The sequence below is a fragment of the Taudactylus pleione genome, unplaced genomic scaffold, assembly GCF_031769625.1.
Source record: "Taudactylus pleione unplaced genomic scaffold, aTauple2 ptg000189l, whole genome shotgun sequence".
Lineage (NCBI taxonomy): Eukaryota > Metazoa > Chordata > Amphibia > Anura > Myobatrachidae > Taudactylus > Taudactylus pleione.
The window spans coordinates 16,223,168-16,295,256 of NW_028284591.1; positions in this window are offsets into that span (position 1 = coordinate 16,223,168).

Here is a 72,089-nt window from a genome sequence, read left to right on the forward strand (position 1 = left end):
CTCCTACACTATGGGGTATATACAATTACCCGCGGGACTTCTCCCGCGAGTAATTGGGGCTCGAAAGTCCCGCGGCGCGGGGTTAAGCTATTCAATAAAATAGCTTTTTCCCCGCGCCGGTAAATGTGCCCTCGCTCGTGGGAACACACTGATTCCGCGAGAAGTGCGGAAACAGTGTGTTTTTCTAACATGCGCGAGGCCGACAACGGCGGCTTCGTGCAGCTGTTACCTCGCACCTACATGAGGTGCGAGGTAAAGCACGACAGCGGGGGACTCGCGCACGGGGTCTCGTGGACACCCGCGCTTGGAGTCCCCATTAATTGACTCACCACCAGCGCAACAATTAGTTGCGCGGTAAACAACGTGGCTAAATGTATATACCCCTATATATTTTCTGGGGTGGAAAGCAAATGCACACTCTAAGCACTAAGTGTCTGATTCAGATCCGCAAGCGGCTCGATGTTTGGCCTCTGCGCATGTGCCACGTCCGGCATGCGCATGCATGAGCCCCGCCGCGTGATTTAGCTTTAGTCGCTATGGGGCTCGCTACAAAATGGGGAGACTGCCGATGGTGAGTGACAGCTCTCGCCGTTTTGTAGACGGGTAGGGGGGGGGGGTGGCTGCACAAACGCAGGCGTTCCCTTAGGAATTAAATGGAGAAAAAGAAGAAAACTCTCTTTTTGGGGGCACTCTAGTTTGAATTATATATTCCAAAAATTCATAATATTAATAAACAACTTTTATTAGGTATGCAATAAAATGTGTTAGCAAGTCCAGATCCGCTACCACACACTCCTGCTGAAATGATAGACAACAAACATACAAAACAGAAAAAGGACACAAACATATAATAAAATGTATCATCATGGTTATTGCGCAGCCAAGTGAATTAATACAGAAAAATTACAGAATAATATCAAAAATCAGTGGCGGTTAAATAATCCACCCATCATGGTTCAATGACCAAAAGTACAGCAAGCACCAAAAAACACAAACCATAAATAGGTTCTAGATGGTAAATAAATGGATATCAGGGTTATAAATAGCCATGGAGAAAGATATCCCAGTATTAACACACAGTTTACAATATACGTTTAGTGAAGATAATGCAAGGAAATCAATCTAAATACATAACACCACTTAGAATGTATGTATATATATATATATATGCGCAAATCACTGAGGGTATATATAGGGCAGATCATCTGTGTGCCGCCTATAAAATTAACCCAGGTACAAGTATGGTTTATGTTTTTTGGCGCTTGCTGTACTTTTGGTCATTGAACCATGATGATACATTTTATTATATGTTTGTGTCCTTTTTCTGTTTTGTTTGTTTGTTTTCTCTATCATTTCAGCAGGAGTGTGTGGTAGCAGATCTGGCCTTGCTAACATATTTTATTGCATACCTAATAAAAGTTATTTATTAATATTATGAATTTTTGGAATATATAATTCAAACTAGAGTGCCCCCCAAAAGAGAGTTTTCTTCCTTTTCTCCATTTAAACGCCCATATATTTATACTCTCAAGGGGTGCACCTCCACATGTGATACTCTTGGACCCCTGTTTTAGGGTGTAATTGTTATAATAGTGGATTTATTCATTTCATTTCAATAAATACCTGCGTATTATTATTCAACATAATACGAGATCCTGTGCTCAAAGTAAACTCCCCCACTTCACCCTCCCCTTGTGTTCCATTAGGAACGCCTGGCGTTTGTGGGAGGACAGTAGTGGTCTTCCTGCTCTATTAGAGCAGGGAGTCCATTTGGGCTTGCGGTAGCTGAGACCCTACCCCAGGGTCTCGTCGCAAGCCCGATGGTCGCAATAATCACGACAGTCTCCAGCCCGCTCGCACAAGCTGTGGGAGGTCTCCCACAGCTTTGCGAGCGGCCTGGACACACAAAGTTAAAAAAAAAAAAAACGCCCACAGACCCTGCGAGCTGCCTGCAGCAGCGAGCGGGTCTGAATCAGGGCCTAAGAACACTGAATATCACAATATATATACAGTGCATCCGGAAAGTATTCACAACAACTTTTTCCACATTTTGTTTTGTTACAGCCTTATTTCAAAATGCAATAAATTAATTCTTGTCCTCAAAATTCTACACACAATACCCCATAATGACAACATATAGAAAGTTTTTTTTGAGATTTTTGCAAATTTAATTAAAAAAATTAAAAGCACTAAAAAATCACATGTACATAAGTATTCACAGCCTTTGCCATGAAGCTCAAAATTTAGCTCAGGTGCATCCTCTTTCCACTGACAATCCTTGAGATGTTCCTACAGCTTAATTGGAGTCCACCTGTGGTAAATTCAGTTGATTGGACATGATTTTGAAAGGCATACACCTGTCTATATAAGGTTCCGCACTTGACTGTGCATGTCAGAGCACAAACCAAGCATGAAGTCCAAGGAATTGTCTGTAGACCTCCGAGACAGGATTTTCTCGAGGCACAAATCTGGGGAAGGGTACTGAATAATATCTGCTGCTTAGAAGGTCCCAATGAGCACAGTGACCTCCATCATCCGTAAATGGAAGAAGTTCGGAACCACCAGGACTCATCCTAGAGTTGGCCGTCCGCCTAAAATGAGCGATTGGAGGAGAAGGGCCCTAGTCAGGGAGGTGACTAAGAACACGATGTTCACTCTGTCAGAGCTACAGCATTCCTCTGTGGAGAGATGAGAACCTTCCAGAAGGACAACCATCTCTGCAGCAATCCACCAATCAGATCTGTATGGTAGAGTGGCCAGACGGAAGCCACTCCTTAGTAAAAAGCACATGGAAGCCCACTTGGAGTTTGCCAAAATGTACCTGAAGGACTCTCAGACCATGAGAGACAAAGATTGAACTCTTTGGCATGAATTCTGAGTTCTGTTTGGAGCAAACCAGGCACCGCTCATCACCAGGCCAATACCATCTCTACAGTGAAGCATGGTGGTGGCAGCATCATGCTGTGGGGATGTTTTTCAGCGGCTGGAACTGGGAGACTAGTCAGGATAGAGGGAAAGATGAATGCAGCAATGTACAGAGACATCCTGGATGAAAACCTGCTCCAGAGTGCTCTTGACCTCAGACTGGGGCGACGGTTAATCTTTCAGCAGGACAACGACCCTAAGCACACAGCCAAGATATCAAAGGAGTGGCTTCAAGATAACTCTGTGAATGTCCTTGAGTGGCCCAGCCAGAGCCCAGACTTGAATCCGATTGAACATCTTTGGACGTAGGGGTGAGCGGGTTCAGTTTTACTCGGATTTACTCGGATCTTTAAACGGCATTTTATTGGCTATCACCAATCATGTGTTTTGGATAGCCAATATAATAAATCCGAATTTGCGGTAAAGTGGCGATAAGAACCGAGTAAATCCGAGTAAAACCGAGCCTGCACATCCCTACTCTGGAGAGATCTGAAACTGGCTGTGCACAGACCCTTCCCATCCAACCTGATGGAGCTTGAGAGGTGCTGCAAAGAGGAATGGATGAAACTGCCCAAAGATAGGTGTGCAAAGCTTGTGGCATCATATTCAAAAAGACTTGTGGCTGTAATTGCTGCCAAAGGTGCATCAACAAAGTATTGAGCAAAGGCTGTGAATACTTAGGTACATGTGATTTCTTAGGTTTTTTTTTTATTAAATTTGCAAAACTAGAAAAAAAAACTTTTTACACGTTGCCATTATGGGGTATTGTGTGTAGAATTTTGAGGAAAAAAATGAATTTATTCCATTTTGGAATAAGGCTGTAACATAACAAAATGTGGAAAAAGGGACGCGCTGTGAATACTTTCCGGATGCACTGTAATAAACTATCAATAAACATGGTTTTAAATTGAAATTCTTAGAACATATTTGGCCAAATACTGTATGTACTAAGAACGTCAATTTAAAACCATGTTTATTGATGGTTTATTATATATATTGTGATATTCAGTGTTCTTAGTGCTTAGAGTATGCATCTGCCTCCCCCCCTTCTATTTCTGCTGTAGAAATACAGATCTCAGCAAGATAGCACCTCTTATTGTGTTTAAATTAGGATGTACAGCCCAAACCCCCCTTTTTTTTACTATATATTTTATTTAAGGGTTTTTTTTATATATATCAATTGGGAATTGGTCAAATTTGGAGAAAAAGAACCTTTATTCAGGTCACCATCAGAAAATAAGTGATACACTTTTATGGACTACATCTGTTTGAAGGCTAGTGACTAGAGATGTGTGCGGTCCCCCGTGTTTTGGTTTTGGCAAAGCCACCCTCAAATGTTATGTTTTATCAGCGATATGACCACAACACTCCCATAAAACGCAAAATTTCCGTGAGTTTGATTAGCCATCCTCCCCGTTACCTCCCAGTCAGTGCCCAGAAAAGCCCCTTACTTTTCCAATACAATTCTGCTAACATGCGTCTAAATGTGCACTGTAACTCCGGGCCTAATTCAGAAGTGCTCACAAAAAGCGAGTGCTCGCTCTGAATCAGGGCGGGGTTTTTATTTTTAGTTGCGACCTCTTGGCCGCTCACATAGCTGTGGGTTACCACCCACAGCTTATGCGAGCGGCCAGGTAATGACCATCGCGACCATCGGGCTTGCGATGAGACCCTTGCGGTAGGGTCTCATTGCCTCAAGCCGCAGTGGACTTCGTGCTCTAATAGACCAGGAAGTCCACCTACTGACATCATGAGTGATGTCAGTAGGGCCGCCCACAATCGGCAGGCGTTCCTGCTGGAACGCCTCCGTTTGCCCAGCCACCCCCCCGACCTGCCTTCCAAACGGGGCGAGCTGTCGATCAACATCGACAGCCGGCCCTTTTGGATGCGAGAGACGGAGTGAGTGGTTTTTGCGCTCGCTCTGGGGCTCGCGCGTGCGAACTGCCTAACAATCGACCCGGTTGCGAGCGCATAGCGCTTGCGAGCGGGTCTGAATCGGGCCCTCTGTGCGCTAACAGTTGGACCCATGCACGGTGTGATGAAAAACATTGATCCACTGCGTCTGACATCACCACTATGTCTACCTCTGAATCAAGCCCTTAATGCTCTTCCTGTTCAGGCAGCTGATGCACAGCTCCTGGAATAACTTTACCATTCCCTTTTGGTAAGTGAGAGGTGAGAAATGTGTCTTTATTTATGCAGATTCTATATCTGTGTAGCTGTAAAATAAAACATACAGTAATATCTTTAAATACACAGTTGTTTAATCTACAGTAATTCTAAGAAATTGCACCTAAAAACCTAAAAAAGTTAGTCACTGAGACCAATGATAAATGTTATCTCCACCTCTTGACGTTATTCCATAGCTCATTCCACAATGCAAAGTCTTATTTCAAAGAATCATAGTCACTACTGTATTAAATCATCAGGGGGTCTGGCACAGAAATTGGTGGCGTGCTGTCATTCCTATGAAGTGTGTGTTAATTACATTTATTGCCTTGGTTCGCAATACTTTGCTGCCATTACTAAGAAGCTATTTATGAGGGGCCGTTCAAGTCAAAATTACAGCTTTCTGGATATGTCATAGGGGTGTGCACCGGCCACTTTTCGTGTTTTGTGTTTTGGTTTTGGATCTGGATCTTTCTTCGTGTTTTGGATCTGGATTGGTTTTGCCAAAACCACCCTTCCGTGTTTTGGGTTCTGGGTTTTGTGTTTTGGATCTGTATTTTTTTGAAAAAAAGCATAAAAACAGCTAAAATCACAGAATTTGTAGGTTTTTCTGCTCCTATGCTATTATTAACCTCAATAACCTTAATTTCCACTCATTTCCAGTCTATTCTGAACACCTCACACCTCACAATAGTGTTTTTATGTCCAAAAGGTTGCACCGAGGTAGCTGGATGACTATGCTAAGCGACACGAGTGGGCGGCACAAACACGTGACCCATCTAGGAGTGACACTGCAGTGGCAGACAGGATGGCAGTTAGAAAAACTAGGCCCCAAACTGTACATAATGCAAAGAAAAAAAGAGGTGCAAGATGGAATTGTCCTTGGGCCCTCCCACCCACCCTTATGTTGTATAAACAGGACATGCACACTTTAACAAATCAATCATTTCAGCGCCAGGGTCTGCCACACAACTGTGGCTGAAATGATTGGTTCGTTTGGGCCCCCACAAAACAAGCTGGCAATTAATGTGTCCCTGCACAAACTGGCTCTACGGAGGCAAGATGTCATCCTCATCCTCCTCATCCACCGATTCCTCACCCTCTTCAGTGTGTACATCCTCATCCTCACAAAGTATTAACTCGTCCCCACTTGAATCCACCACCACAGGTCCCTCTGTACGTTCTGGAGGCTGGTCTCCCTGGAAGAGCTGATAATTCATTTTGATGAACATCATCTTCTCCACATTCTGTGGAAGCAACCTCCTACGCCTTTCGCTGACAAGGTTCCCGGCTGCACTAAACACTCTTTCGGAGTACACACTGGAGGGGGGGCAACTCAGGTAAAATAGAGCCAGTTTGTACAGGGGCCTCCAAATTGCCTCTTTTTCCTGCCAGTACAGGTATGGACTGTCTGACATGCCTACTTGGATGCTGTCACCGATGTAATCCTCCACCATTCTGTCAATGGTGACAGTATCATATGCAGTGACAGTAGACATGTCAGAAATTGTTGCCAGGTCCTTCAGTCCGGACCAGATGTCCAAACTTGGTCCTGCCTGCCCTGCATCACCGCCAGCGGGTTGCTTAGGATACCTAAGTTTTTTCCTGGCAGCCCCAGTTGCGGGAGAAAATGAAGAAGGAGCCGTTGACGTGTCACGTTCCGCTTCAGCTGACAGTGTGTTCACCAGCAGGTCTTTGCACCTCTGCAGGCTTGTGTCGGCCGGAAAGAGAGACACCACATAGGCTTTAAACCTAGGATCGAGCACGGTGGCCAAAATGTAGTGGTCTGATTTCAACAGATTGACCACCCTGGAATCCTGGCAAAGCGAATGAAGGGCTTCATCCACAAGTCCCACATGCCGAGCGGAATCGCTCCGTCTTAGCTCCTCCTTCACTTTCTCCAGCTGCTTCTGCAAAAGCCTGATGAGGGGAATGACCTGACTCAAGCTGGCAGTGTCTGAACTGACTTCACGTGTGGCAAGTTCGAAGGGCTGAAGAACCTTGCACAACACGGAAATCATTCTCCACTGCGCTTGAGTCAGGTGCATACCCCCTCCTTTGCCTATGTCATAGGTGGATGTATAGGCTTGTATGGCCTTTTGCTGCTCCTCCATCCTCTGAAGCATATAGAGGGTTGAGTTCCACCGCGTCACAACCTCTTGCTTCAGGTGATGGCGGGGCAGGTTCAAGAGTGTTTGCTGGCGCTCCAGTCTTCGGCACGCAGTCGCTGAATGGCGAAAGTGGCCAGAAATTTTTCGGGCCACCCAAAGCGTCTCCTGCACGCCCCTGTCGCTTTTCAGAAAATTCTGCACCACCAAGTTTATTGTGTGAGCAAAACATGGGACGTGCTGGAATTTGCCCAGATGTAATGCCCGCACAATATTGGTGGCGTTGTCAGATATCACAAATCCCCAGGAGAGTCTAAGTGGGGTAAGCCACTGGGCGATGATTTCCCTCAGTTTCTCTAAGAGGTTGTCGGCGGTGTGCCTCTTACTGAAACCGGTGATACACAGCGTAGCCTGCCTTGTAACGAGCTGGCGTTTCTGAGATGCTGCTACTGGTGACGCTGCTGCTGTTGCTGCGTAAGGTGATACATCTACCCAGTGGGCTGTCACAGTCATATAGTCCTTAGTCTGCCCTGTTCCACTTGTCCACATGTCCGTGGTTAAGTGGACATTGTGTACAACGGCATTTTTCAGGACACTGAGGACACTTTTTCTGACGTTTCTGTACAGTCTCGGTATCGCCTGCCTAGTGAAGTGGAATCTAGACGGGATTTGGAACCGGGGACACACTACCTCCATCAATTGTCTAAATCCCACTGCACTAATGGCGGATACCGGACGCACGTCTAACACCAACATAGCAGTCAAGGCCTCAGTTATACGTTTTGCTTCAGGATGACTGCTGTCGTACTTCATCCTCCTCGCTAAGGACTGTTGGAGGATCAATTGTTTAGTAAAAGTAGTGGTGTTCCTACTTCCTCTCTGGGATGATGAACGACTCCCAGCAGCAGCAGCAACAGCAGCAGCGGCAACAGTAGGCGTAGCAATGCAGGATCCTCCGGAGGAATCCCGGATAGGAGAGTCAGTCATGCCAGTGATATGGCCTGCAGGACTACTTCCGATCCTGACTAAGGAGGAAATTGACGAGGAGGGAGTTGACGGTGTGGTTTGCAGGCGCTTGGATACAACAGGACAACGGGATTTAGGTGTCCCTGGACTGCTTACGGTCTGAGCCAAAGTTTCTGAACTTGACAGTAACTTTTTATGAACGCGCTGCAGGTGCCGTATAAGGGAGGATGTTCCTAGGTGGTTGACGTCCCTACCCCTACTTATTTCACCTTTACATATGGTACATATGGCAAGACAGTTGTTGTCCGGATTTGGATAGAAATATTGCCAGACCAAAGAGGTGGAATGTTTGGTCTTCTGCCCAGGCATGACCGTGATGGGCTTTTTCATCCCACGGACAACAACTGTCTCCCCCGGAGCCTGATTTAAACAAACCACATCACCATCAGAATCCTCCTCGCCAACTTCCTCCTCAGCGCCAGCTACACCAGTATCCTCATCCTGTTGTACTTCAACAGTGACATCTTCAATTTGCATATCAGCAAGTGGACTGTGGGTGCTCCTTTCAGCACTTGCAGGGGGCGTGCAAATGGTGGAAAGAGCCACCTCTTCCCGTCCAGTGCTGGGAAGGTCAGGCATCGCAACCACCACCACACTTGGACTCTCCTTGGGGATTTGTGATATCTTCTTAGAAAGCACAGTTCTTCGCTGTGCTTTTGCCAGCTTAACTCTTTTGATTTTTTTAGTGGGAGGAGTGCTTCCATCGTCATGTGAAGCTGAACCACTAGTCATGAACATACTAGGGATCGACCTTAGCCGTTCCTTGCCACTCCGTGTCGTAAATGGCATATTGGCAAGTTTACGTTTCTCTTCAGCTGATTTAAATGTCTTTTTCAAGGTCATTTTCCTGAACTTTGCCATTTGGGATTGTATGTGCCCTCTACTATGACATTGGGCATCGGCCTTGGCAGACGACGTTGATGGCATGTTATCGTCTATGTCATGACTAGTGGCAGCAGCTTCAGCACTAGGAGGAAGTGGTTCTTGATCTTTCTCTATTTTATTTTTATCGGAGAAAGTTTGGTCCTCCATTTATGTTATATCGATTTGATATATACGTGCGGCTAAACACAGAAAATAATTTTTTTTTTGGTTTGGACTGGAGTGTACTTTGTGGGTTACAGCACCCTTTAACGGTCAAGCCAGCCGGCCCTTTACTTATGACACAGGCGCACTCTTGGCACTACTTTGTTGATGCACGTGCGGCTACTGCGTACACAATTCACAAACACAGAAAATAATTTTTTTTTGGTTTGGACTGGAGTGTACTTTCGGGGGTTACAGCACCCTTTAACGGTCAAGCCAGCCGGCCCTTTACTTATGACACAGGCGCACGCTTGGCACTACTTTGTTGATGCACGTGCGGCTACTGCGCACACAATTCACAAACACAGAAAATAATTTTTTTTTGGTTTGGACTGGAGTGTACTTTCGGGGGTTACAGCACCCTTTAACGGTCAAGCCAGCCGGCCCTTTACTTATGACACAGGCGCACGCTTGGCACTACTTTGTTGATGCACGTGCGGCTACTGCGCACACAATTCACAAACACAGAAAATAATTTTTTTTTAGGTTTGGACTGGAGTGTACTTTCGGGGGTTACAGCACCCTTAACGGTCAAGCCAGCCGGCCCTTTACTTATGACACAGGCGCACGCTTGGCACTACTTTGTTGATGCACGTGCGGCTACTGCGCACACAATTCACAAACACAGAAAATAATTTTTTTTTTGGTTTGGACTGGAGTGTACTTTCGGGGGTTAGAGCACCCTTAACGGTCAAGCCAGCCGGCCCTTTACTTATGACACAGGCGCACGCTTGGCACTACTTTGTTGATGCACGTGCGGCTACTGCGCACACAATTCACAAACACAGAAAATAATTTTTTTTTGGTTTGGACTGGAGTGTACTTTCAGGGGTTACAGCACCCTTTAACGGTCAAGCCAGCCGGCCCTTTACTTATGACACAGGCGCACGCTTGGCACTACTTTGTTGATGCACGTGCGGCTACTGCGCACACAATTCACAAACACAGAAAATAATTTTTTTTTGGTTTGGACTGGAGTGTACTTTCGGGGGTTACAGCACCCTTTAACGGTCAAGCCAGCCGGCCCTTTACTTATGACACAGGCGCACTCTTGGCACTACTTTGTTGATGCACGTGCGGCTACTGCGCACACAATTCACAAACACAGAAAATAATTTTTTTTTAGGTTTGGACTGGAGTGTACTTTCGGGGGTTACAGCACCCTTAACGGTCAAGCCAGCCGGCCCTTTACTTATGACACAGGCGCACGCTTGGCACTACTTTGTTGATGCACGTGCGGCTACTGCGCACACAATTCACAAACACAGAAAATAATTTTTTTTTGGTTTGGACTGGAGTGTACTTTCGGAGGTTACAGCACCCTTTAACGGTCAAGCCAGCCGGCCCTTTACTTATGACACAGGCGCACGCTTGGCACTACTTTGTTGATGCACGTGCGGCTTCTGCGCACACAATTCACAAACACAGAAAATAATTTTTTTTTAGGTTTTGACTGGAGTGTACTTTCGGGGGTTACAGCACCCTTAACGGTCAAGCCAGCCGGCCCTTTACTTATGACACAGGCGCACGCTTGGCACTACTTTGTTGATGCACGTGCGGCTACTGCGCACACAATTCACAAACACAGAAAATAATTTTTTTTTTGGTTTGGACTGGAGTGTACTTTCGGGGGTTACAGCACCCTTAACGGTCAAGCCAGCCGGCCCTTTACTTATGACACAGGCGCACGCTTGGCACTACTTTGTTGATGCACGTGCGGCTACTGCGCACACAATTCACAAACACAGAAAATAATTTTTTTTTTGGTTTGGACTGGAGTGTACTTTCGGGGGTTACAGCACCCTTAACGGTCAAGCCAGCCGGCCCTTTACTTATGACACAGGCGCACGTTTGGCACTACTTTGTTGATGCACGTGCGGCTACTGCGCACACAATTCACAAACACAGAAAATATTTTTTTTTTTGGTTTGGACTGGAGTGTACTTTCGGGGGTTACAGCACCCTTAACGGTCAAGCCAGCCGGCCCTTTACTTATGACACAGGCGCACGTTTGGCACTACTTTGTTGATGCACGTGCGGCTACTGCGCACACAATTCACAAACACAGAAAATAATTTTTTTTTTGGTTTGGACTGGAGTGTACTTTCGGGGGTTACAGCACCCTTAACGGTCAAGCCAGCCGGCCCTTTACTTATGACACAGGCGCACGCTTGGCACTACTTTGTTGATGCACGTGCGGCTACTGCGCACACAATTCACAAACACAGAAAATAATTTTTTTTTTGGTTTGGACTGGAGTGTACTTTCGGGGGTTACAGCACCCTTAACGGTCAAGCCAGCCGGCCCTTTACTTATGACACAGGCGCACGCTTGGCACTACTTTGTTGATGCACGTGCGGCTACTGCGCACACAATTCACAAACACAGAAAATAATTTTTTTTTGGTTTGGACTGGAGTGTACTTTCGGGGGTTACAGCACCCTTTAACGGTCAAGCCAGCCGGCCCTTTACTTATGACACAGGCGCACGCTTGGCACTACTTTGTTGATGCACGTGCGGCTACTGCGCACACAATTCACAAACACAGAAAATATATTATTTTTTTAGCACTTGGGGGGAGCACCCCTGATGGACAGAGCACCCCCTGGACAACACTACAGCACCCCTTTAGGACTGGGACACTGCACAGGACTTTGGAGTGGACACAGCCCCTATGGAGAACTGACTGCACAACACAGTCCAGCCAGCCCCTATGGACTTTGAAGTAGTGGACACAGCCCCTATTAACAACAGCAGCACAGCACAACACAGCCAGCCCCTATGGACTTTGAAGTAGTGGACAACAGCAGCACTACACTACACTACACTACACAGCACTAACTCCCACCCTCCCTCTTCACTGTCCACAGCCGAGTGAGAAAATGGCGCCGACGCGGGTACCTTATATAGGATCCAAAACCCGCGAGACTCGGAAGGCGGGATGATGACGTTTTGCCTCGATGTCAGATCCGAGTCAGGCGGGAAAAGTCGAGCCTGACTCGGATCGGACTCGGATCGGGGGGGCTCGGGGGGGTTCGGATTTCAGAAATCCGAACCCGCTCACCCCTAATATGTCATATACCTAAATTATTGCTTTCTGGATATGACGTATGCTGACATGTATATGATGTATGCTGAAATGGATATAACATATACTGAAATGGATATGACGTATGCTGAAATGGATATAACGTATGCTGAAATGGATATAACGTATACTGAAATGGATATAACATATACTGAAATGGATATGACGTATACTGAAATGGATATAACATATACTGAAATGGATATAACATATACTGAAATGGATATAACATATGCTGAAATGGATATAACATATACTGAAATGGATATAACATATACTGAAATGGATATAACATATACTGAAATGGATATAACGTATACTGAAATGGATATAACATATACTGAAATGGATATGACGTATGCTGAAATGGTTATGACATATACTGAAATGGATATAACATATACTGAAATGGATATGACGTATGCTGAAATGGTTATGACATATACTGAAATGGATATAACATATACTGAAATGGATATGACATATACTGAAATGTATATGGCGTATGCTGAAATGGATATGACACATGATGAAATGGATATAACATACACTGAAATGGATATGACATACACTGAAATGAATATAACATACACTGAAAAGCACATGACAGTGCCAGCCAATCACAGCTCTCCTATATAAGCAGGGCTCCTGGAAGGAAGAGCAGGAGAACAGTGTGGCAGAGCTGTAAAGTGGAGGTGAGTGCTAACACTATAGTCAGTGGTGTTATAACTTTTGCTGTGCTGATGATGGTAATGTAACACATAACTACTACTGCATGTACTATTAGTTACAGCTGCAGATAGGAGACTGCCTCTTTTCTGCTCTTTCTCCTGTGAGGATCGTGCTCCTGCTGCAGGCAGGTTATGGATAAATGTTACTTTCACTTTCCTTTCTGTCCTCATTCTCTCTCATCTCAGCTCTTTCTTTACTCTCCTTTCTCTATGTCTGATTTCTTGACAGTGCCCCAGGTCCCTGCTCATGTTAGGGAGTGCCCTGACTCCCAGCAAGATGGCTCCTTCATAATCCTGCAGGTGGGGTAGGATTCCCCTGTTGTCTGGCTGGATGTACTGTTACTGTATGCAGGCTGCTGGGTCAGACAATCGGCAGTAGGCTATGGTTTTCACACCCCACACGTGCCAAGTATTATTATAACCATACCACCCAACTGTCCCACATTCAGTGGGACAGTCCTGTTTTTTTGGGACTGTCCCGCTGTCCCACCCATGGGCTGCAGTGTCCCGCAGTTGGGGGGGAGTTGTGGAAGCATACACTGTTGCTCTGCATAGCAGAGCAGCATGTACGCAGAGCGAGAATAGATGTGCGCATGCGCACAGTATCTTTCTACTTCAGGGTCCATAGGGTATCCACAGGATACCTTGGGGTGTAGGCGGATGATGTCAGACATTGGGCACCACAGAGTTAAAGTTTTCAGCCTCCCAGGATGCACTGGGATCTCCCTCCTATACCCTGCCTCTGAGCCAAGACAAACTAGTTTCGTAGGTGCACAGCTCGGAGTCGGATCACCATATAACAGAGGGGAGCTGTAATGGCCCCTGAAGTTCTTCAAGGCAGCTGTGGCTGCTCAAGATGAGCTGCACAGTACAGTCAGTCAGTACTGACATCTATGCTGTCCCTCCTTCACCCCGCCAGACCAGAATGCCGGTACTGATCCGGGGATGCTGGTGGGTGTCTGGGGTCACAGCTAGCGGTGACCCCGAATTACCCGGACTGTGGCCGGATTCAAGGGGGCAGGTAAGTGGCGGGGTCCCTTGGATGGTACACGCCAGGGTTGCCTACCTTTAATATTCTCTTCCCAGGAGAAGCCCGGGTAAGAGAAGCAGCAGGGGGCCGACGGGGGCGGGGCTTGACGATTCGCGTCATTAAGCCCCGCCCCCTCGCTGTAAAATTGCCGCGATTGGGCACAATTTACATAGGGGGCAGGGCCAAATGCTGTGATTCATGCAGAATCACAGCTTAAGCCCCGCCCCCTTCACGGAGACCCGCGATTGCCGCGGGTATTCTCCTAATTCTGCCCACTTCACTAGGAAGTGGGCAGAATGCTGGAGAAATGCCTACCCTTCCGGGGGTGCGGGGGGTTACCCGAAAAATCGGGAGCCTCCCGCGAAAACCGGGAGGGTAGGCATGTATTGTACACGCTGAAACACAGTCCAAAGTCCCCAGACAGGGGGCTCCCTGGGGACTGTTTGCACGTGGAGCAAGGTATTAACTTGCGCTTCCACTAGACCACCAGGGACAGCGGGCCATGGCTGAGCGGCAAAGGTCTGGCATCCCAGGGGTTAATTGCATGTCAGGGGAGCGGCCTTCCCTGTCTCACAGCTGGCGCCTCCCCTGCTGCACAGTGGCTCCCCATAGCGGTCTGGCGGGCTATGTCAGCACTCCTCCCCCTGGCCCACCTCCTCTCTGCTCCTCGGCGGCCATTTTCTAAGAGTGTGCAAACGCTGCTGGACGCTGAATTCAAGGTGGCATCGCGGTCCGGGTCCCCCCGCTTACCTCTCCTGCGATTAAGGTCAGAGTATGCAGCACTGTTTCCTACCAGGCTCTGTGTCTGTGTAGTTGATCTCCGTGCTGGTACTGCAGGTGATTTATTTCTGCATTGTATGTGACTAACTGCTAACGCTGCTGCCTGTACTTTCACTTCTGACTTTCAGACATTTTACTATCCCTGTTCTTCCTCTGCTAAAGCCCTTGCGGTGAGGTGTTGCAGGGTGTTCATTGCCTCACTGTAAAAGCATTTATCTGTGAGGGGAGTCACATACACTGCGGGTATACAATCGGGAAGCCGGCTGCCGAAATCCTGACAGCTGGCTTCCTGACTGCTTTATCACGGCATGGGAGAAATGACCGGCATCTATATCTAGACGCCTGTCATTTTCCCGATGCCGGCAGACTGGCGCCCGGCATCCCAATCGAAGGGATGCCAGGAGCGCCATGAGCAGACAGCCGCGGGAGGGGAGGGTTAGGTTTAGGGTACCCGGGGGGGACTTAGGGTTAGGCACCCCCCTGGGAGGTTTAAGGTTAGGCTACAGGGAGGGAGGGTTAGGGTTAGGCACCCCCGGGGGGGACTTAGGGTTAGGCACCCCCCGGGGGACTTAGGTTCAGGCAGCGGGGAAGGGGAGGTTAGGGTTAGGCACTTAGAGGGGGGATTAGGGTTAGGAACTTGGGGGGGAGGCTAGGGTTAGGCACCCTAAAGGAGGGATAGGGTTAGGGGATTAGGTTAGTATAGAATATTCTTACCTTTAGGACGATCGGGATTTCCAGCGCTGTCGGGCTTCCTCTGCCGGGCTCTGCTAATCTGTCGGCCTGCCGATGCCGGGAATCGAACTGCCAGCCATGCGGCCGGCGGTATTTCATACCGATTCCACACTACATTACACTCATCATGTCTGAGAGTAAACGTGATTTTCCTCTTCAGCTAATATGTACCACATGTAATGTACCATTAGCGGAGAATGATGGAATCACTGAGGGGTTATGTAGGGCGTGTTATCTTATATCACACCCGATTTCTGTCACTGCACCTGTTCAGGAACCGCCCTAGGCTTGTTTTGCTAAGGCACTTACAACCCTTGTGGGCCAGCTAGCGACTCCCCCTACGTTCCTCCAGATGGGGTTATCACAGCAGTCGGTTGTGTCGTCACCCATGCAGGGCTTCCCCAGGCAGTTGCTGGTACCCCAGTGTCTCCCGCTTTCGCCCCCCCAGGTCTCGCAGGAGCCTGCATGGGTGAATTCATTGTCCAATACGGTGCAACACCTGTCGGATGTTTTACAGGGGTAGTCATCATTGCAGCCTCCTAAGCGGCCTTTAGTGTCTCAGATGGCTCAGTATGATGTTGTCTGATGACAATGAGATGTCTGACTTTTCAGACCCGGATCCCCTCCATACTAATAAGGCGGAGTCTAAGTCTAAAGTGTATATACCTGGCCTTATATGGGCAGTCCGTGCGGCCTTGGTCATTGAGGATGATAATTCCCCCGTGGCTAAATCTAAATACACCTTCTTTAAGGATGTTAAGGGAGATGCCACTGTATTTCTTCTATCTGGTCAGTTAGTGGATCATTTAGAGGAGGCGTGGAAAAATCCGGGTAAGCGGTACCAGCCTTAAAAACATTTGGCCTTTGCATACCCCTTTGCGGATAATTATTTTTTCAAGTGGGAAACTCCTCTGCAAGTGGACTCTCATGTCACATGCCTTGTGAAGAGTGATACATTGCCCATGCCCTCCATGTCCTCCTTAAAGGATTCTACAGATCGCAAGGTGAAAATATGCCTGAAATCCATTTATTCCCTTGCTGGGGGGCGTCCAGACTGGCTATGGCTGTGTGCTGGGTGGCCAGAGCCATGGAGTGTTGGGCTGATAGCTTGGAGGCATCTCTGGACACTGACTCTTCACCTGAGCAGGTGGAGTTAGTGGGTAATCTCAGAAACTCAGCCACGTACATTAATGAGGCAGCCTCAGATATAGGTCTCCTCACTTCCAGAATCTCCTCGGTAGCGGTGGCGGCTCGCCGCACCCTATGGTTGTGCTCTTGGAAAGCCGACACAAATTCCAAAAAGGTTTGGAATGCTTGCCTTTTAATGGACAGGTCCTGTTTGGCCCTGATCTGGACAAAATTGTGGCCACTATGGCAGCAGCTAAGTTTGCGTGTCTGCCATCGGCTACAGTCCCATCAGGGTCGGGTTCTTTGTCCTTTTGGCCCTATAGGGCCCTGGGTAAGTCCAATGTACAGTTCTTTCCGAGACAGTCAGGGGCCAAGAAATCTGCTAAGCCTAAGAAGCAGGCTTGGAGTACAAGATATCCTGCTTCCAAGTCAGATGATAAGCCTTCCGCCTGACAGGATGGGCCTCTCCTTGGGCGACCCCAAAGTGGGAGGACAGCTTCTTCAGTTTGCACAGTGCTGGTGTCTCACCACCATGTACACTTGGGTAAAAGAAGTGGTCTCTCGGGCATACGCCCTCTCCTTCCGGCGGAGGCCTCCCAGCCGATTTTTCACCACGGGCTGTCAGTCAGATCAAGACAAGGCCCTGGTATTCCGGAAGGTGTTACACTCTATGCTCCAGGCTGGAGTTATAGTGGCGGTTCCATTGTCCCAGAGGGGATCGGGGTATTACTCCAATCTTTTTCTGGTACAGAAACCCAATGGTCTTACCGGCCCATCCTCAACCTCAAATCCCTCAACAATTCTTGAGGGTTCCTCTGTTCTGGATGGAGACCCTGCATTCCATCATTTTAGCGATGGAGCCTGGGGATTTTATGGTGTCGCTAGATATTCAGGACGCTTACCTGCATATCCCCATTGTTTCAGCACACCAATGATTCCTCAGGTTTGCAGTGGCCGACCAACACTTCCAGTTTCAGGCACTGCCCTTTGGTCTGGCCACGGCACCTCGAGTGTTTACCAAAGTCATGGCAGTTATGGCAGCCAACTTGCAGATGCAGGGGATCCGCTTGTTGCCCTATCTGGATGACCTGTTGTTGGCAGGGTCTCCAGAGATACTTCAGTGCTATCTGCAACTGACAGTCTCTGTGTTGCAGACTCATAGCTGGCTGGTAAACTGGAAGAAGTCCTCCCTGGTTCCCTCACAGAGGATGCTCCATCTCGGAGCCCTGTTGGGCTCCCAACAGAGGATCTTTGTGACAGAGGAAAAGATCTCTGCATTACAGGCAAAAGTACGCAGTTGCCTGCAGAGTTGCTGAGTGTCTAATCATTCGGCGATGAGGTTACTGGGATCCATGGTGTCGATGTTCGACATGGTGGAGTATGCCCAGTTTCACTCCAGACTTCTGCAGAAGTTGATCCTCTCCAGATGGAATGGGTTTCCCCATTGGATAAAGACACAGACAATGGTGCTTTCTCCGGAGGTACGTCTGTCTCTGGCCTGGTGGCTGCACACTGCTCACCTGAACAAGGGGCACCCCTTTTGGATTGCGGACTGGGCCCTTCTGACAATGAACGCCAGTCTCCGAGGCTGGGGAGCGGTGATGGGTCCGCACTTCTTCCAGGGAAGGTGGATGCCAGCAGAATCTGTGCTTCTGATAAACATCTTGGAACTTCAGGCAGTATTCAAAGCTCTCCAGCAACCAAGACATGTCCTGCACGGAAAACCCATGCAGGGGTAGTCAGACAATGCCAGCACAGTGGCTTGCATAAACCGCAAAGGAGGGACCCGCAGTCAGACAGCCCTGACGGAGGTGTCCCGCATTCTAGCTTGGGCAGAAGGCAATCTCCCTGCCATTTCGGCAGTGTTCATACCAGGAGTCCTCAACTGGGAGACAGACTATTTCAGCCATCAAGACGTGCATCCAGGAGAATGGTCTCTTCACCAGGAGGTGTTTCAACTCCTGGTGAACAAGTGGGGCCTTCCAGAGATAGACCTCATGGCCTCCCGACACAACAACAAGCTACCTGTGTATGGGTCAAGAACAAGAGATGCAGAGGCACTTATGGTAGAAGCTCTGTTGGTCCGGTGGACCTTCCAGTTTGCGTACCACTTCCCTCTGTTCTCCCTTCTTCCTCAAGTGATTCGCAAATTCAAGCAAGAAGGTGGCATGCTGCTGCTGATAGCTCCAGCTTGGCCCAGATGGCACTGGTACTCAGATCTTCAGAGTCTCTCCTTAGACACTCCAATGCTGTTGCCTCTATGTCCGGACCTGTTGTCTCAAGGTCCTTGCCATTACCCGGACCTGGGTCATTTGTCTTTGACGGCATGGCTGTTGAGACTTAAGGTCCAGGGGTTTTTCCAGGTCTGTAGTTAACACCATGCTCAGAGCTCGGAAGCCTGCATCTGCAAGAATTTACCATCAAGTATGGCATACTTTCTTTGAATGGTGTCACCCTAGAGCCTTTGATCCTCAGGTGTTCCGGATATCCAGGGTGTTGGCTTTCCTGCAGGTGGGCTTAGATCACGGTCTTCGCCTTGCTTCTCTGAAGCTGCAGGTTTCTGCCCTGTCAGTGTGGTTTCAGCGTAGGATTGCTACTTTTCCTGATGTCCGCACCTTTCTGCAAGGTGTACTTCGTGTTCAGCCTCCCTTTGTTCCTCCAGTGGCTCCTTGGGATCTTGCTGTGGTCCTGAGGGCTCTCCAAGGACTGCAATTTGAAACACTTGGCTCAGTGGATTTGAAATGGCTTACAGCTAAGACTGTATTTCTTCTGGCCATTGCTTCAGCCAGAAGGGTTTCAGAATTGGGGGCTCTCTCATGTCGGCCTCCCTTTTTCATTTTTCATAGGGACACTCACCCTGGTTTTCTCCCAAAGGTGGTATCTAGTTTCCACATTAACGAGGAAATCATAGTGCCGGCCTTTAAACCTCTCGGTTGGTGAGGCCACCTTAGATGTGGTACTGGCTCTAAGGATTTATGTTGACCGTACCAATTCTTTTAGGAAGTCGGACTCCTTGTTTGTCCTCTATAGCTTCCGTAAGAAGGGAGGGCCTGCCACTAAGCAAACTTTGGCAGGATGGATTTGCATGGCTATTTCTAAGTCTTATATTCATGAAGGCCTTCCTGTTCCATCCTCTGTTAGGGCTCATTCCACTAGGTCTGTGGGTCCTTCATGGGCAGCTCTATGTGGTGCCTCTGCTGTTCAGCTTTGCAAGGCAGCCACGTGGTCTTCTGTCCATACCTTTTAAGGTATTATGCATTCGATACCTTCGCCTCTCAGGATGCTTCCTTTGGGTGGTGGATTCCCCTTTCAGCACAGGAGCATCCCCACCCTTAAAGGATACTGCTTTGGGACATCCCCAAGGTATCCTATGGATACCCTATGGACCCTGAAGTAGAAAATATGAGATATGGTAAGAACTTACCCTTGTTAGCTCTATTTCTATGAAGTCCATAGGGTTCCACAGGACTCCCGCCCTGTCTCACCTGTACTGCAGATGGGCTTTGTTCTGGTCACCGGTTTTTCCATCTCCTTCTGGTGAGAATGTGATTCCTGTGTGTTCCAGACTTTTTCTCCTCCTCCGGCCTATGGCTTGTTACATAACTGGTTTGCCTTGGCTTGGAGGCGGGGTATAGAAGGGGGATCCCAGTGCATCCTGGGAGGCTGAAAACTTGAACTCTGTGGTGTCCTATGTCTGACATCATCCGCCTATACCCCAAGATATCCTGTGGAACCCTATGGACTGGGGTCCCCCTTCTATAACCCGCCGAAGAGCCAAGGCAAACCAGTTATATAACAAGCCATAGGCTGGAGGAGGAGAAGAAAGAGAGAGAAGAAAGTCTGGAACACACAAGAATCACATTCTCACCAGAAGGAGACAGAAAAACGGTGACCAGATCAAAGCCCATCTGGAGTACAGGTTCGACAGGGCGGGAGTCCTGTGGAACCCTATGGACTTCGTAGAAATAGAGATAACAATGGTAAGTTCTTGCCATATCTCATATTATTCACAGTATGGGGGGAAGTCCGGGGGCAGCCCAGCATCTCGGAGATGCTGGGCACGCCCCTTTTTTCACATAGGTCACACCCCTTTTCAGGAAAGCTTCGCCTCGTAGATGTCCCGAGTGGAACTCTGCAAAAGTTGGGAGGTATGTTATAACACTTACATGGCTTTGTGTGTTTATTTAGTGCATATACTGTATAGGTACTATATGTGCATGTCTATATGCAATTCTATGTCTAGGACTTTATATTGTGTATGTATGTATGTATTTATTCTTCCGCTACTTGTGAGTGGCAGAATAAATACATACATACAGGGCCGTAGAGAGCCTGGCCAGTCCCGGGTAAAGGAGGGGGCATGGCCTAATCACTGGACGTGTGGCCACACCCCCTTGGAAAAACACAAAAATATATCAGCCCAGCGCTAAGCAGGGGGGGCGCGATCAGTGTGATCGCTCCCCCCCACAGCCATAGGAGACTGCTCCGGCTGCTGCAGCCCAGCACAAACTGTGTGCTGAGCTGCTGTGAGGGAGGGGGGGGGGCCACGCTGGGCTCCTCTAGCAAGCTCAGGCCTGGGTAAACAGTACCCACTCCCCCCCTCTCGTTGCCCATGTATACATACATACATACACAATATAAAGCCCTAGACATAGAATTGTATGTAGACATGCACATACAGTACCTATACAGTATATGCACTAAATAAACACACAAAGCCATGTAAGTGTTATAATAATGCTGTGCATGTATGGGGTGTGACAACCACAGCCTACTGCCGACTGTGACAGACTATAAATCTCTGACCCAGCAGCCTGCATACAGTAACAGTACATTAGCCAGACAATAGAGGAATCCTACCCCACCTGCTGGATTATGAAGGAGCCATCTTGCTGGGAGTCAGGGCACTCCCTAACATGAGCAGGGACCTGGGGTACTGGCAAGAAATCAGACATAGAGAAGAAGAGAAAGGAGAGTAAAGAAAGAGCTGAGATGAGAGAGAATGAGGACAGAAAGGAAGTGAAAGTAACATTAATACATAACCTGCCTGCAGCAGGAGCACGATCCTCACAGGAGAAAAAAGCTGAAAAGAGGCAGTCTCCTATCTGCAGCTGTAACTAATAGTACATGCAGTAGTAGTTATGTGTTACATTACCATCATCAGCACAGCAAAAGTTATTACACCACTGACTATAGTGTTAGCACTCACCTCCACTTTCCAGCTCTGCCACACTGTACAAGTAAGAGGGGTGGGCCGCGCTTATTTATATGGTGCCACAAGTGTTCCGCAGCGCCTTACACAGTACATAGACAAATAAGTAACCATTGACTTACAATACAATACAATACAATACAGGACATGGATAAACATTGCTATATTAGCAACCTTTATGCCCGCATAAGCAGCCAAGTGTTAGTTACCCTAGTGGGGAGTAAGAGATAAATTAAATTACAGTAGGGAGAAGCACATGAAGGTAGAGGGCCTTGCTCGAAAGAGCTAACATTATTTAAGGGAGGGGATGACAAACAGGAGTGACACAGATGGGGTAGGCGGGGAGGAAGGAAGATGTAGCAGCAAGTTAGGATGAGAGCAGGAAGGCTTTAATGAAGTAGTGGGTCTTAAGATCTCATTTGAAAGATTGTAGAGAGGTTCAGAGTCTGATGGGGAGAGGGAGGGAGTTCCAAAGGTGAGGAGCAGCTTGGGCAAAATCTTGGAGGCGGGAGTGGGAGGAAGTAATCAATTGGCATGAAAAGTGGCGTGTACTAAGTGAACAAAGAGGACAGACAGAAGAGTGAAGGGAGATGAGATCAGAGATGTAAATGGGAGAAGATAGGGCGAGGGCTTTGTAAGTGAGTGTGAGAGCCTTGAATTGGGTTCTGAAAGGGAAGGGGAGCCAGTGGAGGGCTTGTAGGAGAGGGGAGGCAGATGTAGAGCGTTTGGAGAGGAAGATGAGCCGAGCCACAGCATTTACCACAGACTGGAGAGGAGAGAGATGGGATTTGGGGAGGCCAGCTAGGAGAAGGTTACAGTAGTCCAATCTGGACATGACCAGTGAATGTACAAGGGTTTTGGTAGCATCCTGGGTGAGAAAGGGTCTGATCTAGGAAATATTCTTGAGATGGAAATGACAGGACTGCGAGAGGTTCTGAATGTGTGGCTTGATGGAGAGGGAAGAGTCCAGGATGACTCCAAGACAACACACTTTGGGACTAGATGAGATAGTAATGCAATCTATTAATAAAGAAGTAGTGGGACATGATGTTATGTGGGAGGGTGGGAAGACTATCAGCTCAGTCTTAGACATATTAAGTTTGAGAAATCGCTGGGACATCCAGGAAGAGATAGCAGAGAGACAGTTAGAGATACGAGTCAGTAGAGAGGGGGACAGATCAGGTGAGGAAAGGTAGATCTGAGTATCATCAGCATAGAGATGATAATGGAGGTCAAAAGAGCTGATGAGTTTACCTAGAGAATACGTATAGAGAGAGAATAGGAGAGGTCCAAGAACAGAACCTTGGGGAACACCTACTGTAAGAGGCTGTGGGGGGGAGGAATCGTCATGAGAGGAAACAGAAAAGGAACGTTCAGAGAGGTAGGAGGACAGCCAGGAGAGAGCAGTGTCACGTAGACCAAGGGAGTGAAGAATATGCAGCAGTAGAGGGTGGTCCACAGTGTCAAAAGCAGCAGATAGGTCAAGGAGAATGAGCAGGGAGTAGTGGCTCTTGGATTTTCCAGCAAGGAGGTCGTTGCAGACTTTTCTGAGGACAGTTTCAGTGGAGTGTAGAGAATGGAAGCCAGACTGAAAAGGGTCAAGGAGGGAGTGGGAGGAAAGAAATGTGGTGAGGCGGTTATAAACAATACGCTCAAGGAGTTTGGAGGCAAAAGGGAGGAGAGAGATTGGTCAGTAGTTAGAGAGAATGTTAGGATCAAGGTTAGGTTTTTTAAGAATGGTGGAGACAAGGGCATGCTTGAATGCAGAAGGAACAGTGCAAGAAGAGAGGGAGAGATTAAGGAGGTGGGAAAGATGGGAGCAGGCAGAAGGAGAGAGGTAGCGGAGGAGGTGGGAGGGGATAGGGTGAAGGGGAAAGGTGGAAGGGGGGTAGGACTGGATAAGGGCCTTAACTTCCTCTCCAGTCACAGGGGAGAAGGATGTCAGAGTCGGTAAAATGGATGGGGAGGGGTGATCTAGGAAAGGAGGAGGTGGAGAGCTGGGGGACTGGTTGGATATGATGTCCTGATGTACAGAATCAATTTTAGATGTGAAATATGTAGCAAACTCAGTGGCAGAGAGCAAGGAGGGGAGGGGAGGAGGGGGTGGGCAGAGGACGGAGTTGTAGGTGGAAAAGAGATGCAGGGGATATGAGGACTGGGAGGAGATGAGATTCTTGAAATATGACTGTTTAGAGAGGGAAAGGGCAGCACTGTAGGATGACAGCATGAATTTGAAATTGAGAAAATCTGCCTGAGAGCGTGATCTTCTCCACTGTCACTTGGCGGTTCGTGAATATTTTTGCAGGTATTTGGTGCATTTGGAATGCCAGGGTTGAGGTGTGGATTTGCGAGGGTGAGTAGTGATCGCCAGAGCAACAGAGTCAAGAGCAGAAGTAAGGGAGGCATTGTATAGGGAAGCAGCTTGTTCAGTGCAGGAGAAAGAGAGGATAGGGGAGAGAAGTGAGTCAAGTAGGGAAGAAAAGAAAGCAGTGTCAATAGCTTCAATGTTACGCTTAGTAATGGTGGCTCTGGGAGGTAGAGGAGGGGAGGGAGAGAGGGATAGGTTAATTGAGAGGAGGTGATGGTCAGAGAGGCGGAATGGGGAATTGGAGTAGGCAGAAATATCACAACAGTGAGTGAATACTAGATCAAGCAAATGCTCACTCGCATGGGAGGGTGAGGAGGTCCATTGGGAGAGTCCAAATGAGGAAGTGAGGGTGAGTAGTTTGGAGGCGGTAGATTCTGTGGGGATATCAATAGGAATATTGAAGTCACCGAGGATAATAGAGGGAAGGTCTGAGGAGAGAAAGTAGAGGAGTGATGGGGTGAGGATAGGGGACTGACGGGAAGTGGGCAGGTTCAGCAACATGATATTAACAGGAGTACCAATGCCTGCAGGTAGAATATGAGGAAAAAGGGGTACACGTGCGCTCCTGTTGGGTGTGTGTGATACGATGGTATGGGAGAATTGGCTGGGGAGGGGGGGGGCAAGGGGAATGTGGGGAGGGGAGATGGAGAGGAGAGGGGTTTGTGTATTGGGGCTAAATGGAGGCTATGTTAGTGGGTGTGTGGGTGAGAAAAAATGAGGCAGACAGTAAGTGTGGAATCTAACCTGTTTTATTCGGTAAGACACAGTGCTTCCCTATGTGGTTCCATTATGGGGTGTGGGGATGAGCAGATGGCTCTGTGCGATCCTCGGTTGGGGAGTGGGTAGACCATTTGAGGGGGCTGCTATCCAAGCGGTCCTTACTCCTGCACATTCCCCTGCTGGACCTATGGTCTCAGTCTTCCAGAACCGGGAAGCATGGGGTGTTGTTCAAGTCCTGTAGCTTGTGCAGTTGGCGGCATCCCGCACTGTCTCTGGGACCTGTTTGACCTACCGATAGGTGGAGTGATGTCTGTGGTGCTGTGCAGCACAAGCTGTGGTCCCAGATGCTGGCCAGGTGTTGCGTTGCACCTCTGTGAGCCCCCGGGGTGCCTGGCAGATGGGCGCCCGTCGATGTCCTGCTGTGGGCTGTAGAGTGATGCAGAGAGCTGCGGTGTGGTGCTGCCCCATGGTCCCGTGGAGTCAGTCTACTGTGCTGTATGCACTGCCAGAGCGGGCAAGGGGGACCCAAGGTTTGCCGGGTTGTACAGTGCTGGATCCTCTGTGGCCTGGATTCGGTGTAGCAATAAATGGTTGATTAAAGTTCTTGTAGTGGTGGTGAGTGTGGGTGGCTTGATCTTCAACGCATTTCGGCCTCAGGGCCCTTTTCAAGGAGTCATTGAAAAAGGCCCCGAGGCCACCCTGGCAGTGCATACAGCACAGTAGACTGACCCGACGGGACTGTGGTACAGCACCACACTGCAGCTCTCCACATCACTCCACAGCCCACAGCAGGACATCAACGGGTGCCCGTCTGCCAGGCACCCCGCGGGCTTGTGGAGATGCAACACAACACCTGGCCAGCATCTGAGACCACAGCTTACGCTGCATAGCACCACGGACATCTCTCCACCTACCGGTAGGTCAAATAAGTCCTAGAGACAGTGCGGGATGCCACACTGTACTCCTGCTTTTCCTTCTCAGCAGCCCTGCTTATATAAGAGAGCCGTGATTGGCTGGCACTGTCATGTGCTTTTCAGTATATGTTATATCCATTTCAGCATATGTCATATCCATTTCAGCATACGTCATATCCATTTCACTATATGTCATATCCATTTCACTATATGTCATATCCATTTCACTATATGTTATATCCATTTCACTATATGTTATATCCATTTCACTATATGTCATATCCATTTCACTATATGTCATATTCATTTCACTATATGTCATATCCATTTTAGCATATGTCATATCCATTTCAGCATACGTCATATCCATTTCACTATATGTCATATCCATTTCACTATATGTCATATTCATTTCACTATATGTCATATCCATTTTAGCATATGTCATATTCATTTTAGCATATGTCATATCCATTTTAGCATATGTCATATCCATTTCAGCATATGTCATATCCATTTCAGCATACGTCATATCCATTTCACTATATGTCATATCCATTTCACTATATGTCATATCCATTTCACTATATGTTATATCCATTTCACTATATGTCATATCCATTTCACTATATGTCATATTCATTTCACTATATGTCATATCCATTTTAGCATATGTCATATCCATTTCAGCATACGTCATATCCATTTCACTATATGTCATATCCATTTCACTATATGTCATATTCATTTCACTATATGTCATATCCATTTTAGCATATGTCATATTCATTTTAGCATATGTCATATCCATTTCAGCATAGGTCATATCCATTTCAGCATAGGTCATATCCATTTCAGCATAGGTCATATCCATTTCAGCATAAGTCAAATCCATTTCAGTATAGGTCATATCCATTTCAGCATAAGTCATATCCATTTCAGCATACGTCATATCCATTTCGGCATACGTCATATCCATTTCGGCATACGTCATATGTCATATCCATTTCAGCATACGTCATATCCATTTCAGCATACGTTATATCCATTTCAGCATACGTCATATCCATTTCAGCATAAGTTATATCCATTTCAGCATAAGTCATATCCATTTCAGCATAAGTCATATCCATTTCAGTATACATCATATCCATTTCAGCATAAGTCATATCCATTTCAGTATACATCATATCCATTTTAGCATAAGTCATATCCAGAAAGCAATAATTTAGGTATATGACATATCCAGAAAGCTGTAATTTTGACTTGAACGGCCCCTCATACCTATTACAGTATTAAGTATCTACTCTGGAATTAGCAAAGCGACTGACACTGTCTAACTTTTATTATCGAGAATGCTAGTTTTATCCTCATGTCTCTAGGGATCCATTAGATGCTTAGCCCCACCTCCTGTCAACTCTGGTCCCAGCCTTGCTGCATCGCTCCTAACTTATATCCCCCTGGCGAGGGCAGGCTCTAGGGGTGTTCGACCTGTGCGGTTGAAACGGGCGCAACCCATAGAGGGCGCAGCCCTCCCCACAATACTGTTCCATTGTTCCACCTGTGGACTGAAGTGTCCCACGGGTGGTCAAATCAGGTGGTTGGGGATCCCCACTGCTGCAGCTGTGCGGCGGTGCCGGACCCCGGAGTCTGAATGCGTGTGGCATCCATTCAGTGCCGGGAGGATAGTGTCTTACTCCCCTTCATGGAGATGACCCTGATGCCATCAGCCAGTGTCCAGCGTCATTCCCTACCATCCAAGTGGGCATAGAGGGGGAATATAACCATGTAGAAAAGGGAGGGGGGTTTAACCCCCTATTGTTCCTCAGCACACTGAATTATACTTGCAACAATATATGAAGACTATATGGTAATAGAACTTCAGAGATATTGGTTGCATGCATTTGCAAATACATGGGAAGCTGCTAGGCCACATCACAGCTTCTCTGTCACTAGCAGTCCTTAACACTAAGGGGTTCAAGTTCATGTTTGTTTTTAATTCATGTAATTTTTTCACATATATTTTAACCTCTTTTTCAACACTTATTAACTACTTAGACACATCTATACTTTACACTGCGCTGTCACTCTTTCCATTTTCGTGTGATGCCCTGGGGGGGTCCTGGGCTGGATGTTTGTTGGGGTGCTCTGCACCCCAGACATTAACCCCTTAGTGTTAGGGACTGCTAGTGACAGAGAAGCCATGATGTGGCCTAGCAGTTTCGGGAGCCTCCCGCAAAATCGGGAGGGTAGGCATGTATGCCCCAGTTCCGTCCACATGCCCTCAATGAACTTAGGCCCTGATTCAGAGCCGGACGCTCTGACCAGAGCGCTCGCTCTGAATCAGGGCCCACCTCCATTAAAATGGAGCGTCCTCCTGGACGCTCGTATAGCTGTGGGTCACCACCCACAGCATATACGAGTGTCCAACAAGATGGTCGCGATGGTCTTGACCATCGCGACCATTGGACTTGAGAGTGAAACCCTGTGGTCGGGTTTCTCAACCGCAAGGCCAGGAGTGATTTTGGCTCTATCAGATATCACTGAATTGCTTTTGACTAGTACTTGCATATGCATCGCCCGGAGCTGGCACAGAGCGAAACACGCAAGATCCTGTACGCTCTGCAAAGAAACTTGCTCTGCCTCAGACCCTCTGCATGTTTGTTTCTTTTTATAAAATAAACTCCAATAAAAAAAATTAAAAACTTTGGAAAGGGAAAAATAATACTTATAGTGGAGCCTTTAAAGTTCATGAAATAAATCCAGTAATGATATACAAACATTTGCTGCTAATAGATAAAATACATTTAATACAACAACTTCAGTCTCTGGGATTGTTATTTCAGATTTGTTTCTGCTTTGCATTATCATAAGCTTTTTATATCTTCTCATTTAAACCCATGGTAATTGATCACACACACAACTACCTCGCAAGGTGCTTAAACCGCGGGAGACTGAGATAAATCCAGCATGTTGTCTCAGGGCAGGTTTAAGACATCTATTGACAATCCTGACATTTATTGCCCTCTATTTTTTTGGCTCTCATTATGGAATGTTTCCAACTGGTCGAATTAAGCAAAGTCTCTTTAATTTTGTCTGTGCCGCAGATTGCACGGAGCAACGTTTGAAATCCATAAATTATTTCTCTGCCATCAGCTTTCATACGCAGGTTAAATTATACACTTACATTGTTTTATTGGAGGTATCAGATTATCTGCTGACATTTATTGGCAGACAGAAACACTTCTCCCCGTTGGGATAAAAGATTACTTTTTTCTTAAAAAAAAAAAAAGAAGGTAAAGAGCAATTGCTACCTGTGCTCGGGTTTTTAATTCTGAGGTCTGTAAAGGATGATGGTTTAATAATGTGCGCTGACATATTCTTTTATATGTTGATCCATTGAAGTTATAAACTTGCACGGTTCTCTCCATCGGTTGGGAAGACTCTGGCTGCAGTTAAGTACAGTTGACATAAATGGTCACTTGGAAGATGTTTCCATTTTTAGTGTTTCAATACATTTTCACGTGCAAAATCTACCCTTGTAGTGAAGGGACAACACCCCTGTCTGGCAAAAATAAAGGTCACAGCTTTTATATAACAAATTAAAATATTTTTGAGAGGTAGCATCAGAAGAGAAGTGCAAGACACCAGGGGCCTAATACAGAGCAGCATGCAAACCCAACGGTGTACGTACATCTCTGATGTTTGTTGAACCGAAGTCATTATACTATTTAAATCACCAAAAGAAAAGAGGAGAGCATCACAGCTCAAAAAAGGCTATGGATATAGCTGAAACGCGTTGCTGCCGCTCTCATTCGCTAGGACACTGGGGGCAGGGGAGTAGCGAGGGTGGTTCCGGTGGAGCCAAAATGGACAGAGGGCACCATCCAGGCTTCTGGAATTTATGGGCGCTACTTAGTATGACGGACGCCTGTTAGTTTTATCTCGGTTTGTTTGCTGTATATCCTAAATAAGTTATGGATCTGAAATCCATTTCTACATTTCAAGCTCCCTTATGATGCCCAGATTGCCTACTATCTGGCCTTCCCTCCTCTGTGATCATCTTCTGTCACCTCCTCTTTCCTGCCAGATTGATTACATCCACTTCTCACCTCTTTAATTCCCTCCCCTCTCTACCCTTTGTTTGTCTCTTTGCCCCTGTCCACTCCTTTTCTTATTGGCTTCTGTCACCTCCACTCTCTGATTGGCACTTTCCTCTCCCCTCTCCTCTTTGATTCCCTCTCTCCTTCTCTCCTCATTCATTCATTATGCTTCAATGGACTTAAAAGTGACACATCTGATGTAAAGTCCTAAACTTCAATTATAAGGTATTAGATTAAACAAAATCACTGCTTTGTTGTTTAAAGTAATGAGGTGTTCCCAGGCATGACCACAAAGTGTTATTTGAAAGGTCTTTTAAGCTGTAAAATTGATAAATTAATTAAAAAACAATTCATTGGTGCAGCCCTGGGCTGAATAATTAATAATAAAAAGAAATTCATTGGTGCAGCCCCTGGCTGTAAAATTGATAATAAATTAATTAAAAAACAATTTATTGGTGCAGCCCCGGGCTGAATCATTAATAATAATTTAATTAAAAAAGTAAAAAACAAGTCATTGGGTGCAGCCCCTGGCTGATTACTTAATAAAAAATAAATTAATTGGTGCATCCCCTGGCTGTAAAATTGATAATAAATTAATTTAAAAACAAATAATTGGTTCCTAAACCAACCATAACATTAATTTAAAATGTCAGGCAGCAATGCTCCAACCAGCACATAAAGGAAAGGAAAAAGGTGTAAGATGAAATAGTCCTTGGGCTCTTCCAGCCAACCTCATGTTGTATACGAAATAGGACATTCACAGTTTAACAAACCAATCATTTAAGTGACAAGGACTGCCAATTGTGGCTGAAATTACTTGTTTGTTTGGACCCCCATAAAACAAGCTGCCAATGTGCACTGGACATGGAAATGAAAATGATCCCATACCCAAACTGACTTTACATTACAAGTTATCATCATCCTCATCCTTGTCATCCCCATTAGTGTGTGCATCCTCTTCTTCACACAATATTAATACGTCCCTGCTGGAATCCACCATAGGCGCCTCTGTAATTTTTTTATGTAATTGTAGGTAGAGGTCTTCCTCATGGATTTTGTAATTCATTTTAATGAACATCATTTTTTCCACATTTTGAGGAAGTAACCTCCTATGTCAATCACTGACAAGGTTGCCAGCTGCACTGAAAACTCTTTGAGTATACACTGGAGGGTGGGTAACTTAAGTAATGCAAAGCCAGTTTGTGTATGGGACTCCAAATTGCCTTTTTCCTGCCAGTACTGAAAGGGACTGTCTGACATGCCTATTAGGATGTTATCTCTGAAATAGTCCTCCACCATTCTGTGAATGGAGACCATATCACACATTGTCACGGTAGACATGTCACTAGTAGGTAGTTTTCTCAGGCCCGAACAGATGTCATTTTTTGGTGAACGATCTGCATGACCAGCAGGCATTCTGTCAAGAAACTTGATTTTTTTCTTGGCAGCTGTAGATACTGAAGGAGGAGATGATGGCATTTCACGTGCGGCTGCAGCTGACAATTTTTTTTACCAACAGCTCTTAGCTTTAGATTTTGGTCTGTTGGAAAAAAACTCACAAGGTAGAAATTAAACTTAGGATCCAGAATGGTCGCCAAAATATATTTTTCAGATTTCAATAGATTGATGACTCTTGGATCCTGGTGAAGTGAATCAAGGGCTTGATCCACCAGTCTGACATACCTTGTGCAATCGCTCCATTTCAGCTCCTCCTTCAGTTTCTCCAGCTGTTTTTGCAAAAGTCTGATGAGGGGATTTACCTGACTCAAGCTGGCACTGTCTAAACTAACTTCACGTGTGGCAAGTTCAAAGGGTTTGAGAACCTTGCACAACACAGAAATTATTCTCTACTTGAGTGAGGTGCACTCAAGTCATAGGCCATTGTATAGCCCTGGATGGCCTTTTGCTGTTTGTCCATCCACTGAAGCATATAGAGGGTAGAATTCCATCAAGTTACTACATCTTGCTTCAGCTGATAGCAGGGCAAATTTAACAGTACCTGCTGGTCATGCAATCTTCGACAAGTGGTTGCCAAATGTCTAAAATATTTGGATATTTTGTGGGTCACCGAAAGCATCTCCTGCACGCCCCTCTCATTTTTAAAAAAATGTTGCACCACCAAATTAATTGTGTGAGCAAATCATAGGACATTTTGGAAATCGCCCTCATGTAATGCTCTCAAAATATTGGTGGCATTGACCTAAATCACAAATCCTGAGAAGAGTCCAAGTGGGCTAAGCTATTTAGCAATGATTTCCATGAGTTTTTCTAAGAGGTTCTCAGCAGTATGCCTCTTAGTGAAACCAGTTATACAAAGAGTAGCCTGCCTATGTATCTGCTGTCTTTTGGGAGATGTTGCTGCTGCTGCTGTTGTAGGCAATACACCTACCCAGTGGGCTGTCACAGTCATATAATCCTTAGTTTGCCCTGTCCCACTTGTCCACATATCAGTGGTCAAGTGGACAGTGGGTACAATGGGATTTCTGAGGACATTAATAAGGTTTTTTTTAATGTCCTTGTACAGACTTGGCATTGGTGTTCTACCAAAGTGAAATCTAGAAGGGATCTGGTAGTGAGGACACAGAACCTCAATTACCGGTTGAAAACCCACTGCAATAATGGCGGATACTGGACGCACATCTAATTCCAGCATAACTGTTATGGCATCAGTAATCCGCTGTGCAACTGGGTGATTGTTGTCATACTTGTTTGCTCTTGCAAACAATTGTTTGATAGTTAATTGTTTTTTGGAGGATACACTACAAGTAGTCTTCCTCCTGGTCCCCTTCTGGGATGAAGATCCTCTCACAGCAACAGCAGCAGCAACAGGCGTAGTCATCAAGGATCCTTCTGAGGAATCACGAATAGAGGAGTCAATCATGCTTCGAATAACAACATTGGATGCAGCAGGACTACTCCCGATGACGAATGAGGATGTTGATGATACAGGTGTTGGTGGTGGTGATTGAAGGTGCTTGGATCCCACAGAGTGGGAGCAGGTAGGTGACACTGGACTTGTTATGTTTTGGAACTTGGCGACATACACTTTGATATTTGATGAATGCGCTCCAAGTGATGTAACAAGGAGGCAGTTCCTAGGTGGTTTAGGTTCCTCCCTCTACTCACTCTTGCTTGTTAATGGTTACATATGGCTTGACAACTGTTGTCCGGATTGGGGTGGAAATAATTCCACACGTGAGAAGTGAATTTTTTTTTTTGTCTTTTGCCCTGGCATGACAACAATGGGCTTTGGCTTTTCAATCCATGGGCAACAGCTGTTGCCTTACTTACACAAAGTACATCATCGGCATCAACATCCTCATCACCAACATCTTCATCATCTTTAGTGCCTTCAACTACCAAAAAATCCTCCTCCTCCATGTGCTATTCCCCAGAAGCATCCTCACTGACTACGTCTACATTTATAGAGGGCACACAAATGTTGGGACTTGGAGGATCCTCCAGTACACTAGTATTTAGGTCTGGCTCACACATGGCAACCGCAGACACACTTGCACTCTCCTCTGGGATTTGTGATTTCAATTTCTCAGGGCACACAGTTGGTTTTTCCGGAGCTGTCTTACTCTTCTTAACAACTTTCAAATTTTTAATGGTACCACCACCACTACTACTACTACAAGCAGAAGGGCTATCAGAACCAGCAGTCATCATAAATAAATGCCAAGGCCTTATCCTTTCCTTGCCACTTCGTATGGTGAAAGGCATATTGCCAATTTTTTGTTTATCTAAAGGCAACTTGCCTTTCAATTTGTTTTCTTTACTACAGTAAAAGTAGCTTTACCATATCCATGGTGTGACTTAAGCCCTGGAGCATGGGCCTTCATAGGGGACGAGGAAGTTGACGGCCTTGCATTATCATGAAGACTGCTGGTGGCAGCTACAACATGTGGTTCTTGGCCTTGCTCTCCTGCCATGTGACAACCCTCCATATTTTCTGTGGTCTTGAAGCGCCAATAAAATAGTGTAGCCAAGGTGCAGTTACAAAATTCACACACGTGCAGTCGTGTGCACACAAAAAAATAATGGACAAAAGGCACAATTTTCAATTTTCGTGTCCAGAACTTGGGCCCAGAGCACAGATTGATGACGATTGGAGTTGTTCAGCACAATGTTGCAACTTGCGTTGCTGCTGTATCTTGTGCGGGCTAAGCCTAACCCGCACACACAGAAAAAAACAGAACAAAATAAACTATTTTTTTTTATGGTTCCAGAGCACAGATTGATGATGACTATAATCGGGCAGCACTAGGTTGCAACTTGCGTTGCTGTATCTTGTGGGGCTAAGCCTAACCCGCACACACAGAAAAAAACAGAACAAAATAAACTATTTTTTTTTATGGTTCCAGAGCACAGATTGATGATGACTAGAATCGGGCAGCACTAGGTTGCAACTTGCGTTGCTGTATCTTGTGCGGCTAAGCCTAACACGCATACACAGAAAAAAATAGATAAAAGACACTTTTTTTTTTTCGGGTCCAGAACTTGGGCCCTGAGCAAAGATTGATGAGGATTGGAGTTTGGGCAGCACTACGTTGCAACTTGCATTGCTGCTGTATCTTGTGCTGCTAAGTTTATGCAGCACTAGGTTGCGTTGCTGTATCTTGTGCGGCTAAGCCTCACACACACACACACACACAAATAAAATAAAAAGACATCAGAATCAGCAACAGCACCAGCCCAGATGGACACAGCAGACAGCATAGCAGTGACAGCACCAGATGGATCAGCAGTGCACCAGCCCAGGACACAGCAGACAGCACAGCACCTGCACAGGTAAATACTACATCTCCCAGCCCTACACTACCCGCCCTCCCTGTTCAGTCTCCACAGCTGGAGTGAAATGGCGGCCGCCGCGTGGTCCCTTTTATTCATAGAGACGAAAGCTCACCAGCCGCGAGATTTCGTCTCTATGGTTTTGCCTCGGTTTGAGATCCGGGGCCGGTGGGGGAACCGAACGCACATTCGGTTCTCGCCCCGGATCTCAAAATTCGGGTGGGTTCAGATCTCTGACATCCGAACATGCTCATCTCTAATCCTTATGCACATATGTGGATTTGAATTTACGATGATTACTGTTTCAATATATTTAACATCTGGAATAATGTAAATGTCGCTATATCCTGTATGAATATTTTATATGTGTATTTTTACGTGTCTAGTATATTATTTTTAATTGAAAAAATATTTGTATATCACATGTGTATGTTTTTGATATCCTAACAAAGGTATTTTCAGCGCAGTAAATTATTATTTTGGCATACATTAAATGTCCAATAGTGTTCTGGTAAATAACTTTTCTAATTTTTTCTATTTCCTCTTCGGTCATTGGTGACATGGCTTTGGTTAGTTTGACACAATTATCAATGGGACTACTTATTGGTTTAGCATCTGACATACCATACTTTGTTGGTATACTATAAATAAAGGTTCCATGATCAATCAATATGATTCTTTTCTCTAGATCTTATGAGGTTCTTGGGTCTAGCAAGTAGTGTGCAGGACCTTCTGTAGATCATTCATCTTGAACTTTTGTCCCAGCAGCTGCTTGACATCTGTAATATGCTGACCTTAACCTTTGTAGTAACCTGGTCTTTTACTGCAGTCCATGTAACATTGTCATTAAGGAATGTCATCTCCTTGTCTATCTCTGATTTAAGCTCACACCAGTCATTATTTGACTTTGCTTCCTGGATATTTTGGGGTTCACAGAATGTGATATTTTGAAACTCCTCATAATATCGTTTAGGTGGTTTTCCACTATTTGATCTTGCAGAAGATTTTTTTGGGTTTGGATGTCCATGCTGGTAGTTTCTGTTTCATACATGCCTCCAGCTGCTGGCATATCGAATTTCATATACTTGCTCTTCAACGCTTGTTCCAGTTTTGTTTTAAGTGGTGCTATTTCTTGCAATATACAGTAACATCTCTTACTTAATAAGTGTTCTTCTCTTAGTATCCCAGAGTCTGTATCCATTACACTCTTGACATTATCCAAGAATGATACATTTCATGGATTTGGGATCTTGGTTGTGACTTTTCAACTTGGGGATATGTACATATGCAATGCACCCAAATACTTTGAGATGGTTGATGTTTGGATTTCTTCCAGATTATTTATTGGTGTTTTATCTACTACAGTGACTGCAGGGGCAAGATTCTTTAGATACAGTATATTGCTTTTGCCCAAATCACTTCTTAATGCTGGCATTCTTGAGCATAGATCGAGCTTTCTTCACTATAGTGCAGTTTGCCTGCTTACTTACAGGGCCGACTTCAGGGAGAGTTGCGTCCTGTGCATAAAGGGACTCAGGCGCCCGTTAACTGCTCATGGATGAAAATGGGGGTGTGGCCTAATGACCATAGGTCATGCCCCCTAAATAATGTTATTTAGGGATGTGCCAGTATGACATAACTCCAGTTAACATCATGTTGGGGGCAAGACCAGCACTACGCCAGTAGCTGGGCTGCGCTAGCCCTCTTCCTTCACTGAATAAATGCCATGTGCATCCATTACTCTTCTCCAGGGCCGGCACCAGTTTGCATTTCTACTGATCTCTTGTAGTCTGCAATCTTACTCATTACTTCATTTTTTGCTCTAATGAAATAAACAGGTGCCATAGCTCTGTTTGCTGATTTTGGGAAGGGGCAATGGCTTTGCTTGCCTTCTACACACCTCTCACGCACTGATCTTTCTGTAATTACTCACAGATATTCCTGTCACCATCCTGTCAAGAAGTTTGTGAACACTGTCATATCCAAGATGGCCTAGCTGTCTGTGCCCGAGTTCCATACATTGTGGGGTAAATTTATTAAGACTCGTGTTGGTCCCGATTTGTTCCATTTTTAAACATGTTTAGGATCACTCAAAAATGTCTGTATAAATCCCAATAAAAATTGGGAATTTATCAAGCTCACGTATTGGTCTGGATAGTGTTGTCCGATGGTGTATTTGATCGATCCTGTTCATGTTAAAGACCCGAGTTTACTGCCTGAGTTTCCCTCGCGAACAAGCAGCCTGCACATATCAGTGAAATATGTGCAAGCTAGGCTATTTGTATGTGTTAATGTAATGTGTTAATTTTTTTTTTAAATGGTGTAGGGTCCCCCCCAAAAGGCATAACTAACCCCGGGCTGCTTAGCCAGTCCTGGTTCCTAAAAATACGGGGACAAAAATGAATAGGGTCCCCCCATATTTTTGGAACCAGCACCTGGCTGCTGAACCAGTCCTGGTTTTAAATATAGAGGGTAAAAATTGTGTATATATTTAAAACCAGCACCAGGCTCAAATCTGGCTGGGGTGTAATGCCATAGCCAGAGGACCCTATTACCGGGTCACCCCAGCCAAAACATTTGCTGGTCAGCCCAAGACGGAGATCTCAGGGGAGTTGGGGACTCCCCTTAACCCGACACTGCAGGCTTAGTCTGAAGCCCGGGCTCTTCCCCGCACCCCTGGAGCGGTAGATGCAGGGGTAATAATGGTGTAGAAATAGAGAAACTATTGTTTCTTACAGTAGAACTACATGTGCCAGCATGCCTGCCCTTTGGCACCTGTGGAACTACAAGTGCCAGCAGGCATCCAGCACCCATACCTCTGCTGTAAATAAATAGTTAAATAACCACAACATTCACACACCATCTAAAGTATAACTTTATTATATACCCCTACCTACCTCACTCACACATACTTACCTGTTGCCAGCTGTTCTGTCCCCTTCTCCAGTAGAATTCCAATGAGGGTACCTGGAAAAAAGATCCCATACTCAACTCATTCTTGGCGCGGCTCTCTGTAGCATCCCAGTACTTCGCAAAATAAAAATATGACTGACCCAATCCATGCCGGACATGTGTAAGTATATGTTGTCACATATACTTACACTACACAAAATGACAGATGACCGCTGTCATCTGTATCTCCCATGGACTGTTAGCCAATTGGCGGCTGCTTTACATGTAGCGGCAACTCATTGGCTGGTTACATGTGGTCCCAGCTGGGATTGTGGCATTATACCCCAGCCAGGATTTGAGCCTGGTGTTAGTTTGAAATATAGGGGAACCCCTACACAATCCCCTCCCCCAATATTTAAAACCAGGACTGGCTCAGCAACCAGGTGCTGGTTCCTAAAATATGGGGGACCCTATTCATTTTTCTCCCAGTATTTTTAGGAACCAGGACGGGCTAAGCAGCCCAGGGCTGGTTATGCCTTTTGAGGGGGGAACCCTATGTAATTTTTTTTTAAACTTTAACCATTTATACACTGTTTCCATGGTGAAACATACACAAATTACAGTGATCTGTTTATGTTTCAGGGAAACTCGCAGCTCAGGAGGTGGTGTATTTAAAACTTCTATTGACTCCCCAATTTGGCTGCAAAAACTGCTTAATAGAACAAAACGAATAATGGTAAATTCCCATGTTATGCTGAAGTGAATTAAAAGTACTTCCGATTTGAGGCAATTTTGTATTAATTTCTACTGAAAAAAATGTGATTAACACAACCAAATTCACCTCCCTAAATGAAAAAAACACCCAATTTTAACAATAGTAAATTCCCTTGTTGGTAAAAAACAATATTTTCACTCGAAATTGCTATCTCGGAGCAACACAAATCTTAGTAATTTTACCCCTGTGAGTCAGAAGTTATCATCACATAACTCTCCACTGTATCTAGGACATATCGCTGCTGGCACTGGTTCTATTACAGTCCCTCTGTTGTTCTGTACAATGCACTTTCCCTTTGTGAACTACTCTCTGTGCCCTTTTTTATTTAGGATACTTATGGAAATTAGGTTTTTCATCATATCTAGTACACATAGCACATCCTGGATTTCTGTGACTTTGCTTTTACCTCCTATTTCCAGGTTAGCTGTGACTGTCCCAACATTTGTGGCTGTAAGTACTTTGTTTTCCATTCCTTTGACTGTTATAGGATCACACATGCTTATTGTAGTGAACCATTCTTGATTTCAACTGAAATGATATGTAGAACCTGAGTCAATATACCAGCAATATCTTCTGTGACTTACTGTGACACTTAAGGCTGACCCATCTTTATTGTTACTCTTCTTTTTATGTGTAGCATTCATATTTTTCAGTTTGCATTCAGATGCTTTGTGTCCTATTTTATGACATACATAGCACTTAAATTTGAAGTCTCTTTGCTTTACATCTATAGTGTATAATGCAGTATTCTCGGCATTTAAATCATCTGGTACACGTTCTTGGAACTGCAGCAGTTTTAACCTAATTGCCTCTGTTGATAGCTTGGCTGTATTGCAGTAGCTTCTAAAGACACCACTAGACAATTCAATTCAGGGGTTAAGTTCTGTAGCATCACCATAGAGATCTCCTTGTCATCAACTTAGACTTCTACAGACATGTTGAGATATGGCATTACGCTTTTATTTCAGTTGTATTTTTTATATATAGTAGTAATTCTGTACTTACAGCACAATACATTGTGTTTTATTTTGCATGGAATTTTTTTTTTTTTTGCTTGTCTTATACAAATAACAATAAAATGAGAAAAACAAAATTGTGTTGCTTTTTAATACATGATGTAGCCATTTTGTAATTTCCTGCTAAAAGTTCTCCAGATTGATATCTCTCTGCCTTTACACTTAAGAAGACAGAGGAAGGCTCTTGTCTCCTTGAGCGTTACCTTTCCTGCAAGTTGAAATTTATTTAGCTGTTCCCTTAGGTTATAATTTCACCTTTAGTAGCCTGCACAGTCTCTACCAAGGTAAGAAATTATTGTGCATGTCTCTATTGTCTTATCAACTGCTGTGGAAAAAACAATAATTTGAATGAGGCTGCTAATGACAATAGCAATATTTGGCACTTTTCTGTGTGCACTGACCCCATGAGCTGACAATCATATTGGTAATATGTAGCAGTTTTACTATTTGTCCCTGTCTACACTAGTGGAACATGTAAACTTTTCAAAGTAGGCGCAAGAAGTGGCACAGCCTCTCAGCAAATATTTAATAAAGAAACAGCATTTGTAGAGCTTGAACCCCATGAACATAAAGGTTCCTAGAAATAGTGGGAGAAATTAGAGCTCTGATTCCATGTTCATTATTTTCCCTTAATGCCCCTTCCCCACAAATTATAACAATCTCTAATGCACTGTCAGAGGACTGGTTCTGCTCTGTGTTTATCGTGTCATTGGCAGATCTCACTACTTCTGTAGATATTATACACATATGTTGTATAAATCTATGTTTTCCAGTTTTTTTCTTTTGGACCACACCAAGGGGGAAAACAATTAAATGCCAGTGATAGTTCTTCCTCAGTCTTATCATGGTCGATGGGCCTGATTCTGATTAGCATGTAACATCGATGTTCACATAGTTGAGTAATTTTCTTACAGCGCACGGTACAAAAAACCCTAAAGACTCGAACGGCGCTGGAGTTGCGGTTATGATCGAGACAGGTGGTATTAGAAATGCGGCGGAAATCTGATGGGCATTCCTGAGTGGTGACTGGAAGGTGGCTAGAAGTGAATGCAAGTTCATCTTATGGGCGTGTTATAGGAGTGTGGCGCACGTGTCAGTGAAACTGGCTGTGTTCCCAGGCGCACAGCCACAGCCATAGTAGCTGAAGTCTGATAGAGAGACTGCCCCTGCTATAAGGCTGGTGGAAGTGTTGATGGTGCAAGCCATGGTGCATTGATGGTGGCTTCTAATGATTTATCACAGGCATTACTGCATGTAGAGACACAGAAAGTGGGCTTCTCAGTCCTTTCACATTCAGATGCTGGCTACTACACCAGGGAATGGCTGATACGAGCATTTCTGCATCTCTTGCTCTGGCAACAGGTGCAGGAACGGATGCAGAAGTGGCCAACTCTGAATCTGGCCCATAATGTGCATCTTCCTTCTTTGGGTATTAACCTAACCATTTGCTCATTGCCACGGGTCCTGTAAGGGGGCAGGAGTGCAATGGAGTCATAACCAGCCCCAACAAGCCACTCAGCATCAGTACAGAACCCAACAGGGAATAGACACACCCTTACATGTGGCCAAGCTCCTCCACTACCAGAACCCATGCAATGTCTTAGGGGCCGTGCTTGTCGCGTGTACAGTAATTTGAGAGTCTATAACACTCGCCATTGTGTTGTCCCTGTATGCTGGTCCTCAATGATTCTTGCATTATTATTAGGGATGTGCGCAGACCCCCGTGTTTTGGTTTTGGATCTGTATCTCCTTGCATTTTGTTTCTGGATTTGGTCTTTGCAAACACCGCCCCTTCAGCGTTTTGGTTTTGGATCTGTATTTTTTTTTCTAAAAAAAAAAAATCATCAAAACAGCTAAAATCACATAATTTGGGCCTGTTTTTGTTTCTACAGTATTATTAACCTCAATAATATTTATTTCCAGTCATTCCCAGTGAATTTTGACCACCTCACAGCTCACAAAATTGATCTAGTTTAGGACCAAAAGGTTGCATCCAGCTAGCTGGCTAAGATAAGCGACAGCACTGGGCAGTACTAACATGGGCAGTACTAACATGATAAGCGACAGCAGTGGGCAGCTTACAACATGGCACAGAGTGGCATTGCAGTGGTAGATAGGATGGCCATTTAATTTACTATACGACCCCATAGGCAGTTTAAAACCAAGAATGTTTTCCTTAACTAGGTCATAGGCCCGTCGGAGTTGGAATATGTTTATGGACTGAAGAAAGGGAAAGGACGGAAGGATTGTATAGTTTTTAATTTATTTATTTTAATGTTTTGATTCTTAAAAAATGTATGAGGTAATATCAATCTAGGATCAAGTTATTCAGTTCCTAAAACACATCTTTGATCTGGAGAAGGTTATTTAATTTTTATACATCTAATAGAAATGAGATGGCCTTGCTGGTGGAGGTGCTGCTAGAACACCTGCAGAGTCACAAATACATGGATGATAAACTGCGGTCTGGCCGGCAGTGTCACCAAACAATAATAGCGCAGCTAAGTTGCTAACGCACACACACAAAAAATAATAAATATTTTTTTTTAATTTTCTGGGGATTGATAATATTTTATTTCACTTTTATTTTATTAACACTGGGAAGAGCATCCCTGAATGAGGCAGCAGCCCCTTTATGAACAACACAGACAGCACCCCTTCTTTATGGACAACAAAGCACCCCAGCCGATTGCGGACAGATCTCCTACAGAGTCACAAATACGTGGACGATAAACTGTGGCAGTGTCAATTAACAATAATAGCGCAGCTAAGTTGCTAACGCACACACAAAAAAAAGAAAGAAAAAAAGTACTTTTTTTACATTGGGGAAGAGCACCCCTAATTGACAGAGCACCCCCCTGGACAACACAGCACCCCTTTATGGACTGCAGCCCTAGCCTGATGGACAGGACAACAACACAGCAGCCACCACATGTAATTGACAGGACAAGTGACACAGTAGCTGCAGCACCCACTGAAGGAAGCCCCCCTTTATATACTGCAGCCTAAGCCCCTTTATGGACAAAACGGCAGCAGCATTCAGGCCAAGACCCCGATTGGACACACACTGAGTGACTGACTAAGTCTGCTAGCTTCTCTCTCCACAGCTGGAGTGAAAATGGTGCCGATCGCAGGAACCTTTATATAATCCAAAACCCGCGAGAATCCGACAGCAAGAGGATGATGTTTTGCCATGTTTTGAGATCCGAGTCAGGCGGGAAAACCCGAGCCGGTCTTGGATCCGACTCGGAATTGCATTGTTCGGGTGGGTCCGGTTCTCTGAGAACCGGACCCGCTCATCTCTAATTATTATGAGTGACAACTCTTCCTTTCCTGACTCTCTAACCAGAGCTCAATATTTTTTGTTCTGGATTTCAGGACCCTTCACCCATAGTTATTTCTCAGGGACCTCTTGTCATACTCCGTTCATATGACCCTTTACATTTTACATGCATGTCGTGTACATGAGATATTTAGTCTAGTTCCCAAATAACACACAGAAATGTAAACATTTAGTTCATCCACTTATCAAAGCTTTTTCCTCTTCTTCATTTCCCTTTGCCAGTAAAATGTGAAAGCATCCACAATGTGTTGACTCGTCTCTGGACGCCGTTATCTGTTGCTGTGTTATCACAAGCATCTCCCTCTTCTATACCTTCTTCCTTGTTGTGCTGTTTGTGTTTTGTGTGAGTGCAGTGTGCTCTATTGCTCCTTATCTGACATAGCTTGAATAACTTACGCTGCCCTGAGTCTACCAAAGATAACTTCCCACTATCACTTATATCAAAAGACTCTCCCTGTGACCCACTATCATAAAGGCTCTTATAATATTCACCTGCTTCCAAGCTGCTACTTAAAGTAACCTGCCTTGTACCGCCAAGTACTCATGTTCTTCTACAATGCTCTTGCCTGTTGCCATCTCGGATATTTTCATTTCTATGATGAATCACCACAAAATCCCTTGTAACAACTGGGTAACATGTAACATTATACATTTCCTTCATGGTCCCCTTGTTTGAGTGGATTCTGTGCTTACCGTTATGTGAGGAAAGGGAATCTTGTGGACTGGAGGTGGTGGTGGCTGGACTCCCAGTGGTGCGCTGGTGGGAAGGTACAGCTATAAGTTATGATGATGGGAAGCTGGGTCTGCCATTTCCAAAAAAATGGATAGCCACACATTTGATTAGAAGGGTAAAAAGCATATAATTCTCTAGTGGTCAAAGGGTTTTTGGAAAGCTTCCCCTTAATACATGTGGTCCTGATGGGGTGGAGGCCACTATATGGATTTGGGCAGGAAGATGGGGAGGTGCAGGGAAGCTAATTCTAGTTTAGCTGCAGAGCATTTCAGGGGTTACATTTTGAGGCCCAGGAGTCCTACTGTAGATGGTGGCAACATGGATTGATGCCCTGGGGCTCTCAATGCCCAACCTTCCGATCCCCAATATCATTTCTTGCTTACATTTTGGCAAATCTAGATGGAGAGCAGTGGTTCTCTTTGATGTCCTGCTTGGTGATGGAGCACATGGCTGGACTGCAGAAGACCTGTGTGAAACCACCTGTGTGAGTTGATGACATTTGTGAAGATGCAAAAACTCCTCATGGCAGTAATGAACAGATGAAGATATTCATTGCTAAATAAAGGCTAAGTAATGTTCCTAGTACACAGACTGAATGCAAAAATTAGATTTTACATTTAAGGACCAGGTATTCAAATCAGCTTCAAGCAGGGTAGATTGTCCACAAAAAGGGCATTTCCTGTCACAGTTTGCTGCACGGCCTTTTTACAGAAGTGTTGAAGATTTTACAAATATCAATGTAATAAAATTCTAAAAATGTATAAATGTATAATACATGTGAGATATAAACAGTCCCATGGATTCATCACTGAATGCAATGCACAATGCAATTATAGTCCTAACCACTTGGCATACTCTACAATAGTATTGTTATTACTAGTGAATCTGGTTTAGTGTATTTTGTTTATTGTTTTTATTAATGTATTTTTTGTATCATTTTAAAAATCATATAAAAGGAAATTGGTATTGGGCTAATTGTGACTGGACTGTAGCCATGACAGAAAGACTGGGAAAGAGCTGGTTGCAGATCATAGGGGAAATTCACTAGTGGATTTTTGCTTTTGGTGATTTGTGTAGAGTCATGGCTTAAGGGATGTGTGAGCACACACCCAGTGCACAAGCCTATTAACCAAGGAAAGTAAGACCACAGCAATGCAGGTAAGAACATAGCATCCCAGGTATAGTAAGTAAGACCATAGCAATGTAGGTAAAAACATAGCAACCCAGGCAGTAGTTGACTTACCGCTAGGCAATACAAGCGAGCGCTTAGGGCCCGGTGGATCCCAGGGGGCCCGCCAACAGGTGCTGTATAATTATATGTACAGCTGCCTGCCGGGTGCCGTTCTGTCTCACACTCTCCTCCTTTCTCCTGCACTGTGTTGTAACATGCCCAGAGAGAGAGGAGCTGAGCAGTAACTTACCACTGCGCTGCCATCCAGAGAGGGGACATTGGGATAACAAGAATAGATGTGAGTGCTGCTGTGCTAGTGTCTTTATTGTCCAAGGAGGGTGTTGTTCAGTAGCCGTGGGGGGGAGGGGGGATGGGTTATTTCCAGTAGCACTCATCTGCTTCAGTAGAGGGGGGGTAATTGGTTGTTTCTAGCAGCACTCACCTGATTCAGGTGCTACGGGGGAGGGGTGGTGATGGCCATAGGGGGAGGGGGGGTGGTTATGGGTGAGTGGGGGAATTGGTTGTTTCCAGTAGCACTCACCACTCACCTGCTTCAGTAGCCAAGCGATGGGGAGGGGTACAGGCAGCAGGGGAATATTGTTTGTTTCCAGGGGGGAGGGGGGTCATTAGGTAGCAGATACAGCCACAGGGGGGCTTTGGTGTATAGTCCATGGGAGGGGTGGAAGGCTTCCAAATGGGGGGTGATGAGATGTATGCACTAAATAAATTGCAATGAACAAATATGAAGGAGCTGTGCTCCATTCCACCTTTAAGTAGATCAAGGATTTGGATTGCGTGGACCACCAGCAGCTGCTGATTGTCTGCCAGTCTACGTGCTCTGACTGGCTCGCAACAAGTGCCAGATTTAAATTATGGTGGTGCTGTCTCTCTCAACTCAAGGGCTGCAGCTGTGCTGCCAGCCGGAATGGCACCAAATCCAGGTGTGTGGCTGCTAGAGGCACACGTAGAGCTAGGGGGGCTGAGTTGCTCGGGGGAGGGCATAATGTGTAACAGACATCACTGTGTAGCATAATGTTATAAGGAGCATTACTGTGTGGCATAACGTGTGAGGGGCATTACTTTGTTGCATAATGTTATAAGGGGCATTACTGTGTGTGGCATAATGTGTAAGGGGCATTACTGTGTGGCATAATGTTATAAGGGTCGTTACTATGTGTGGCATAATGTGTAAGGGGCATTACTATGTGAGGCATAATGTATAAGGGCACTACTACTGCGTGGCATAATGTATGTAAGGAACACTACTGTGTGGCATGACGTGAATGTGCTCTGTGGCATAACTTGAATGGGTTCTGTGTGGCTTAACATCAATGGGTTCTGTGTGGCATTATCTGAATGGGCTCTGTATGGTGTAACGTGAAGGTATGCAGTTGGGAAGCCGGCGGACCTAATCCCGACAGCCGGCTTCCCAAATGCTTAATCCCGGCGAGGGTTAAATGACATTCATCTAAATCTAGATGCCTGTCATTTTACCAACATCGGGAGACTGGTGCCCGGCATCCCAATCGAAGGGACGCCAGGCGCCGAGCGCGGACAACCATGCGGGGGGGAGGGTTAGGTTCAGGGTTCCCGGGGGGGACTTAGGGTTAGGCAACCCCCCCGGGAAGTTAGGTTTAGGCTAGGGGAAGGGAGGGTTAGGGATAGGCACCCCCGGGGGGGACTTAGGGTTAGGCACCCCCCTGGGGTACTTAGGTTTAGGCGGAGGGGAAGGGGGGCTTAGGTTTTGGCACTTAGAGGGGGGATTAGGGTTAGGGGTAGGCACCCATAAGGGAGGGTTAGGGTTAGGGGGTAGAATTAGGTTATTCAAAACTTACCTTAGGACGATCGAGATTTCCTCCTCTGCCGGGATGCCGCTGTTGGGATTCCAACCACCGGGCATGGGTCTGGTGGTAAATCATACTGATTCCAACGTGAATGGGCACTAATGTGTGGCGTAACCAGAACAGGCACTACTGTGTGGTGTAATGTGAATAAGGAGCTCTACCATGTGGTTTAATGTGACTAGTGGAGACTACTGTGCGGTGTAATATGACTAAGGGGCACTACTGTGTGGCATAGTTTGAAATTGGGGTACTATTGTGTGGTCACACCCATTCCCAGCAAAACCACACCTGTTTTTTTTGGGGTGCATGCTCTCCCTGTTTCAATTATGGATTTCGGCACTGATGCTATTTATGTACACAGGGCGCCAAAATGTGTAGTTACTGCTTTGGTGTGCAGGATGTGTCCTCCTTTGTATTCATCATCCCCTGTCATAAAAAAAATTCCACAGTGAACACTTCAGTATATAATCCTCTACAACTGCTAACTTAGGGCTTGGTCAATTGGGAAAAATGCCTTCCCTTTTCTTTGTGTGTGACCAACAGTTTTAATTAATTATTTTGTATATACACTGTGTTTTTATGTACCTTTTTAATGCTTGTAATGTCAGTAACATTTAGAGTTTTAAAAAGTTGAACATAAGGAGGAAAAAAATGACAAATGATGTAAGGGAAATAAATCAGTAATGAAAACATACAGATTATATAGATTATAGATTGTTTGAGGAAAGGGGGCCCCAAATCGGTGTCTTGCTTAGGGCCCCAAGAGGTCTAAATCCGCCTCTAAACCCAGGTAAGTAAAACCATAGCAATGCAGGTAAGAACACAGCAACCCATGTAAGTTAAACCATAGCAATGCAGGTAAGAACATAGCAACCCATGTAAGTAAAACCATAGCAATACAGGTAAGAACACAGCAACCCACGTAAGTAAGACCAAAGCAATACGGGTAAGAACATAGCAACCCAGGTAAGTAAAACCATAGCAATGCAGGTAAGAACATAGCAACCCAGGAAAGTAAGACCATAGTAATGCAGATAATAACATAGCAACCCAGGTAAGTAAGACCATAGCAATGCAGGTAAGAACATAGCAACCCAGGTAAGACCATAGCAATGCAGGTAAGAACATAGGAACCCAGGTAAGCAAAACCATAGCAATGCAGATAATAACATAGCAACCCAGGTAAGTAAGACCATAGCAATAGAAATAAGAACATAGCAACCCAGGTAAGTAAAACCCGCGAGACCCGGAAGGTGGGATGATGACGTTTTGCCTCGATTTCAGATCCGAGTCAGACGGGAAAAGTCGAGCCTGACTCGGATTGGCCTCGGATCGGGGGGGCTCGGGGGAGTTCGGATTTCAGAAATCCGAACCCGCTCACCCCTAATAACTATACAGACTTTGTATGATCATTCAGGAGGATTTTCGATGAACCTGGCCACACTGTGTCAGCATCATCCAGTATCATGACCCTGAGACAAGGAACCCATCCTGTCAGCCAATATGCCATACAGTTTCAAATCTTGGCATCAGAGTTTAAGTGGAATGAGGAGGCCCTCACCTCAGCCTTTAGGCATGGCCTTTCTGACCGACTACAAGAAGATCTGATCACCCGTGAGCTTCCCACTAATTTAAATTATATGATCTCACTCTGCAACAAAATTGACCTATGCTTCAGAGAATGCCAGGCTGAAAAGCACAGAACTGACCGGCAAAGGTCATTTATGCCTCCCTTGCTTACCCGTCCACCCCATCCTCTTATAGATGAGGAGCCTATGCAGGTGAACCAAACCCATCTCTCCAAAGAGGAACGTCAGAGAAGGATGCTAAATTACCTGTCTATACTGCGGAGATTTGGGTCACCTGGTGGCCTCCTGCTCCCGTAAATCGGGAAACGCCCATTCGTAACTGACCCTGGGGACATCAAGTTAGAAGTTATGAGCCCAAATACTAAAGATTTCAAAATTTCCTTAGCCTTGGATCTCAAGCCTAACCCTGTCTTCGTTTCTGCTCTATTAGTCTCTGGAGCAGCTGGAAACTTCATGACTTCCAGCCTAGTTGATAAACTACAGATTTCTTGTTCATCTCTCAATCACGCAATTTCCCTGACTTCTGTAGATGGACAGCCTCTAGCTAAAGGAGTGGTCACCAAGAAAACTCAACCAGTATTAGTCCATGTTGGGGCACTTCATTCCGAGTCTTTAAAGTTCTTAGTGATACCTGAGGCTTCCCAAGAAATCATTTTAGGACTATCCTGGTTACGCCAGCATAATCCCAGGATAGACTGGTGTTCAATGCAGATTCTTTCACAGGGAACTGACTGTCAGAAATCCTGTCTTCCCAAGATACGACCTGTAAGAAAGACAGCTTCATTAATATCTCCAGCTATTCCCAAGGAATACCAGATTATCTCTGATGTTTTTTCCGAACAATCGAGCTGCTGCCTGACAAGATGCCACCTCGTGGTCACACCTATCCTCTCTCCTTGCCTGAGACTCAAGCCATGTCTGAATACATCCAGGACAACCTAGCGAAAGGGTTTATTAATCCTCCACTTCTCCTGCCAGAGCTGGGTACTTTTTCGTCGGCAAGAAGGACGGTGACCTAAGACCTTGTATAGATTACCGGGGCATTAATGATATAATGATCAAGAATCGATATCCTCTTCCCCTGATCACAGAGTTGTTCAACAGATTTAAGGGGTCCATCATATTCTCAAAGTTGGATCTGAGAGGGGCTTATAATCTCATCCATATTCGTGCTGGTTATGAATGGAAGACTGCCTTTAATACTAGAGATGGACACTTTGAATACCTTGTGATGCCCTTGGGATTGTGCAATGCCCCTGCCGTGTTTCAGGGTTTTGTTAATGAGATTTTCCGGGACTTGTTGTACATCTCGGTTGTTGTTTACTTGGACGATATTTAGATTTTTTCATCTTCTGTAGCAAAACAACATGAACATGTGAAGGAAGTATTGTCCCATCTGAGAAAGAACCACCTTTACTGCAAACTGGAGAAATGTGTCTTTGGGGTACCCAATGTGCCATTCCTTGGTTACGTCATCTCTAGCTCCAGTCTAGAAATGGACCCCAAGAAGGTGCTGGTGATTTTGGATTGGTCCCGTCCTCAAACTTTGAAAGCCATCCAGAGATTGCTTGGGTTCGCCAACTACTATAGACGCTTTATTAAAGGATTTTCATCATTATTGGCTCCCATTACCGCTCTGACCCGAAAAGACGCAAATTCTGCCCTATGGTCACGCGAGGCAGAGACTGCCTTCCAGCTTTTAAAACAAGCATTTATTTCTGCTCCAGTCTTATGACAACCAGATCTGGATAGGCTGTTTCTATTGGAAGTGGATGCGTCATCAGAGACTGTGGGTGCAGTTCTTTCCCAGCGTTATGACGATAATCGAGTTCATCCCTGTGGGTTTTTCTCCAAGAAATTCTCTCCTGCCAAAATAAATTATGCCTTGGTGAACAAGAACTCCTGGCGGGGAAGTTGGCATTAAAATAATGGAGATACTTGCTGGAAGGGGCCAAGTTTCCCTTCACTGTCTTCACGGACCATAGAAATCTCCTCTTCCTCAAGAATCTTCAGTGCGTGAGTCCTCGTTTGGTCCGATAGGCAATATTTTTTGCTCGGTTCCAGTTCACTCTGACCTTCCGGTCTGGAGCCCTTAATCAAAAGGCAGATGCTCTGTCCAAATCTTTCCTCTGTGATGACAAATGGGAGAATCAACAAAATACCCCTGTTTTGGAGTCAAGAGTGTTCGCCACCTTACAGTTACAGCCCCCTACTGGGAAATCCTTTATGGCCCTGGAGTTAAGGAAGCAGCTACTCACCTGGGCTCATTCCTCTCGCTTTGCAGGTCACTCAGGTACCCGGAAGACCTTGGAATTTTTAAAGAGAGGTTATTGGTGGCCATGAAAACAGACGTGTCAGAGTTCATTTCTTCATGTTCTTCATGTGACCAGCATAAATCTTCATGTCAGGCTCTGGCTGGTGAGTTGTTGCCACTACCTATTCCATCATGTCCATGGACGCATCTCTCCATGGACTTCGTCACGGATCTGCCGAACTCTCAAGGGTTCACTACCATCTGGATCGTAGTAGACCGATTCCCTAAAATGGTCAATTACATGCCACTAAAGAAATTGCCTTCTGCTCCTGACTTGGCTCACTTGTTCATTCAACATATTTTCCGTCTCCATGATCTTCCTGCTGAGATAGTCTCTGACCGTGGTGTTCAGTTCACAGTGAAATTTTGGAGAGCCTTATGTTCTGTATTGCAAGTGAAGCTAAATTTTTCTACGGCTTATCACCCACAAAGCAATGGTTTCACTGAGAGGGTTAATCAAGACCTTGAGACCTTCCTGAGGATTTTTATGACATCTTCCCAAGATAATTGGTCTGTATTGCTGCCATGAGCTGAATTTGCACATAATGCCTCCTACCACTCTTTCATGAACCAAACTCCATTCCAAGTGGTCTACGGACTTCATCCTCGGGTCCCCAAATTTCAAAGCCTGCCCATCTTTGTTGTACCAGCTGTAGAAGACACTATATGGAATTTTGCATCAATTTGGTCTCAAGTTTGTGCTGACCTGGAGAAAACATCCTCCCGTTACAAATTTCAAGCTGATAAGAAGCGTAGGAAAGTACCACGTATGCAAGTTGGAGACCAAGTCTGGTTGTCCACCCGGAACCTATGGCTTAGAGTACCATCTATGAAATTTGCTCCACGATTCATCGGGCCCTTCTCCATCATAGAAATCATTAACCCTGTGGCTTATCACCTTCAGTTACCCCCTATTCTGAAAATTTACAATTCCTTTCATGTCTCCCTGCTAAAACCCCTGGTGCTGAACAAATTCTTCCAGTCTGCTTCTCCCCGTGTCCATACTGAAAGGGGCATGGAGTTTGAGGTCTCCCAGGTCTTGGATTCTCGTCTCCGCTGAGGACATTTGCAGTAGCTGTTGGATTGGAGGGGCTACGGCCCAGAAGAACGCTGTTTGACCGATGCCCGAGATATCCATGCTCCTGCACTCATCAAGAGGTTCCATGCTGCCCATCCAGAGAAGCACAGTGAGTGTCCTGAGGCCACCCATAAGGGGTGGGGGGGTACTGTCACGGCCAGGGTTTCTCGGCATGGTGGTCACAGGGTATTACCTGTGAGGTCATTGTGGCGGGGGTGTCTGGCAGCGGTGCTGGTGTTTGGTGAGGGGCATTGGCTGCGCATGGTTCTGTGCAGGCACATTGTCACTAGACCCATTGAGGTCTGGTGTTACTTCCGTTCTGTTTGGCATGGGCGCTGCCATCTTGCCTGTGGCCATGTGATTCAAGTTGTCCAATCCTGGTGGGTCATGTGTTCTTTCCAGCCAGTCACAGCGTGGTACCAGGTATTTAGGAAGGTCCAGAGCCTTCCTTCCATGCCAGTGCAATGTGTTTCTCAGCTGCGGCTGAGAGAGATTATCCGTGCCTTACCTGCCTGCTTGTAAATGCTACTAGCCTGAACCTTGCCTGCTCCAACCTGCTGGACTTACCCTGCACCCTCCATATACCTTTTCACCTGCCTGAGTACCTGATCCTGCTGTTTCCCTTCACCTTGCCTCCCTTCACTCCCAGCTGGACTTCATTACCTCTGCCTGCATTTGTTTCAGCTCACCATACCTGCATTCAGTTACAGCTCACCATACCTGCATTTGTTACAGCTCACCATACCTGCACTCAGTTACAGCTCACCATACCTGCATTCAGTTACAGCTCATCATACCTTCATTCTGTTATACCTCACCATACTTGTATACTGGACATACTGCCTGTCACTATCTTGACATTCTCCCATTAACCCCCACTACAGTTATCAAGTGCACTTTAATGCTATACCTGGACTTTTTTCATTTGCCATTCCCATATCTTCTAAGCCACTTATTAAAAACTCCACTTTTTCAATTAAGTCTGCTTCTGTGTCTGCTCCTATCACCACCCCGGGTCCACAACAAAATCAGAATCTCACAATAGCAACCCAGGTAAGTAAGACCATAGCAACTTAGGTAAGACCATAGCAACTTAGGTAAGTAAGAGCATAGCAATGCAGGTTAGAACATATCAACACAGGTAAGTAAGACTATAGCAATGCAGGTAAGCACATAGCAACCCAGGTAAGTAAGACCATAGAAGCCCATGTAAGTAGGACCATAGCAATGCAGGTAAGAACATAGCAACCCAGGTAAGTAAGATCATAGCAATGCAGGTAAGAACATAGCAACCCAGGTAAGTAAGACCATAGCAATGCAGGTAAGAACATAGCAACCTGGGTAAGTAAGACCATAGGAGCCCAGGTAAGTAAGAGCATAGCAATGCAGGTAAGAACACAGCAACCCAGGTAAGTAAGACCATAATAATGCAGGTAAGAACATAGCAACCCAGGTTAGTAAGACCATAGCAATGCAGGTAAGAACCAGCAACCCAGGTAAGTAAGACCACAGCAATTCAGGTAATAACATAGCAACCCATGTAAGTAAGACCATAGCAATGCAGGTAAGAAAATAGCAACCCAGGTAAGTAAGACAATAGCAATGCAGGTAAGAAAATAGCAACCCAGGTAAGTAAGACCATAGCAATGCAGGTAAGACCATATCAACCCAGGTAAGTAAGACAATAGTAGCCCAGGTAAGTAAGACCATAGCAATGCAGGTAAGAAAATAGCAACCCAGGTAATTAAGACCATAGCAATGCAGGTAAGAACACAGCAACCCAGGTAAGTAAGACCATAACAATGCAGATAATAACATAGCAACCCAGGTAAGTAGGACCATAGCAATGTAGGTAAGAGCACAGCAACCCAAGTAAGTAAGACCATAGCAATGCAGGTAAGAACATAGCAACCCAGGTAAGTAAGACCATAGCAATGCAGGTAAGAACATAGCAACCCAGGTAAGTAAGACCATAGCAATGCAGGTAAGAACATAGCAACCCAGGTAAGTAAGACCATAGCAATGCAGGTAAAAACACAGCAACCCAGGTAAGTAAGACCATAACAACATACATCCCAACATGACCCTCTCCAGGAGGGACACAATGCTCTGGTCTGGACTTCCCTGGTGAGAGTTGGGGCTGCAGCGCAGTTCAAAATTGAAATAGGGGAGCCACACCAACTCTCATTTCACACACTGCCACACATCACTAGCTGGGACTCACTGGCAGTTGGTGTGACTCCCCTATTTGAATTTTGGACTGTACTGCAGCCCCACCTCTCGAGCCGCCACCAATCATAAATTACCAGGGAAGTCCAGGACCAGAGCATTGTGTCCCTCCTGGAGAGGGTCATGCTGGGAGGTATGTAACAATGCAGGTAAGAACAGAGCAACCCAGGTAAGTAAGACCATAGCAATGCAGGTAAGAACAGAGCAACCCAGGTAAGCAAGACCACAGCAATTCAGGTAATAACATAGCAACCCAGGTAAGTAAGACCATAGCAATGCAGGTAAGAACATAGGAACCCAGGTAAGTAAGAGCATAGCAATGCAGGTAAGAACATAGCAACCCAGGTAAGTAAGACAATAGCAATGCAGTTAAGAACACAGCAACCCAGGTAAGTAAGACCATAGCAATGCAGATAATAACATAGTAACCCAGGTAAGTAAGACCATAGCAATGCAGGTAAGAACACAGCAACCCAGGTAAGTAAGACCATAGCAATGCAGGTAAGAACACTGCAACCCAGGTAAGTAAGACCATAGCAATGAAGGTAAGAACATAGCAACCAAGGTAAGTAAGACCATAGCAATGCAGGTAAGAACATAGCAACCCAGGTAAGTAAGAGCATAGCAATGCAGGTAAGAACATAGCAACCCAGGTAAGTAAGACCATAGCAATGCAGGTAAGAACACAGCAACCCAGGTAAGTAAGACCATAGCAATGCAGATAATAACATAGTAACCCAGGTAAGTAAGACCATAGCAATGCAGGTAAGAACACAGCAACCCAGGTAAGTAAGACCATAGCAATGCAGGTAAGAAAATAGCAACTCAGGTAAGTAAGACAATAGCAATGCAGGTAAGAAAATAGCAACCCAGGTAAGTAAGACAATAGTAGCCCAGGTAAGTAAGACCATAGCAATGCAGGTAAGAACACAGCAACCCAGGTAAGTAAGACCATAACAATGCAGATAATAACATAGCAACCCAGGTAAGTAGGACCATAGCAATGTAGGTAAGAACACAGCAACCCAGGTAAGTAAGACCATAGCAATGCAGGTAAGAACATAGCAACCCAGGTAAGTAAGACCATATCAATGCAGGTAAGAACATAGCAACCCAGGTAAGTAAGACCATAGCAATGCAGGTAAGAACATAGTAACCCAGGTAAGTAAGACCATAGCAATGCAGGTAAAAACACAGCAACCCAGGTAAGTAAGACCATAACAACATACATCCCAACATGACCCTCTCCAGGAGGGACACAATGCTCTGGTCTGGACTTCCCTGGTGAGAGTTGGGGCTGCAGCGCAGTTCAAAATTGAAATAGGGGAGCCACACCAACTGTCATTTCACACACTGCCACACATCACTGGCTGGGACTCACTGGCAGTTGGTGTGACTCCCCTATTTGAATTTTGGACTGTACTGCAGCCCCACCTCTCGAGCCGCCACCAATCATAAATTACCAGGGAAGTCCAGGACCAGAGCATTGTGTCCCTCCTGGAGAGGGTCATGTTGGGAGGTATGTAACAATGCAGGTAAGAACAGAGCAACCCAGGTAAGTAAGACCATAGCAATGCAGGTAAGAACAGAGCAACCCAGGTAAGTAAGACCATAGCAATGCAGGTAAGAACATAGGAACCCAGGTAAGTAAGAGCATAGCAATGCAGGTAAGAACATAGCAACCAAGGTAAGTAAGACCATAGCAATGCAGGTAAGAACACAGCAACCCAGGTAAGTAAGACCATAGCAATGCAGATAATAACATAGCAACCCAGGTAAGTAAGAGCATAGCAATGAAGGTAAGAACATAGCAACCCAGGTAAGTAAGAGCATAGCAATGCAGGTAAGAACATAGCAACCCAGGTAAGTAAGACCATAGCAATGAAGGTAAGAACACAGCAACCAAGGTAAGTAGGACCATAGCAATGCAGGTAAGAACATAGCAACCCAGGTAAGTAAGAGCATAGCAATGCAGGTAAGAACATAGCAACCCAGGTAAGTAAGACCATAGCAATGCAGGTAAGAACACAGCAACCCAGGTAAGTAAGACCATAGCAATGCAGATAATAACATAGTAACCCAGGTAAGTAAGACCATAGCAATGCAGGTAAGAACACAGCAACCCAGGTAAGTAAGAGCATAGCAATGCAGGTAAGAACATAGCAACCCAGGTAAGTAAGACCATAGCAATGCAGATAATAACATAGTAACCCAGGTAAGTAAGACCATAGCAATGCAGGTAAGAACACAGCAACCCAGGTAAGTAAGACCATAGCAATGCAGGTAAGAACACAGCAACCCAGGTAAGTAAGACCATAGCAATGCAGGTAAAAACACAGCAACCCAGGTAAGTAAGACCATAGCAATGCAGGTAAGAACATAGCAACCCATGTAAGTAAGAGCATAGCAATGCAGGTAAGAACATAGCAACCCAGGTAAGTAAGAGAATAGTAAGAGAATAGCAATGCAGGTAATAGCGAAATAGACTTCTTGGGGTCTTCAAGGACGAGTCAGGTGTTTTTAGGATTGCAGGTGCATGTAGCAGGTGCGTTTTTTTCACGTTTTTTAAAAGTTCACTTTAGAGACATAAAAATATGCTAGCGCCCATTTTCATGTACCCCAAATTTGACAGGACTACTTATTTTCACCAAAAAATACTGCTTTATACCATTCTTCACCACTTTTGCAAAGACGCAAATAAGAAGCAATTTAAACTACTAAAGTACCCCAAACACTTTTATTAGGGGTATTAGTACACATCTACATTGATCCCCTATGTTACTGCTTCTTTCTTTGGGGTACAGACTGATTTCCCCTCTTCTGACAGTACTTTCCGCCTGTTCCCCATTCGCCGCTTTCCGTTTTCGCCTGTTTAGGAATTGAATATGGGAGAAAAGCAGGGACGCATGCGTAAAGTTTCCGCCTCTGAAACAGGCGAAGGCGGAGGAAAGTCGGATTGGCAAAACTTTTCCGACTTTTCGCCTCTAATTGAATATGGGCCTTAATCTGTTGTTAACAGATAGTGCTTTATGTTAGTGTTCTTGCACCAGAATGGAGTACTTACCTTTTACTGTTTTCTTTTTGTGTGAAAGGTTATTTCTTTAAATGGAATACATACGATATGTCTATAGTGAATATATTGACAAATTGTTTGTGGACACAATAATGCCGACATCAGTATGTCAACGCAGTTCTAACATTAGTTAAAGCATTTTAACCATGTCAGCAGTATCACTATAAACATGATTGTAAAGCATCATGTCTAAAGTAATACTGCCAAAACAATTAAAATGCTATAACTAACATTAAAACTGTGTCAGCATACTGACATCGACATTACCGTGTCAACATACAATTTGTCAACATAATCACTGTTGGCAAACTGGCTACATCCCCTCTAAACAGTGCCTGTCTGAAGATCTGAGCAGATGTTGTACCTTTGGATCTTCTGTTCTATTCTGGAACATGATTAAATAGGGTTTGGGCTGGAAGCATCTGGTAATCTTCCATAAGCGTTGCAGGTATTTTTAGGAGTTACCTGTGTCCTTCCTGTCTCTGTCTCTTGTAGACACAGATCACGGCAAAAAGTGGTACTTCCTGGGTACAGAGGCCCTGATTCAGAGCCGGACACTCTGACAGAGCGCTCGCTCTGAATCAGGGCCATCCTTTCTGATTTTAGAGCGGCCTCCTGGCCGCTCGCATAGCTGTGGGTGACCACCCACAGCTATAGCAAGCGGCCAAAAAGATGGTCGCGATGGTCAAGACCATCACGACCATCGGTCTTGTGATGAGACCCTTGTGGTAGGGTCTCATCTGCCGCAAGCCCTGGAGTGCTTTTGGCTCTATCAGAGCCAAAAGCACTCCCAATGACATCACTTGTGATGTCAGTGGGGCCTGCCCCAGACGGTTGGCGTTCCCATGGGAACGCCTCCGTCTGGCCAGCCACGCCCCCGGCACACCCACCAAAGAGGGCGTGCTGTCACTCACCATCGACAGCACGCCCCCTCTGTAGCGAGACCCATAGTGACGGCTTGCCCGTCGCTATTTGGGTCTCGCGCATGCGCACTGGCCCAACATCGACCTGCTTACGAGCGCTCAGCGCTCGCGAGCAGGTCTGAATCAGGCCCAGAGTTCTGTGTCTTATGCGTTTCATTCGGCTATTGACCAAACGTTATCAGAAATAGCAACGCAGGTAAGAGGAGGATAGCTATACAGCGCAATAGTTCAACTAACTACGAATATAGAAACTAGGGGTGTGCACCGGCCACTTTTCGTGTTTTGTGTTTTGGTTTTGGATCTGGATCTTTCTTCGTGTTTTGGATCTGGATTGGTTTTGCCAAAACCACCCTTCCGTGTTTTGGGTTCTGGGTTTTGTGTTTTGGATCTGTATTTTTTTTTAAAAAAGCATAAAAACAGCTAAAATCACAGAATTTGTGGGGTTTTCTGCTCCTATGCTATTATTAACCTCAATAACCTTAATTTCCACTCATTTCCAGTCTATTCTGAACACCTCACACCTCACAATAGTGTTTTTATGTCCAAAAGGTTGCACCGAGGTAGCTGGATGACTATGCTAAGCGACACGAGTGGGCGGCACAAACACGTGGCCCATCTAGGAGTGACACTGCAGTGGCAGACAGGATGGAAGTTTGAAAAACTAGGCCCCAAACAGTACATACTGCAAAGAAAAACAAGAGGTGCAAGATGGAATTGTCCTTGGGCACTCCCACCCACCATAATGTTGTATAAATAGGACATGCACACTTTAACAAACCAATCATTTCAGCGCCAGGGTCTGCCACATGACTGTGGCTGAAATTATTGGTTCGTTTGGGCCCCCACAAAACAAGCTGGCAATTAATGTGTCCCTGCACAAACTGGCTCTACAGAGGCAAGATGTCGTCCTCATCCTCCTCATCCACCGATTCCTCACCCTCTTCAGTGTTGTGTACATCCTCATCCTCACAGAGTATTAATTCGTCCCCGCTGGAATCCACAACCACAGGTCCCTCTGTACGTTCAGGAGGCTGGTCTCCCTGGAAGAGTTGATAATTCATTTTATGAACATCATCTTCTCCACATTTTGTGGAAGCAACCTCCTACGCCTTTTGCTGACAAGGTTCCCGGCTGCACTAAACACTCTTTCGGAGTACACACTGGAGGGGGGGCAACTCAGGTAAAATAGAGCCAGATTGTACAGGGACCTCCAAATTGCTTCTTTTTCCTGCCAGTACAGGTACTGACTGTCTGACATGCCTACTTGGATGTTGTCACCGATGTAACCCTTTAACAGACAGACGCACGCTTGTCGCTGCTGCTTTGAGGATTCAAGTGCGGCTACAGCCCACACATTTCACAAAGACAGAAAAAAAAATAAGAATTTTTTTATTGTTTGTGGAGCGCACTTTGAGGGTTACACCACCCTTTAACAGACAGAGGCACGCTTGTCGCTGCTGCTTTGAGGATGCAGGTGGAATCTAGACAGGATTTGGAACCGGGGACACACTACCTCCATCAATTGTCTAAATCCCACTGCACTAATGGCGGATACCGGACCCACGTCTAACACCAACATAGCAGTCAAGGCCTCAGTTATATGTTTTGCTTCATGCTGACTGCTGTCGTACTTCATCCATATCGCTAGGGACTGTTGGAGGGTCAATTGTTTAGTAAAAGTAGTGGTGTTCCTACTTCCTCTCTGGGATGATGAACAACTCCCATCAGCAGCAACAGCACTAGGAGGAAGTGGTTCTTGATCTTTCCCTATTTTATTTTTATCTGAGAAAGTTTGGTCCTCCATTTATGTTATATTGATATATACGTGCGGCTAAAGCACACACACAAACACAGAAATTATTTTTTTATTTTTGCTGGAGAGTAGTGCACTTTGTGGGTTACACCACCCTTTAAGAAATGAGCCAGCCGGCTCTTTACTTATGGGACACAGGCGCACGCTTGGCGCTGCTCCCTTGTTGATGCACGTGCAGCCACAGTGCACACAATTCACAAACACAGAAAATATTTTTTTATTTGGTTTGGAGTGTACTTTGGGGGTTACAGCACCCTTTAATGGTCAAGCCAGCCGGCCCTTTACTTATGACACAGGCGCACGCTTGGCACTACTTTGTTGATGCACGTGCGGCTACTGCGCCCACAATTCACAAACACAGAAAATATTTTTTTATTTGGTTTGGAGTGTACTTTAGGGGATACAGCACCCTTTAACGGTCAAGCCAGACGTCCCTTTACTTATGACACAGGCGCACGCTTGGCACTACTTTGTTTATGCATGTGCGGCTACTGCGCACACAATTCACAAACACAGAAAATATTTTTTTATTTGGTTTGGATTGTACTTTGGGGGTTACAGTACCCTTTAACGGTCAAGCCAGCCGGCCCTTTACTTATGACACAGGCGCACGCTTGGCACTACTTTGTTGATGCATGTGCGGCTACTGCGCACACAATTCACAAACATAGAAAATATTTTTTTATTTGGTTTGGACTGGAGTGTACTTTGGGGGTTACAGCACCCTTTAACGGTCAAGCCAGCCGGCCCTTTACTTATGACACTGGCGCACGCTTGGCACTACTTGGTTGATGCACGTGCGGCTACTGCGCACACAATTCACAAACACAGAAAAAATATAATTTTTTTTAGCACTAGGGGGGAGCACCCCTGACGGACAGAGCACCCCCTTGACAACACTACAGCACCCCTTTATGACTGGGACACTGCACAGGACTTTGGAGTGGACACAGCCCCTAAGGACAACTGACTGCACAACACAGTCCAGCCAGCCCCTATGGACTTTGAAGTAGTGGACACAGCCCCTATTGACAACAGCAGCACAGCACAACACAGCCAGCCCCTATGGACTTTGAAGTAGTGGACACAGCCCCTATGGACAACAGCAGCACAGCGCAGCACAGCACAGCACAGCACAGCACAGCACAACACTACTCTGCACTACACTACACTACACAGCCCAGCCAGCCCTAACTCCCACCCTCCCTCTTCACTGTCCACAGCCGAGTGAGAAAATGGCGCCGACGCGGGTACCTTTTATAGGATCCAAAACCCGCGAGACCCGGAAGGCGGGATGATGACGTTTTGCCTCGATTTCAGATCCGAGTCAGGCGGGAAAAGTCGAGCCTGACTCGGATCGGCCTCGGATCTGGGGGGGCTCGGGGGGGTTCGGATTTCAGAAATCCGAACCCGCTCACCCCTAATAGAAACAGGTACTGTAAGTAGGAGCATTGCAATGCAGTAAATAATCAATTTCACTGCAGGTAAGTTAGAGAACAGTACAGCAGGTAAAAGATTTTACACACTTAAGTTTTAACACATTAACTCCAACCACCAAGTTACGTTTTGGCTACAATTAAACTTCACCTTCTAATTTTATTTTTATTTATTTGATTGTAAGGCATTACATTATTTCAAAGCATATTACTGAAGGTAAGAAAAGTCTGTTTTATTATATACTTTTTTGTAATTATTACAATTTATTTATATGGCACCACAAGTATTCTGCAGCGCCTTACAAAGTACATAAACAAATAAGTGAACAAGAAACCAGTGACTTACAGTACAATACAGGGCAGGACAAGGACATGGGTTATACACATTGCTGCATTATAACACTCACAATAAGCAGCATTGTATAAGTAACAAAGTGTTAGGTGCCCTTATAGGGAGTAAGAAGTAGATGAAAATGAAAAGTAAGGCGAAGCACAAGAGGGTAGAGGGCCCTGCTTGTGAGAGCTCACATTCTAAAGGGGAGGGGCAGACAGACAGGGGTGACACAGATGGGGTAGACAGGGAGGAAGGAGTATGTAGCAGCGGGTTAGGATGAGAGCTGGAAGGCTATGATGAAGTAGTGGGTCTAGAAAGCCCATTTGAAGATTTGTAGAGAGGTGGAGAGTCTGATGGGGAGAGGGAGAGAGTTCCAGAGGTAGGGCGCAGCACGGGCAAAATCTTGGAGGCGATAGTGGGAGAAAGTAATCAGTTGGCACAGGAGGTAATGTCCTTTTTTCCCTTTTATGTCTCTTCATGTACTTAATCTAAAATAACTTTGCACTAAACAGTGTTCCCTTACTTGCCATATTCAAATATCTTTCCATTTTCTGCTCATTTCTGCAGAAACCGCATTGTGGAATAATGTCATTTTGAAAGCAAAAATATGAATGCAACATTTAAGAGATTTGAAAACCAGTTGACATTTGGCAAAGCAGCAACGTGAGTGATCGTATTTCTACCAGGATATAGGAGCGGCTGAACTGCAGTCTCTAACTATAATTTATAATTAGATTTTCAAAGGCTAGGGCTGTAATTACAATCAGTACACGATCAATCCCTGCTATATAATTATGATGTGATGTTCAAAATGGCAAAGCAATGAGGTTAGATTTTCCCCTTAGCATTAGATTATATATTATGTACCATTATATAGCCGTATCAATTTCCGCTGCAGAGGACTTGTACAGTATATCGGGTATATAGAGGGAACAGGCATAGATACATTTGTACAATATTATCTTCAGGCAAATCTTTTTACTGTATTTAGATAAAATGAAAAAGGCTTAAAAAAAAAGTGTGCCACGGATATAATTACCTGATCTACCGGGATGCCTGGGAAACCCTGAGTTTTGGGGAGCGGTCCCAGATTCCCATGAAATTAGATGAGCCTCCTGATTCCCTCCCACTTTCTCATTTATATTGGAGGTCTGGGGGCTTTAAAGTCAATCTCGTCATTGTGCCCCAACCACGTAGCTTACTGGCACAAATTAGGCATAGTCGCAATTTGCATCACCAGCTTGGCCAATCGGGGAAGCAGATTTTTTTTCTCTCCACATGATGGGCGGGATGCACCAACGTCAGAAATGCAATCAAACTCCCAAAAATGCAGTTTTTGTGGGTTGGATCGCATTTATCATATGTACCAAGCATCGGTGTGCGACACATTCCGGGCTTGGATGTGGTGGGCTACACCTTCCTTAGATGACGTTGCCTAATTGAAGTGTACAGACTTCTGTTAGGGATGCCACCCTGGGAAAGGATCCAATCAGATCCCTCCCAGCTCCCCACATCACAGCATACACATCCTTCTGTGCATGCACAGAAGGACACAAGAGGGACTTCTGGGTCATAAACTCGGAAGTCCCTCTCTCGCAAAGGACAGCTCTTTTCAGGACATGCATATTATTTGTAATTAACACCGGCATGCATGCGATGAATGGCGGGATGCATAACATGCAAATTGCAATGCGTCATGCATCCTGCACTTTGAGTTTAACATTTGAAGCTTTTTACGTTTTGATTTCATAGAGATCGGGTTGAGAGCATCTGGTAATTTTGCATAGGTGTTGCGGGTACTGTTATGAAATAGCAACATAAAAAGTGATCAAGGAAGATAAAGGACAGAGAAGGATCAAAGGTGTAGGAGGATAAAGAACAATGACGTTTAGAATTGAAAAGGAGGAGGAGGACAGAGAAGAATGGAGAAGGGGCAACCTGGAGTAAAAGGATGAAGGAGGAAAAAGGAGTCTTGAGAAGAATTAAGGATGGAAAAGGAAGAGGAGAATAAGGATATAGAAGGATGGAGGATTTGGGGTAACCCTTTTTCCCAGCACTTGGTAACCATTGTGTGACTGTACCATCATCCATGGCGCACATGAAGCAATCGTATGGACTGATCCATTGTATGGTGAGAGAAAAGGTAGTTCAGGAAAGTAAGTAGCTGTGTTGATATGTAACTGGGATGCTCTCTGTACTGTATGGCAGTCTGTAGGATGCTCTCTGTACTGTATGGCAGTTTGTAGGATGCTCTCTGTACTGTATGGCAGTCTGTAGGATGCTCTCTATACTGTATGGATGTCCGTAGAATGCTCTCTGTGGGCGCGATGTACCACGCATTGCATTTTGAATGCAATGCATCCTGGTACTGATTGTATGTATAGTGGAATTTATTAACACCGTATGCATGAATATTTGCGATTAAAACCGCAAAGGCCATCTCTCCCGATAAGAGCTGTTCTTTGTGGTGGGAGTACTTCCGGGTCTATGACCCGGTAGTCCTTCTGGGCATGCTTGCTCATTGGCCAGCGCATATGCTAGCCACGGGTGACACTGGGAAGGATCCTATTAAATCCATCTCAGGAATATCAACAGTAAGTTGCCCATAAGCTTCTAATAGGCAATGCCATCTACAAAGTTGACATTTCCTATTGGGATCATTCGTGGAAATCGGTTCAAACCTCCGAAAATGGCATTTTCAGAGGCTTGACTACATTTTTGAAGATCATACATCCCATTCTATATATATTTAAAGGCAGTCACTTGGGGTGCTCTCTGTATTTTATGGTAGCCATTAGAATGCTCACTATACTGTATGCTGGTCCCTGAAATGCTCTCCATATTTTATGTGATTCCCTAGATTGCTCTCTATGTTCTGTAGTGGTCACTAATGAATGGAGAACACTGTCGAAAATAATAGCCATTCCAACCATATCCATGACCACTCTGGTGCCATGGCATGGTGGTTATTGTGGACACTACAAGTGTATTAGCCTAGGGCAGCCATAACAAAGTGCAGAACTCTGTGAGCATTAACTAAACCAGTCATGTCTGGCAAAGTGGTCTACATATTGCCATGTATTGGAGAATCTTGACAAACAAAATGGGAAACCAATTTTTTTTGGGTCCCAAACTGAGGTGCATAGCTGCAGGTAGTCCATATTCCGCATTTGACACCGCAAGCCATTCACGTCCAGCCATATCCACCATGAAGTTGCAACTTTAGCTACGACTGTAGTGACGGCTACCGTTACACCTTTGAATTTGTGTAAAAAAACCGATGCTTACCCCTACAAAGAAGAGCAACAATATTTTACTTATTTGGAAACTGCAATTACGGTGTCAACATTTTTATCCGCCATCTGTAAGTTTAAAGTTTCATAATATTAGACAATTAGCTCTGAATTATTAACATTTTGTTTTTGTAATATTATGCAAACAAAGAATGACATCATACTGGAACACTTTTCAAAATATATAGTGGAATAATTACTTTATGTTTATAATTGTTATAGTGCAATGATTGCTTTATAATTGTTACTGTTAGTAGTATTTTATGGCACAGAACAATAAGTTATCTCAACATACAACTTGTATTACAGATTTACAAAACCATATCCCGTGAGTGCCACTAGATGGCAGGCAATCCCCAGGTAAGAGTCCTCACAAAGATAATGCAGAGAATGCATCTGCCACTGGCAGTCTGGCACACAAACATCTACTGTAACCAACTGGAAAGTGTACAGTACAATTTCATCTGCACAGAGCTGTCTTGTGCGAGATGACCAGCTAAGCTAAAATATCTAGCTGGACTGAAACATTGTGTTCACTGAAGCATATACCGTTTCCTACAGAATCTAACAGCCTCCTGCTGCTGACTTGCATCTGTATATTGTAAGATAAAAAAATCAACACAACTTGTTGCTATATGCAGTGTAATACTGATTCCTGCCCCAAGTTTCAGATTCTGGCAGCAGATCTTAACACAATAAAATACAATGTTATATACAGTATGTGTACAGGTGATGATAGATAGATAGATAGATAGATAGATAGATAGATAGATAGATAGATAGATAGATAGATAGATATAAATATTAAATAGATAGCTATGAGATAGATAGATAGATAGATAGATAGATAGATAGATAGATAGATAGATAGATAGATAGAATTGAGATAGATAGATAGATAGATAGATAGATATGAGATAGATAGATAGATCGATCGATAGATAGATAATTGTTATATATGAGATAGATAGATAGATAGATAGATAGATAGATAGATGACTGTTAGATATGAGATAGATAGATAGATAGATAGATAGATATATAGATAATTGTCAGATATGAGATAGATAGATAGATAGATAGATAGATAGATAGATAGATAGATAGATATGAGATAGATAGATAGATATGAGATAGATAGATATGAGAAAGATAGATAGATAGATAGATAGATAGATAGATAGATAGATAGATATGAGATAGATAGATAGATAGATAGATAGATAGATAGATAGATAGATAGATATGAGATAGATATGTAACCCCCTTCAGTGTGCGGTGTGGTACATAGGTGCATTTGGAGTGATACACCTCCTATTGCCTCATGCTAGCTCTCCAGGGTGTGGGCAATACCTGAGAAGGGGGTCCCTGCCCATGCAGGCTTTATAACAGTCACACATATAGATACAGGTATAGCTATACACATACAGTAACAGTTCTTTTGAATAACTTGAGCGCCAGACCTTCTCTTATAAAAATAAACCACTTTATTTCTCTCCTCCTGCACATGACTTTACAGGACAAGAATATGGTTACAGCAGCTTCTCCTCTCCCTCCAGCTCATATACTTGGCATGTCAGATGGTGTATGACAATCTTATGGATATGGTTACATTACATCACACTCTTCTTCACCTGCACAGTCTTTAAGCACAGTCACAATGAATGTTTTGCATTTTACACACACAGGTCCACCTGGCCCTTTGCTGGCTGGTGCTTGTAGTTCTCCACTTCATACATGCAGGTCCCACCTAGCCCTTCGCTGGCTGGTGCCTATAGTTCTCCACTTCATACATGCAGGTCCACCTAGCCCTATGCTGGCTGGTGCCTGTAGTTCTCTACATTATACGTGCAGGTCCACCTAGCCCTATGCTGGCTCGTGCCTGTAGTTCTCCACTTCATACATACAGGTCCACCTGGCCCTATGCTGGCTGGTGCCTGTAGTTCCACAGCTTCACACACATCTCACATAACTTCTTTTGCACTCTGCCTCTCCTTTGTCTCTTCTAAGACAATATACAGAGTGTCTCATACACAGTCTGCCTCTCTCTGCTCCCCTTCTCTTTCACATGGGACAGCAATATACAGACTTTTCTATTGCAGCTATCAGACGCTCAGCTGCTGCCCATCCCTATCCTACAGGAATGGCTCCTATAGCCACACTGCTACCACAGTGACCCCCCCTTTAATGGCTGCTGGGGGGCTTTTATGCATAAGGGACTCCTCTGGTACCTTAACAGTAAAAGCTCCTGGGAAATTCCTCGTCCCCATCTCTTCAACACATATACTTGCGTCTTTTACCCCTCTCATGGGTGCTGAACACTTCACTGAGCGGCTCACACTGCAACCGTCCACCTCTTTCTCTGTAGTCTGTCACAGACTTTATCTCAGTGGTCTCACTCCAGACCTATTTCTCCTTTGGCGTTAGATGGGCATCGTGGCAGTCACCACGGCCCCACCAATCTCCCCCTGCCAGGGGAGCACGAGGGCTACATTTCTGCTTACAGCTCTGAAGCTTCCCAAAGATGTCTGCTCTCTCCCAAATTCTTCTTCCCAACTCCCTTTGTTCTCTCCCCCTCCTCCCTCTGCTCTGCCAGATACACACCAAGTCTTCCCACCCCTGCGTGTCTATCTCTCCAGCCCCTCCTTTACCTGTAAACTGATCCCAGGGTCTCAGGCATGTAATATCTACAACAGGAAGCAAGCTCTAACACTGAGAGGGGTGTATTTACAAATACCATCCCTTAGAGGGTGTTACAGATAGATAGATAGATAGATAGATAGATAGATAGATAGATAGATAGATAGATATGAGATAGATAGATATGAGATAGATAGATAGATAGATAGATAGATAGATAGATATGAGATAGATAGATAGATGATTGTCAGATATGAGATAGATAAATAGAAAGATAGATAGATAGATAGATAGATGATTGTCAGATATGAGATAGATAGATAGATAGATAGATAGATAGATAGATGATTGTTAGATATGAGATAGATAGATAGATAGATGATTGTCAGATATGAGATAGATAGATAGATAGATAGATAGATAGATAGATAGATAGATAGATAGATAGATAGATAGCGAATACGTTCAGGAAGCCAGCAGACACAATGCGGTTAGGGTTAGGCACTTAAAGGGGGGATTAGGGTTAGACACGGGGGGGGGGAGAGGTTAGGGTTAGGCACCCTACAGGAGGGTTAGGGTTAGGGGGAAAAATTAGGTTAGTTTACTTATACTTACCTTTAGGACAATCAGGATTTCTTCCTCTGTCGGGCTGCTGCTGCCATTCGGCAGGCTGTAAATCATACCAAATCCGATAGATAGATAAAGATATATAGATAGAAAGATAGATAGATATGAGACAGATAGATAGATAGATAGATAGATAGATTTTTAGATAGATATGAGACAGATAGATATGAGATAGATAGATAGATAGATAGATAGATAGATAAAGATATATAGATAGAAAGATAGATAGATATGAGACAGATAGATAGATAGATAGATAGATAGATAGATAGATAGATAGATTTTTAGATAGATATGAGACAGATAGATATGAGATAGATAGATATGAGATAGACAGATAGATAGATAGACAGATAGATAGATAAAGATATATAGATAGAAAGATAGATAGATATGAGATAGATAGATAGATAGATAGATAGATAGATTTTTAGATAGATATGAGACAGATAGATATGAGATAGATAGATAGATAGATATATAGATTTTTAGATAGATATGAGACAGATAGATATGAGATAGATAGATAGACAGACAGATAGATAGATAGATAGATAGATAGATAGACAGATAGATAGATAAAGATATATAGATAGAAAGATAGATAGATATGAGACAGATAGATATGAGATAGATAGATAGATTTTTAGATAGATATGAGACAGATAGATATGAGATAGATAGATAGATAGATAGATATGAGACAGATAGATATGAGATAGATAGATAGATAGATAAAGATATATAGATAGAAAGATAGATAGATATGAGACAGATAGATAGATAGATAGATAGATAGATAGATAGATTTTTAGATAGATATCAGACAGATAGATATGAGATAGATAGATAGATAGATATGAAACAGATAGATAGATAGATATGAGATAGATAGATAGATAGATAAAGATATATAGATAGAAAGATAGATAGATATGAGACAGATAGATAGATACATAGATAGATAGATAGATAGATAGATAGATAGATAGATAGATAGATAGATTTTTAGATAGATATGAGACACATAAATATGAGATAGATAGATAGATAGATAGATAGATAGATAGATAGATAGATAGATAGATACTGTTGAAAGATATAGTGTGGCGTCATGAGGGGGTGCGGGAGCCTGCGGGCCACACCTGGTGCATTCGGACCCCGATAATTAACATCATGAATAAACACCTAAGTGAGAAAAGTATAACCTCTCCTAATTCTCCCCATCTTCTCACCCCATCCTACCCAGCACAGAATGACCATCTTGTGATCCATATTGTGCCTTCTATGCTATTCTGCTTTTCATCTGTGTTTAACCTCCACTGTTCCCCGCACTCCACCTCTGAGTTTGTGTTTTACTTGGGAAATATGTTGTCACCCCATGGGGAGTAATAGGGATCAGCAACAAATAAGTTCACAGAAAAGTTTGTATAGTTAAGTATAAACATAGAGTATATATATAAATATATATGTGTATATATATATATATATATATATATATATATATATTGAGAAGCTTATTAGCAGCCTTGATTGCCAGAACACCTGTAAGAGTGTGTCAGTCTCTGTAGTCAGGCCCTGATTCAGAGCCGGACGCTCTGACAGAGCGCTCGCTCTGAATCTGGGCCGTCCCTCTGAATTTAAGAGCGGCCTCCTGGCCGCTTGCATAGCTGTGGGTGACCACCCACAGCTATAGCGAGCGGCCAAAATGATGGTCGCGATGGTCCCCCCATGGGGGCACCTCCGTCTGGGCAGCCACGCCCCCGGCACGCCCACCAAAGGGGGCGTCCTGTCACTCACCATCGACAGCACGCCCCCTTTGGTGCGAGACCCATAATGACGGCTTGGCCATCGTTATAAGGGTCTCGCGCATGCACACGTCGGAGCCGCCTCCGTCGTGCGCATGCGCACTTGGCCAACATCGACCTGCTTGCGAGCGCTCACTCGCAAGCGAGCGGGTTTGAATCAGGCCCTCAGTCTCTTTCTGCCTAGGAAATAGGCCAGAGGCCTGTTGAGAGACACTGTGATTAATGAAGGTAAGTGTTATGGTAAGATTCTGTTTTGTGAGATGGATGTTAGGTCCCTCCACCCTGATGGAGGGAATAATTTTATTTAGTGGGCGCTGGATAGGCCAGGATTTACTATTAAAAATTGTTTATTTTTGTGCTGCTAATAAAACTAGCTGAAGATACTTGTACCAATTTCCTAGACTAGTTTACTACTACTTGACCACTTAACATAACATTTACCCCAGGAGACACCCTGATCTTGCCATACTATCTATCTATCTATCTATCTATCTATCTATCTATCTATCTATCTATCTATCTATCTATCTGTTTTAGATACAAACAGTGGTGTACTGTTATTTGATCCCTATACTGTAAATCCTACGCTGCCTACAAGTAACAGGGTGTAACTGCAGATTCCCAGGTCCCGGCTCATGCTCACAGGCAGACTATATTGCTTGTCCTCCCTCACCATATTTTGGCAAAGGTTAGGGCTAGGCACTAGGGAAGAGTTAGTATCAGGCTACAGGAGGGGAGAGGAGGGTTAGGGGGGGCACTAGGGGGAGGGTTAGGTTGCAGGAGTATAGTGTTAGGGTTAGACGGCATGTGGAGAAGTTTAGGGTTTGGCACTAGGCTGAGGGTTATGGTTAGACTGTGGGGGGGAGGGTTAGACTGCAGGTCGGAGGCTTAGGTTTGGGCTGTGGGAGGGATGGGACAGGTTTAGGCACTAGGGGAATTTTTACAGTTAGGCTACAAAAGGAAAGGGTTAGTGTTAGGTACTAGAGGAAGTGTTATGGATAGGCTGCGGGAGTGTAGGATGAGGGTTAGACACTAAAGGGAGGGTTAGGGTTAGGCTGCGGGAGGGGAGGGTTAGGGTTAGGCTGCAGGAGGGGAGTGGAGGGTTAGGGTTATGTTGCAGGGGTGGAGAGTTAGGTTAGGCTATGGGAGGGAGGGTTTAGTGTTAGGCTCTAGAGGGAGGCATTGTGTTAGGTTGTGGGAGCAGACAGTTAGGGTTAGACAGTAGGGGAGGGTTAAGGATAGGTTGTGGGGTGGGAGGGTTAAAGTTAGGCACTAGGGAAAGGGTTTGGTTAAGGCTGTGGGAGGGGAGCATTAGGATTAGGCACTAGGGGAGGGTTAAAGTTAGTTTGCAGAAGCAGTAGCTTAGGTTTAGGCTGTGAGAGAGAAGGATTAGGGTTAGGCACTAGGGGGAGGGTTAGGGTTAGGCTGTGGAAGATGAAGAATAGGCACTAGGGGGTGGGTCAGGTATAGGCTGCGAGAGGGGAGTGTTAGGGTTTTGCACTATGAGGAGGGTTAGGTTTAGACTATGGGAGCGGAGCATGAGGATTAGGCATTAAGGGAGGTTTATGGTTAGGCTGTGGGAGGGGAGCATTAGGATTAGGCATTATGAGGAGGATTATGGTTAGGCTGTGGGAGGGGAGCATTAAGATTAGGCACTAAGGGAGGGCTAGGGTTAGGCTGCGGGAGGATTGGATTAGGTTTTGTCACTAGGGGTGGGTTAGCTTTAGGCTGTGAGAGGGTAACATTAGTATTAGGCACTAGCAGAGGTTTAGGATTAGGCTGAGGGAGGGTAGGGGTAGCCTGAGGGAGGATAGGGTTAGGTTTAGGCTGCAGGAGCAGAGGCTCAGGTTTAGGCTGAGGGGATGTTAGGGTTAGGCACTAGGGGGAGGGTTTTAGTCATGCTATGGGAGGGAAGGGTTAGTGCAAGGCACTAGGGGGAGGGTTAGGGTTTAGATGCAGGAGTCGAGGATGAATGTTTGGCACTAGGGGGAGAGTTAGGTTTAGGCACTAGTTAGGATTATGGTTAGAGGCATTAATCATCATCGGATTTGGCAGAAATGTACAATACCATCACATGATCACCGGACCCAGAAGACATTGATGGAGCCACCAGAGATTCAACAGCAGGCAAATCAGCGCTGCACCGGAACACAGTTTGGACATGTAGACATTTCTATGTTGACATAATTAATGTTGACATGATTAATGTCGACAAAAATTTACTGAACCTTACATACAGTAACT